The following is a 66,107-nucleotide window of genomic DNA, read 5'->3' as shown; positions in this document are numbered from 1 at the left end:
CAGCAATGGCTGCAGGATCTTGTCATGATCTTCGGCCGAGGGCGAAGGTGTTCGGGAGGCGCGCGCGGATGGCGTGGAGGTCGGCGAAGGTGTTGAGGAGGATGCCGGCGGCGCCGGGCGCGTCGAGCTCGCACCGCTTGATGTTGACGGCGAGCATGACGTCGTCCGGGTCCGTGGTGCCGAGCATGACGAGGCTTCCCGGAATCCTGTCCACGGCCGTGTCCAGGTAACCGTCGCTGAAGCAGCTCTCGTCTGCACCATGCGCACGAGATAGTTTCAAACGAACGCCCGCAGAATAAGTAATTACTTCAAAGGTTTCCTGAGATACTACATTACTACGAAACTTTTTTTTCCATACGATTATATGACCGGGTTCCCTGATCAAAGATAACGGAACAAAAGGTTCACGTCCCACATAGTTTCAAACACACTTGCCGCCACAGGCTGACAAGAACACACACCAAGTTCAGATCTAAACAGGAAATAGCAAAACAAAAAGACAGCAGTTGCTGAATAGTTACAGGCAAAGCACTTTCATCAGTCGTTCACTCGAACAGCAGTCCTGGGGCATCACCTTCTTCCTTCCTGTCAGATCTCCTTCTCATCATCCGAGCTTGCCTTGTACGTGATCCTGGGCACGTCAACTTTAGTCTGAGCTGGGTGATGTAACATTTTGCAGCATCGCAGCGCCTAGTCTGAGCACGTCCTTTGAAGGGCACGAGGCTTCGCTGGACGAGCTGGCCGAAGTGGAGGTACCCGAGGAGGCCGCACGCGCTCTGCGTGAAGAAGAGGTACGCGGGCAGCCGCACCTCCTTCGCGACGTGCGCCACGAACCCCATGGCGCCGTCGGCCACCACGCAGCTCACCGGCGGCCTGCTGCCGCCGCTCTCTTGTGCGTTGAGTCTCCGGAGGAGGTCCCGGTCGTGGGCTGGGCATGCGCGGCGCGTGGCCTCGGCGAGCCGCCAGATGTCCTGCGTGGCGTCGAGGGAGTCGGAGGGTGGGAGCCCGTCGGGGATCGTCTCGAAGCGGAGGCGGCCGTCGTCGTTGTTGGGGGAGGAACAGAGGGCGGCGGGCCCGTGGGTGCGGAGGAGGCGGCGGCGGTTGTGCTCCGTGTGGACCAAGGTGACGTGGATGATGCCGCCCGGGGCGTGGAGGAGGGCGCTGGCGAGGGCCGTGAACGGGGTCACGTGGCCCTGCGCCGGGTATGGGATCGCAGCACGTGCGGCGGCACTCTACGTGCGTGCTCGGTCCGATGCTCTCTGCTTGGAACTGAAGAAGGGAGAAAGTGCTAGACGTACGGCTTCTTGTTGCTTCGATGCGGCGTAGCACTGTCGGCTAGCTTGTGTATGAGATGGGAAGGGCACCGCTTGCCATGCCATGCCAATTCCCCGTATGCCTGATTTCTACAGAGGAGCCGAGCTTTGCCATGCGGCGTGTCGTCTTGGGTGTGCGTGTTTCACAGCCACACGAGTACATTCTACTACACCCACGTTTCTCTCACAATTGCCCCACAGCCAGAAGAACCGACGTGGAACCCAAATTCCACGGACGTGGCGCAATCCCACATGTGTCAAGCAACGTGTGGGTTTAGTTGGTGGCACGTATGTCGATCGTCCCATGCATGGACACACGTGCCCGTTGCAGCTGAGCATGCAGATGGGCGATCGACGGCGCTGGATCGGCCGAGCGGGTTGGTGCGGATCTATGATGTAGATGGGCCGGGGTCCGTGTGTCACGCTCGTCAACGTACGGTGGTGTTCTTTTCTTTCTGCCGCGCCGTTGAACGGTTGAACCGCTGTAGCTGCATCTCCACACCAGCCAGGCAGAACAGCTAGCGATGGGGCTTGAACAAGCTTAAAACCCGGTCTATCTGTTTACCTTTCCAGGGGAATCAAAGGACGCGCCGTGGCCTGACCGTTGGCACGATAGGAGCACGTCGACACCGATCGTTCCACGTACGTATATACGATTGGCCGACTTAACTGGAACATCCGAACATACATACAGCACTATACAGTATACAGGAGTGCACTGTGCACACGCTCGATTTGCATTTGCTCTGTGCTGTGTTGCAATCCGGAGCAATACGTACGTTTTCAAGGTGCAAGGTGCACGCGGTACGGAGGCTGGTGTCATCATCATCTTCTTCTTATAACAGGAAGGAACGCCTTGATCGACGTTACCTGATGCTCGATCGATCTACCTCTGATTAACCGACCGGGGTCAGAAACTCAGAATCAGGACCACAGCACATGCTGATTTCGGGTCTGTCCCCGTAATCGATCGATCACGAGCCTGAACGGGACACCCCAAGGCATGCCCACGCGCTGCATGCAATGCCGCAATGCGTCTGGGACCACAATTAAATGTTTATCATTTTCTGCTCCTGCCGCTTTTTTTTTCCTCCAGGCAAATACCCTTACTCCGCTGTTGCTTGTCTAGCTCACCAAGAAGAAACTCTAACTATAAAGATAGTTTTTCTAGGCACTAAATAACACGGGGTACTACACGTTTTGTAAGTTACGAGTACCAGCAGACCGAGATTGAAAGCATATAACTACGGCGGGAGAATGGAATTTCCGTATAACTATACATACTACTGCTGTCCGTTTTGTAATTTTTGTCTCAAATTTATCTAAAAATGAATGTAACCATTCGTAAAAAAAATCTAAACACATGTAAGATTTCGACAAGAATTATAAAACTGATGGAGTAGCAGTAATCAATAAGCCAAAATAAAAAAAGAGCTGATAGAGTGGCATGCATCGAGACAAAATCACGGTCACACGAACATCCACACTACTTACCTTTCTGTTGGTCGCTTCGCACTAAACACATGTAAGATTTCGACAAGAATTATAAAACTGATGGAGTAGCAGTAATCAATAAGCCAAAATAAAAAAAGAGCTGATAGAGTGGCATGCATCGAGACAAAATCACGGTCACACGAACATCCACACTACTTACCTTTCTGTTGGTCGCTTCGCACAATGGTTTTAAAACCGGGGCATTTGATTATTCTTTGTCGACAATGCATTACACGTGCGGCAATTGTCACAACCCACTAGTTTTCGCAATTCACATATGCTACTAACCCCCGCTCTGTCCGCTGTGACGTGACAGATTGATCGCACCAAAACAAAAAAAAGAAAGAAAAAAAAACTGCTCCAGAATCATCGAACACGAATGGAACGAAAACCGAGTTGACTTAAAAACACTGCAAAGGAAAAAAGAACTGGAAGTCACAAATAAAAAATCAAGCAGATCGACGGTTTTCTCTCGCCGCAAGCAGGCGGCAGAGTTCGAGCGAAACTTTTGCTCGGACCACGTACAAACTGGAGCAACTCCGGTCACCGCACGGCAGGCCTCCTGCTGTCCTGCAAAGGGTAGTGATCCAGGACGGCGTGGTAGTGTTAATCCTTACAATCAGCAGGGTGAGCCCAGGAAAGTGCGATTGATTAAACTAAGGAGGCTGCGAGGAAAGTGTGCCTGCAACTGCATGCTTGATTTTATACTACGACGCAGCCAGCCCTCATGTGCGACTTGACCAGATCGATCCATGTCCAGATGCATCTACACATGCTGGGAATATGCTGCCGTGCACCTACCTACCCCACCAGCTTCGTCGATCTGCTATGATGCTATCCAACCTTTATTTTCTCGTCTTGGGGGAAGTAGTGTTGGTCAAGCGGAGATTGCGATTGCTGACTGATAATTTGCTTTGATCACTGACCTCAGGATTAATTAATTTTTTTAAGGTAGTGGTGCTAAAGGTAAAGGTAGCAGAGCAATCAGTCAGTGGTCAATGCTCGTATCAATATGGAAGTGTATCCATCCACCTTGCGTGATTAATTAAACCAAACAACCAATAACCTTACGTTTTAGGCGTACTGTGGTGCTGCGCCTGATGAGTACGCAGGAAATGTGCGTGATACTAGGAATAACCGAATAAGCTTATTGCCGGATGTTCGGTGCGAAGGCTTAGGAAACGAACCCTTTTGAACCATTTGGTAAAAGGAAATCAGCGGCCACCAAGGGGCCCTTTGCCCAGCGCAATTGACAAAAATGGTCTCATTTCAAATCGACTTTCAAAATTAGCTTGACGAAAAATCCGGAAAACGACATGTAGCACTTTCCGGCCAACTAGGTCGGACACCCAAGCTTTGTGCCCATGTCAAAAGGTCACACGTGTCGTTTTGCGGGCCTTCTACCAGCCCATTTTTGCATTCGATTAAAATGAGCCCAATTTTGTCAATTGAGTTGGGCAGAGAGTCAGAAGAGCGAAAAATCAAAATGGAAGAGGGTGGAGGGGGAAAGGGAATAGATGGCAAACATGTTTGAATAAACTATGACATCGCTGTTCTATTCTCTAGATGTTGTTAGACCTCTAATGGGGATTAGTACGTATGCATGGTCATTTTGACTTTTCAACTATGAATAACTAGAAGAATCTTGATTAACATACAGAGCATCCATGTTGGCACATATCCTAGCAAAGCATGGTCAGCTTTAAATTAAACATCTTAATTAACTTGCAAATCATGCATGATGGATGATGGCGCACATCTCCAGGCAAAATCATGAGCATATTTATAATAAAGTATCTTAATCACACATCGAATTGTGCGTGTTGGCGATGCCTCAACGGCCGATCCATTGGAGACACAACAAGTTGCAATTATGACTAAGGGATTTTCAAAAATAATTTTGAACACCCTCTATCAAAATCCTGAACCCGGTCCTGCAAATGGGGGATGATCAGCGTCCATAGAGGCGTGGAGGGGAACCATGGATGGACGCGGTGGTAAGACATAGAGGAATTTTTTTTCTTGCGAGCAAAATCTGAATGGATTCATTCAATTCGAGGAAATCACACATGTGAAAAAGGCATGAAAAAACATACTCTATTTTTCATAATTCTCGACACAAATTCTTTAAAAAATGAACGGATTTACGCACTAAAACGCGTCTAGATACGTCCATATCCATATGTAAACAAAATTACGTCAATAATTATGAAACGAAGGAAGTATTAATTAGTCATTATGAAATCCCAATTTTGACCGGAAGAGATAAACATAGAGTACTCCCTCCGATCCGTATTAATTGTCAAAATATTACATGTATCTAGACACTTTTTAGGCATAGATACATCAATATTTGGGTAAAGTTGAGATAAGTAATATGGATCGGAGTGAGTAGCAAAATTAAAGTACTTGCTCCGTTCAACAAAAGATGTCTCAAGTTTGTCAAAATTTGGATGTATGTAACATAACTTAATGCATAAATACATTCAAATTTGATCAAACTTGAGATATCTTTTACTATTGGACGGAAAGAATAAAAAAACCAGAATGCGAACTTGAGAGGTACACGAAACATTGGCGCGAAAGTTTGGAAATAAATCCACTCCGCGCGAGCAAATCCGTTTCGAAGATACGTGCAACTCCATCTCCAGCTCACACGATCTCGATCCATGCTGATCCAATCGAACCGGACAAAAATATAATCCACCGTGTACGCAGCAGAAACCCAGACGTACCCCACCGCCCCGTCGCCGCGGCCCCGTTTTGTCATAACCGCCCACCTAATTCTTCTCTCCCAAAAGTATCTCTCCAAGCAGAAAAGGAGGCTTCCCCATCCAAGGCCCCAGCCACGTAGTTTCCCGAAACTACCCTCTGCCCCATCTCGCCGTTGTCTTTATTGTCCGTCTCCCCTCCGTGGCCAAGACGCCAACTACCCAAAAATCCTCCCACCAACCCCCTCCCTCTCCTCCTCGGCGGCCGCCTATATATACTCCCGGCGACCTCCATTTCCCCAGGCCGCACGCTCGCCACCAACTCGCCCCCACCACCTACTACCTACCGCCCCGCATCGATCTCGCGCTCTCTCCTCGCAATGGCGCTCGCCATCAACTCCGCCGCCGCCGCAGCGGCCGCCGCCCTCTCCAACGGCGGGGCAGCCCAGCCGCCGCGCCCCAGAGCGGGGTTACTCCCGATGAAGAGGCGGGGCAGCATCTCTGCCGTGCACGCCGCCGACCCCGCCAGGGGCACCGGGTCCGTCCCGGCGGCCGCGAAGACCTCCTCCCCGACGGTGGCGCCCGAGGCGGCGGCTTCTCCGGCGGCGAGCTGGAAGGTCGACAGCTGGAAGGCGAAGAAGGCCCTGCAGCTGCCCGAGTACCCGAGCAAGGAGGAGCTCGACACCGTGCTGCAGACCATCGAGACGTTCCCGCCCATCGTGTTCGCCGGGGAGGCGCGCCACCTCGAGGAGCGCCTCGCCGAGGCCGCCATGGGCCGGGCTTTCGTCCTCCAGGGCGGCGACTGCGCCGAGAGCTTCAAGGAGTTCAACGCCAACAACATCCGTGACACCTTCCGTGTCCTCCTCCAGATGGGCGCCGTCCTCATGTTCGGCGGCCAGGTGCCCGTCGTCAAGGTACCAACTAACCAGAATTACCCCCTCGAGAAATCAATCTAGATACGCCCATACGACCATTCGATTTTGCGAGATCTGATCCGATCTACACCCGTTTTGTTTACCCATGGCAGGTAGGTAGGATGGCTGGCCAGTTCGCCAAGCCTAGGTCCGACAACCTCGAGGAGAGGGACGGGGTTAAGCTGCCCAGTTACAGGGGAGACAACGTCAACGGCGACGCCTTCGACGTCAAGAGCCGCACCCCGGACCCTGAGAGGATGATCAGGGCCTATGCCCAGTCGGTGGCGACGCTCAACTTGCTCCGCGCGTTCGCCACAGGAGGCTACGCTGCTATGCAGCGGGTTATCCAGTGGAACCTTGATTTCATGGATCACAACGAGCAGGGAGACAGGTGAGAATTTTGTTTGCCCCTTTTCCTACGATTTTTAGCTGACTATCTGGGGCGCTGTCCTGTTAAAAGATCCCCCTATGGAATTTCTTCCACATAGTATCTGCTTATCATGATAAGGCAAGAGCTAGTGATAGGTTGCTGGTACAAATATAGTATAAATGTTGTCTTCGCAGTTGGCAGTAACCAGTGGTGAACATGTTCTTGAAAGTAGGGCACCATACCTGTTCCTGAAATGTATAGGTAACTTAATTTGTAGCCTGAATAATAAGTAAATAAAAGCATTTTAGGTGGCTTGCAAATGTTTAATAAATTGCGTGGTAGTTCTAGGTTCATCAATCAATCAGTAGTTGGTACGGTCTGAGTGGTCACATTAGACATTAGAGTATGTCTAAACTTTCGCTTTAGATGTCCCTTTCTTTCGAGCTGTCCTCCTCTGCATCTAACTTCCACAATAATTCATCAGAAAGTTGCTCATTTTTTCTAATTATTTGCATAAAATGGGATACCATGGAAGATGTTAGTATTGTCGGTTAAGAAAATGTCCAATTATCCGAGCCTTTTTAGGTGTTGATTAGAATATGCCAGTTACTCGTGCAGTTAACATCTATCAGAATATTGAATTCGTAAATGGTTGATTGGTAGTTATCCAATGATCTGATTGCCTCAATGGAATGATGTATATAGGTACCGTGAGTTGGCACATAGGGTGGATGAGGCCCTTGGCTTCATGACTGCAGCAGGGCTGGGGATCGATCATCCGATAATGACAACTACTGACTTCTGGACATCCCATGAGTGTCTCCTCTTGCCATACGAGCAGGCTCTTACCCGTGAGGACTCCACAAGTGGCCTTTTCTATGACTGCTCGGCACACATGCTGTGGGTTGGTGAGCGCACCCGGCAACTTGATGGGGCTCATGTTGAGTTCCTCCGTGGTATTGCGAACCCTCTTGGCATTAAGGTCAGTAAATGAATTCATTTAAAAGTCAAATGAAACTGAATACAGTCTTCACTGTACTGGTGGTGCTGGCATTCAAATTAATATGAATTTGTGGAATGCAGGTGAGTGATAAAATGAACCCTGCTGAATTGGTGAAGCTGATTGAGATTTTAAACCCTTCAAACAAGCCGGGAAGAATAACCATAATTACAAGGATGGGTGCTGAGAACATGAGGGTGAAGTTGCCTCATCTTATCCGTGCTGTCCGCAATTCTGGACAGATTGTTACATGGATTACTGATCCCATGCATGGGAACACCATCAAGGCCCCATGTGGTCTGAAGACTCGTCCATTTGATTCCATTATGGTGAGTATCTTTCAATTATGGAGTCTAGTGCATTCCTGACCATTGTGGAGGAAAGTTTGACTTGTGAAATGACATAATAGAGAGTGGCCCTATGTGTTTATAATGACATGTTGCCTGATGCTTATCAATCATCATCCTCGGTCACAAGTCTGTTTGTTAAGTTTTTTAAGTAGGTCCACTGAGGATTAGGGGTTGAGTATCTTGTCAAAACTTGATTCTTTTATGCATCATTTGGATCTGCATTCCAGGGCTATTATTAATTTGAGTGTATGCTCTCTCTAGATGCTTTTTTAATGCCAAATGTCGGATGTTTTGATATGAATCATTGATTTGGTAGTCATGTGATGGCAGCCCTTCATTTATACCTCATCTTTATGATATTTTCTGCTGCAAAAGTCACTAGAAACTATTTTACCCCATTTTTTGTACTAAAGGAAAGTGCTGAGATATAAAATTTGACTGTACATATACATTGGTTTGTACTTGTTAAACAATTTTTGCAGTAATTGGGAAGTTTGTTTTGTCCTATATGTATTGCACTGACATAAACTTGGTGTTTATTAACAGAATGAGGTGCGTGCGTTCTTCGACGTGCATGACCAAGAAGGAAGCCACCCAGGAGGTATCCACCTCGAGATGACCGGACAGAATGTAACCGAGTGCATCGGTGGGTCACGGACCGTGACCTTCGATGACCTGGGTGACCGCTACCACACTCACTGCGACCCAAGGCTGAATGCTTCCCAATCTCTGGAGCTCGCCTTCATCATCGCCGAGAGACTCAGGAAGAGGAGGATGCAGTCAGGGCTCACAAACAACCTGCCACTGCCGCCATTGGCCTTCTAAAACAGGAGAGGAGGGGTTAGATAGTTTCGATCTGCAAGGGGGTGGGGCAATGGGCATTCCGTTGAGTTTGTATGGTGGGTGCTGTTTTGCAGAAGCTGTATGCTTATGAGCAGCTATGGTACTTATCGAGGACAGTAGCGTACTTGAGGTGTTGTATTTTTATTTATTTTCTTGTTTTTGAATGTCCGATCTGTTTGAGCCTTTGGTGACCGAAGAAAATAAAGCTGGGATGAGTTCTGTTGGTGAATTTTGTGTCCTTGCTATTCTATCTCGGCTGTGATGTCGAATGACATACTCCTTGCTGTTCTACCTAGTCATTTGTGGGGAACATCAGATTGCCTGAACAGAATGTTAAGATAGCATTGTGATGATCCTGTTATACATCTACGGTTTGCTAGTTTCTGCATAGAGAGTTTTTCCTGTACCTAGTTCAGGCATTCTCATTGGATCCTCATGGTCACTATGGAGATATGAGCAGCTTTAGGAGAACTTCCAAGATTAATGAGGCTAAGAAAGAGTATCCAAGACCTACTAAGAAAGAGTAGCTTAGATGGGAATATTTTTCTGACACTTCATACGAGCTGCACGTCTCCGGAGTACCAGTAAAAACAAAGCAAACTCAAGCCACTATTTTCATGAAGTCACATAAATTATTAAATGTGCTAATTTTTTTTGACAAAAAGTAGTAGCATTGTGTCTTAACTACACAACAGAAATTTCATGTACATGCTATGTTTACTGGAAAAAGAAGACGTGCTCTCCTAATGTATTTCATCCGAGTGCTATAGAGAAACATAGCAGGTGAGATGGTTGAGAGAAACAATATCATCCCTGTGCCTGTCTGTTCCTTGTTGTGTTGGTCTTCGTATGGGCTTGGTCTGGTTGTTTCGGTTTTCGTCCGGTTTTTCGTTCATTAACCAGTCAACTTTCTTTCAAAATAATGAAATAGGCAAAACTTTGACGTCAGTTTTTCAAAAAATAGTTGCAGGCTATAGCAGAAAAATATAGCTGCCTAGCCTGCTAAGTTGGTGTGTTTAGTTCCTTCGTGGAACAGCACAAAAGGACGTGTATCCTTAAAGCAATGGACGGCAACTATTCTTGGTCTCCCAACTGTTCTGCATATCGGCTTGCTTTTGATGACCATCAGTGGCATCGCATGATGTTTGCAAACTTGCAACGGCACCAGCAACCCTCGGAGGCAGCGATGAGGCACAAGCAATGGCTGGGGTTAAGGACTTCAAGACGGTGACTTAGCCACGTCTAAGCTTGTGAGTTTCTGTACCCGGTAAATGCTGTGTAAATGGTTATTTGACCAATGAGGTATCGCCATTCTCTTAGAAAGAGGCACAACTATTTGATAGCACAGGCTTCAGGCACCTGCATAACGATGGTGCGCCCCTACCACGGAGTATTCGGCTTCTGAGCCTGAACAGCGAACATGGGCCAAAGGCGGGTTAAAGAGAATAAACACGAGCTCGCCTCCTCGCTTGAAATGCCAAACATATAGTTACCTTTCCACCTTAACCTCGAGTATGATATTTCTTCAAAGAAACATGTCCTAACAAAATCTCAAGTAAACTAGCAACTTTGCAGAGCAGGATATAGCTAACATGCTTGATGAAAGACCTGTGGTTGCTGACTCCTCTACAAGAGCAGAAAATGACAAAGAACTCCATACTAACAAAATGCTCCTGACAATAAAGTACCTTGTCTATGCAAAATCGCATAATTTACTGGGCTAAATCAAGAAACATGAAAGGTCACGCGTTGATTTTAACAACGCAGTGCAAGAAACTCTTCGTCTATTGTAACTTGAGAAAGTTTCAGAACATCTTAAGCAGAGACCGCAGGAGCCTTGGCAGCGGCAGAAAGCTTGGACCTCCGCTTGGCCATGCTCTCGCTCCGTCGGTCCCTCTGCTCCTTGAGCCTTTGTGCAAGCAGCTTCTGGTACTCTGCAGCCTCAGACTGCTTCTTGGCGATCCTCTTTTTCTTGTCAGCAATTCTAGCACGCTTCCTCTGGAGTGTCATGGGAGTCACCAGACGCTGGATCTTCGGAGCCTTGCTCGTCTTCTTACCTGCAAATAACAAACAGTTAGGCAGGGAAGGAGGTAAATGTGAGACAAGCTGACAATTGAAGAAGTGCTCAAATGCAAGCATTATGAAATGACAAAAGGAAACAATAAAATGCATGAGAGGGCATGGGAAAGCAACACATGAGAATGCTCACAGGTATAGACTAGATCAGATGCAGAGAAATAACTCAAATGTGCTCACCTTTCTTGTTAATGAATGTCCTGCGGTATGTGTTGACGTAATTGCGGACATCATCATCCTTTCCAAGGTTGAAGAGCTTCTTGATCTTGGAAGCTCTCTTGGGTCCCCTCATCCTGGGCTTCTCAGTGTCAGTAAGGCCAGGCAGATCATTCTCACCCTTCTTGACAATCACCAAGTTAATAACTGATAGGTCTTGGCTGACAATGCAACCACGGACTGACTTTCTCCTGCGCTCACCATCACGCCTGCCATACCCACGGAAGCAAGGTGTGCCTATAGAATAGATGCAAAAGAAAAGGTGAAGGGTTTGATTAAGGATGAGTAAAATTGTTGGTTAATGAGAAAATGTCATGGCAATAGAGTTTTACCCCTGTGCAGCAGAAGGCGAACACGCCCAGCAGTTAGAACTCCTTGCTTCATTGGGAAACCTTGTTTATCACAACCACCCATGATCTTGAATACATAACCTTTGAATTCCTGTATAAATGAAACGACAGATATCTGTAAACAAAACTTCAGAATACCAGAAGAAGGATTAAGTGTCTAAACAAGTTGCCAGATGATTACATCGCCCAGATGATCACCCGGAACCTCCTGAGAGATCCTTTTGTCATACAGGTGCCGCCTGAGTTCATAAAGAAGAATTAGATTTCCAGATTAAAAAAATAAACAGATAGCATAAATCCAACTAAAATGTTGTCGATCGACAAGGCAGAAGCGTGTCAACAACTAGTTGAAGTTTCACCGGAATACTCCTTAATGGTGGTTTTGAAAGTTACTGTATTGTTTCTTAAAACATGTGTAAAGGTTTGAGACAGCTAATTACATCATATGCTTGAATGAAATGCCATAGTTTTTATGCAGTTCAAAAACAGTTCAAGCTGTAATTTAAACCTTGTTCATGGCATTATGTTGATAGTTCTCTATGTTTCACCAAAAACTGAACAGGACGACAGCATCAGAAACTACTACTACTAGTAAGTGAAAGAGCAAGGGATCATAAGCTATATCTGTGTATTCCTAACTCAAAGTAGATATGTATACAAAATATCTTAAACTACAGAAGCTAGCTGATCATTTATCAATAGGTCAAAGTATACATGTACACAAACTGTGCTCAATGCAACGGTGGAAACTAAATTTGGATTACAAAACAAAACGGGAAGTGGATTCTGTGACACGCTATTACGGTTAAAACAGCAAAACTTCCATTCTAATTCACTCCGAAAAAAAAATAACTTCAAACAATTCAACAACACCGTCATGTTTAACACACACTGTCAACAAATAATAGTTCCGCATCATCCAACTTATAACCAAGTAAAAAAAAAGTAATATTAGACGAAGGCGGTGGCATACAGGAATCAACGAAACCACGACTCGTCCATCACAACTTCAAGGATCCACAGACAAAGTAGCAACACGATTCCCAAAAGTGTGGCGATCACACGACATGAATCTAAAAGGATAGCAACGACTACACGAATGTGGGGAAGAGAAACACTCACAGCTTCTGGTCGTCGTCGATCTCGAGCTTCTTCTGGCACCCCGTGGTGGGGTTGGCGATGTTTAACTGGAATCAACGGATAGATAGAAAAATACGAATCAGGCCACCACGCAAAACAGTCTGGGAACATCACAGGAGCAATGCTTACCTTCATGGTTATGCCGCGGCGAGGGCTCAGGCAGCAGCGGCGGCGGCGGCGCGAGGACTAGGGTTTTGGGCGACAGGGGCGGCGCGTGGAGATGCTGTGAGTCTATATAGGGTGGGGGCGCTCGGGGAGATATATAGGCCGGGCCTCTAGGCATGGGCGCACGGTTTATCTGAGTCATTGGGGGTCGAGTTGACGGTTGGATTAGATTAACAGGCCTAACGTAGAAGTGGGCTTGCTCGCGTATGTTTCGTGCACATACACGGGCCCAACTGCTTGGTCTGTGCCGGATAGTTTGCAAGTTCCCCTCGTTCTTTTTTTTTTTTTGCAAATTACCCCCAAAAAGGATAATTTGCGGGGCCTAGAGCGAAAACGAAGAATGGTTCTGTCTTAAACCTCGTCTGCACGGCTAACTTATTACAGTAATTTTTTCCCTAGAAACTTATAATTTTTGTTTGAACTTTTCACACAGGAACTTTCTAAAAAGTAAATTCCATATAATAATAATAAGAATAATATCTGTTTGAAACATTAAATATTTTGGCACATCATCACTTAAGTATTTTACCGTCATCGTTGCGAATGACTGTAAAACAAAGACAGTACAAATCGGTGGCAGTTAAATAGGAAATGATTATGGGATGAACACATGATGGATCAAGTGATCAACAGGTAAGATAATCCCTCCAACCAAAGTAAACTGCAAGGGAAGCAAGAAATCAGTAATCCAGCTAAGAACATCAGCAACACATGGAAGTATATATATTATACTTATCCACAGCGTCACTACCTCGGTTACAGAAAATATGCCATACAACATACAGAGTGTGGGGCACTCTGAAACCAACAGCGACACAACAAAAGGATGAACACATGACAAAGACCAGACCACAAAGGGGAATTGTTCAAGCCTGAACCACAACCGCTCGTCACAACGCGCACACGAAGTCACCGCTGTCCTCAACGTCGATGTCGTCAGCATCTATGTCGTCGAGCTCCATGCTCCCTAGGCCGGGCACGCACAACTGCCCAGCGAACTTGGACCCGTCACCCGGTTTCCGCGCCTCCTGGATGATGGCCATGCTATCCTCCAGGGTTTGGGAGGGCGCGTTGATGCCAACCATCTGCAGCCTCAACTGGTACTCGTCGGTCATCTCAATGGGCAGATTCTTCAGGAACCATGGGTGGTTCTTGATCTCTGGGATGGTTATTCGCTGCACGAAATGGATGGTGAGAATGCAGAAATGCTGTGGGTTTTGTCTGGAACCATAGCAGTTTTGAGGGGGAAATTACTTGCTCAGGGTTTGCAACAAAAATCCGGGACAGCAGATGTCTGCACTCCATTGAAATTCGGACGTAATCAGGTACTGCGTATTGTACGCTGAGTATCCGCTGCAAGGATCTTATAAACTTTACTCGCAGGTATAATTAGCAGCATGCACTGAGCTAAGGTAAATCAAATAAGGGATCTCATAGGCACAATAGATAGCTGGATGAACTCACGGTAATTGTCTTGCGGAAGTTCTTTGGTTCGACAGGGTCCTCAAAAGGATAAGCGCCAACAAGCATAACATATAGTGTTACTCCACAGGACCAAACATCAGCGACCTGAATTGCAGATAATGATGTTTGAAGGGCACAGTTCAAGATATTTGAACATTTAAGTACAGAAATAGAAAAGGGCTAAATACCTTCCCATCATATTCCCTTCTAGAAAGGACCTCCGGAGCTATGTAAGCTGGAGTGCCAACGGTCGATTTCGGCTGAGAGTGCAACACAGACGACTGGAAAGGAGAACTAAGTAAGTATAATGCTTTTAGTTGGCAAGCAAGTGATTATGCATGTCAAAATCTGCTCTGGGTTACCTTGGAGTAACCGAAATCACATATCTTGAGCCGCGGCGCTTCGCTCCCATCCAAGAGTGTATTTTCTAGTTTCAAATCTCTATGACAAATTTGCTGCGGTGAAAACAATAACCTCATATGCTTATGTACTGTGACACTTTAAAGTTATTGTTGTAAGGTAATTTTAAATAATTGTGTACCATGGAATGGCAATAGCTGACTCCTGAAAGCAGTTGTTGGAAGAAGAACCTAGCCTGTTCATAAGAATGAACATGTCAATAAACTAACAACAGAATGACACGCACTTAACTAATTAAGTATACCTCTAAATGAACTTCTTAAGTAAAAAAGATTCTGGTGAATTCTCTACCTCATTCTCACTAAATCTTCCAGTACTGCATATCCTTTCGAATAGCTCGCCACCAGCAGCGTATTCCATAACTATGGCCAAATGCGTGGGAGTTAGCACAACCTGAAAAACTAAATGATCTCTTTTAAGTTTTGCAATCTGGATATGAATTTATACTTTAGAAAATAAGACATACTCCCTCTGATCCTAAATTGTTGTCGAAATATTACATGTATCTAGACGCTTTTTAAGAATAGATACATTCATATTTGGGCAAATTTGAGTCAAAAATTTAGGATCAGAGGGAGTAATATTTTTAAATGCTCAAAGTAATAAACAGGAATATATATATATATTCTTATCCTGGCTCTAAATCTAATTAGTTATTGCAAGCACACATTTTCTCTTAATTAACAGCTGTGATTTTTTTAATATACTTTTAATCAAAGGTGGAGTATTGAAGCAAAGCCTCTTTTGAGATAAATCCACTACAAGAAAAACTAATGTAAATCAAACATTACTTATGATGTCTGCCTCTGTCATATCCTGAAGAAGAAAGCATGATTGTAATCAAATTTTCTATGAGTAACATTAACTGCAACACTTGAACAAGAGGCTATAACATTCCACTAGGTCGCTGTCACTTCCAATAGTCATTTAATGAATGTTTACATTACAACCTATAAGCAATTATGATATCTTCACAAAAAAGTCACAATGATCTCAATCCTCAACGCCTAAGGCAGGTCCACAGCAGTACTTACCTAAGTTAGAGGGCATGGCACTATGACAAGCTACTGAATGCTGATAAGCATCCAACTATCCAAACAAATTAATATGTCCTCACAAACAGTTGAAACAAATGACCCGCTAAGCATAACACATGGAAAGAAGAAACAAAATAATCCCCATATAAGTGAGAGGAAGGTCCTATAGGAATATTCTACCAAACAAGTTCATAGCCACACAAAGAATATGCTTCGAAACAACTCAGAATAGGAAAACCACTGTGGGTCGTATGGCGTATGCTATACTATAACATAAAGGTACAGGTCACTACCAAAAGAGTCCTTTCAAACTCTGCAACTAGTATAAAGTTTTTCTTTACATATTCCAGTTGTCCAATATGAGATAATGGATTGCATATACGCGCCACTTTCTTGCTGAAACTAGTACAGGTCAGAAGCTGAGAAGAGTTTCGAGTTGAACATTACATCAGATCTTTGTTTTCGTTACCCATCTTATTATTATTTTTTATGCATTTTCACACGATAGCTTCTTGAAGATTGAAGAATTTTAAGAAAACAAGTTACACTGAAGTTTTCTAAAAAAATGATTATTTTAATAGGGTGGTAGGACCTGTGGGTGAAGCTTGAGCCAGGACATTTTTGCATAAGTCTTGAATGTAGCGTAAGTTCATAACACATGTCAGCAAATTAGAAAAAAACTTTTAGATTTACATGTTTTGAAGGGTAGCACTTGCATAGAGGCAGAAGGGATTTACCTCTTTGAATCTAACAATGTTTGGATGCCTTAGAGATCTGTGATTCATAATCTCCCTTTGAACATTCTCGTCGATCTGTGAAACCATAAGAATATAAATTGAAGTGTTAGTTGACAAACTAAAGATACTCAAACACCAAAAAAAACACCAAACCCGTAAGGATTTGGAGAAGCCAAATAAGTTAAGTTGAACATTTTGCTCAGCACGAACAGCGAAATGTGAACAAATAAAATGGTTGAGTCAGTGAACGTAAAAGGGCAAATTTTTGTGTTGTTATGTGTAAAAGAAGAAATGAAATACGAGAACTTGGATAACACATACAATCAACTCTAAGGTACACAATCCAAACCACGATACATGAATCAAAATCCTGTTTATAATCCAAAAACAAACTCCATGGCAGCATAGTACACTATAGAAAATAGCGATATCATTAGTTGACTAAAGATGTTGAGGGACCATGGATGAAAGCCAAGGAAGGTGATCAAAGTGTCCATGGGAAGCTAAGAGAATGAAAAGTAATAGCGCATGACCGATGTTTGCTATTTCTTTGTGTTGAACGGAAAGAGAATTTGCTACTTCTGGACTGATTTTAGGCCGACCAGTTTCGTAGAAATGGATTTAATGTATTCACAACTAAACCTTAAACATGAAAATAGTTTGCATAATGTACTAAAATGCAACAAAGTCCAAGAAGACCATAAAAAGTTGGACAGACCATTCAGTTAGGTTGCAGCTCAGCAGAGAAACTGACAAGACATATGGATTTGGTCTGTAATCTAGATAACAAAACGAACATGGTAAATAAATGTTTTCCCAACTACAGCTAAGGTGCATAGGTGGACTAAGGTGTGCACAAGAAGATACCATTAATCAAAAGTAAAACAAGCCAGGAACATCCGACAGCAGTACACAGGTACAAAATTCATCTCTTTAATCGTCAACAGTGATGAGCTGACGAACGACCGCATTGATCAATCAGGTGTGATTTTAAATCCAAGAAAGCAAAGAGTGTGACGATGCGACCCACTGTGTATTTTTGGTCAAAGTTGAGAATTCCAGCCACAGAAACATAGCAGATTAGGGGAGCAGCACAGTGGATCAGTCAATCTCTTGAGCAAACTATACACAGAACCACTCAACCAGATAGTAGAAATTTTATTTAGCAAAACTACCTAGTAGGACCAACACAACAATAGCAATCCAGATATACAACCCCCTCTCTATGTACGCGCCAGGAACACAAACAAAACCTAAGCTAGGAACTTCAAAAAATTAATAATCTGATCACAAACCGGCTGCAGGAAATCGGGCCACGCATTAACCTACCCTAACCAACCAAACACACCTACCCGATATTCCAACCTTCACAACAAAAGAGGGGGGTCATTTAGAAATTCGGGCTGTTTTTACCTTGTGGCCCCTCTCGATGAACTTGACGGCGAACAGCTCCTTGGTCCTGACGTCCCGGACCAGCTTGGCCACCCCGAAGTTGCCCGACCCTAAGTCCTTGATCACCTCGTACCGCTCCATCCCAGACCACACGCAGCGCGGTCCGTGACGGGTCGCCGGAGCAAGAAGAAGCGGCAGCTGAGTAGGCAGTAGCTCAGCCCTCGGGGCGAAGGTCGGTCAAGCGCCGAACGGAACGGAGCCAGTGGTGAGTGGAGAGTGGACACCGGGAGGAGGAAGGGAGCAACGCCGAGCGAGAGCGGGGAGGAGCGAAGAAGCAGCAGCGGCAGGGAGGGAGAGGAAGGTGTGGAAGGGGGGCTGGCTCGTTGGGGGCCTTTTGACGAGGCTGGGTCGCAGTGCGTGGGGACACACTACAGAGAGAGACGTATGCCATTGCCATGTAGTGTAGCGACCATACCACCGATATCGTCGTGGGCTCTCGAGTGGGTTGGTTAATTGGCAAATTCTTATTTATTTTTATTTCGACGGGGCTAACTGATTTTATTTCTCAATTTTTCTTAATTTATTTTTATAATATTTTTCTTTTGTATGGTTTTCTAAAAAATCATTTAGTCATAACTTTAGTAGCTTCCTTATTAATATGCTCCATTTTCGTTAGATATTTTTAGAAGGGCTTAGTTTGTGTGATAACGAGCAATATTATTTTTCAAATTGTTTCTACTACTGCGTCATTTTACGTACAGAGGAATAACCTCGTGCTACAGAAGGAAGATTCAGTTTCTTTTTCTTTTTTTTGACAGCAACGTAGAACGAAGAGTCCATCGAATGTGACGTCTTTGCACAGTGCTTTGTACAGTTTCATGCATTTTACTCGGCTTTAAGCCAATATCGAGTGGAGTAGTACCTGCTAAACTACATTTACCCAGTCAACCGATATAGATAGATCCATGACTGCACACAATATGAGTCGATTGATTCTCCAAGTCACCTTCTCACCAGAGACTAGACTAAACTGCAGAGAACAGTAGGAGCTGCCACTTTTAACATTCCATGGTCCTTTTATTTCGTCCATGCAACAGCTCGTTTCCTCGAAGAATTTCCATCGGTTTTCCAAGACGGCACACCGCAGAGCTTGCACGGAAAAGGGAACGAACAGAGGCAACGACCTAAAAGGGGGAGCCGCGCTGGCATCTGTGGATTAAATTGAGCCAGAGCCCGTTGAGGCCTAAAGAAATCGGGATATCCATATGGCATCACCATGTCCAGAAGAGGCAAGATGCAGCTAACGTATGAGCAGGAAAAGATTCTACTGCTGGCGGAGAACAATATTTAAAGGCGTTTGTGGCCAGATATGGTTCCAAGTTTCAACCCGAAATGAAATGATAATGTTTGATCCATTATTGCGCCCTCTTTAGGTCGTACCTTGTCCAATCAAGCTTGTTTGAATCTGACGATTTTATTAGAAATATTCTTTCACTTTTGTCATTCAGATGTGCGAATTATTGCAATATATGTACTACGTACTAACCTTACGGTGACGGTGAAGGTACTTTTGTTACGGAGATGATTCAGATTTTTCTTTTTTTTTTCTCCATGCCAGATGAATCACTGGCATGCCTCTTACAATCTTCTTTGAGTAACAAACTTGTGGCACTGGACTGATAGAGCATTCTTCCCTGATTCCGAGAGGCACGCCCACTTTGTCTGAACCCCATGTCATGCACTCATGCACAAACTTTCTCTGATACAAGTATCCAACTTTATTATCTTGGAAATCTGGGTAGGTTCCATAGCTATCTTTTGTGTCTATGCACGCAATGATGCTAATCTGGAACTGGGGAAATTTCCAACATGATGGTGAGCTTTGGAATGGAACGTTGCATTGAAAATGTAGCCCAGGAGCGGAACCTTCTGGACGACATTTCTTTAAACGGGAAAAACAAAATCGGTTCCCATTCTCAGTGGGATGCTTCGTGGCATCATTTTAGCTATACCTGTTTAGGATATGCTAGAATATTGTTGTTGTCAGGCACCAAAGATTGCACCTTGCACCAGATGATAAAACAAAGAGCAGATGCCGGTAAAGAATCGGCAGCTTCTTGAAGTGGGAAGCAGACGCCGCTAAAATTAACAGTATAGTACCCGGATTCACTGTTGCTTGGTCGGCTTCGTTGTCTGCGCGGAAGCAACAAAATAGTATGGCCTAATTTACTCTGTTGAAAATCATCACCGTTTCATATGGTCCTGGTAGATGAACTTTTCAGACAATGGAAACATTTTTATCCTTGGCTTATATGGAGTAGAACATTTTGCCGATTAGTTTAACCGTCCTTAGCTCGGTTTTCCAACTCTTTTCTTCTAGAACTATGTTATACACACAAAAAACCTCATGAGCCCTCCTAAATTGCTGAAATTTATCAAGCTAAAGTAAATATTTAGTGAAATATCCATTAAATATTTATAAAAAAATAAATTTCATTCATGTCTTTTTTGATTTCACTGCAATTGACTCTTGTTTCTCAATATAAATGAACCATTGATAAAATTTGAAATTTTAGTAAGACAGAAAAAATGTTCAATTTTCACAACAAATGCACTATGGCTTTACTAAAAATCCACAAATAGGACCCATGAAATACCGATGGGTCTCCATACCATAGATATCTTTTTCATGTATCATGTAGGGCTTAGGAAGGAGACATAACTGGGAATTGACTTGCATAAACGTCTGCCTGCGTCCATAAATAAGTGTAATTTTAGGTTTTGTCATAAGTCAAACTTTTTTACATTTGACCAATTTGTGTTCAGGCCCAGATTGGGTCCTGATAATTCTGAGTCAAGTTAATGAGGACTGCCGGTTGAAGTTCCTCTTTCTTTGGTGGAGATCTTGGCATCTCAGAAATGATATTATCTTTGGCAAGGGAGATGCTTCGGCGACTGCACCAGCCCCGTTTCTCTTCAGTTACGCCAACTCTCTTCTCTCTATCAATGACAAGATACCTGAACCTGTTTAAAAGGTAAAGCTACGATCATCTATATTCCTTCAGATAAAACTAACCACACTATTTTCTGAACTTTCTTTGTGGGCTCCTCCGGATACGGGCTGGGCTAAACTGAATGTGGATGCAAGCTTCGCCCCGTCCTCAGGCTTGGCGGCTCTAGGAGCTGTTGTACGTGATGAACATAAAGCTGTGATCGTCTCGGCGTGGAACACTATTGAGAATTATCCGAATGCGGTGATGTCTAAGGCAATCGCTTGCGTGGAGGGGATCAAATTGGCCAAGACATTCCGCACCCTTCCGCTCATGGTGGAAAGTGACTGCTTGTCACTTGTGATGGCAATCCGTAATGCGGATAAGGATAGATCGCAGATCAGACCGATTATCAATGAGATTCTCCACTATGATCCTTTCGATCCGGGCATTTGTTTTCAGCATATCAAACGGTCGAACAATTGTGTGGGCATGAGTTAGCTAAGTTTAGTTGCGAAGATCTGTGCCTCCCTGCCCGGTGCACCAGATGGCTTGTGATTGTAATCATACGGACTCTTGATTAATATAACACCACTTTTTTTAAAAAAAGATTGTATCTAATGCTACAAATTTAGTGTCATTAATGTTATCGCATTTTCCGATGAAATCAGTAATTTTAATACTCAGTATTTTTTGACTTGGAACAAAACCTACATCTACTCGTGGACAGAGTGGGCATATCCTTTTAAATTGACCGAGCTTTGTCTTGAACACGCATGCTCCTATGCAACATGGGCCTGGCACTGCCGTGGTCACAGGGCACATGGTCTGTTTCCCGTTGCAATTGCATCCGCCGACATATCTCCCCGGCGGACCGTGAGGCCCGGCTGCCTGTACCGAGCGCTGAACGGGCGACGGCGATCGCCCGGTATATACGTACGTACCCTACCGATCGAAAGCGAGCGCTTGATCCCGGCCTGTGAACTGGTCGCCCCATGCCGAAGAAACAAACAGGGGTCAGCCTCACTCCGTGTGGAATCTCTCCACAGGCGAGGACAGGACACACCGGTATATCACGTCCGCGACGGGCACTAGCCGACGTACTCTACGTCGTGCTCGACCACCGCTCCCCGGTGACCGGTGGATAAGTGAATTTTTGGAAATTAGAAAGGCGCGCGAGGAGTAAGTTGGTCCACGTACGCCGTCGTCGCTCGATCCGTAGAGCGCCAGTTCGGAGCCAGCCAGCGGTGCGTGCTTGCGTGCGTCCACGCGGTAATTTGACAACGTAGCCCGGTCGAACAAACGAGAAAGGAACTTGCAGTACAGATGGTTTGACTAACTGACTATCATGAGTACGTAGCGCGACTGCGTTTGATTGATGGATTGATTTGGCTCCAAGCAAAACGCCCACCGCCCTTGAGAACGAAAAGTGGACGCACGGCGAATGACCCGATCGACTGACTCGATCGCGCGCGAGTACGACCGGCCGTGGCGCGTATCACGCGGCATGCGGCATCCCCAAACCCCCCGTGCCGTGCGACGGCACGCACAGAAAATATCAGCCCCGATACGATCCACCGACCGTCCATTGCTGCCCAATCTCCTTTGCCTTTCCGGCCGTTGTTGGGTTAGTTTTAATTCACGACCAACAACACGGCTTTGCACTTTTGCTGCCCCGGGAATTCCTTTTGCCCCGCCCCTTTCGATGCATGCAGTGCCTACGTAGCCACGCGATAGGACGAGCTGCGTGGGAACGAAGGTTCCCGTGCGCCGATCGATGGATAAATTCGGGTGGTGGCCGGTCGCGGGTTTGTGGAAACGCGGCAAGCTAGAGTCCGTCCTCTGGTCAAGCAAAGCCGTCCGATCGTACGTCCGGTGGCCGGTCGCTTTCCGCCGCTGGCTAAGCTAGCGGTTGTTGGCACGCACCGGTCCGTGTGCGTTTCATGCTAGTACGTACTACTACTACTACTATCTGAAATTCTCAAGCCGGACCGACCGAAAGAAAAAAAAAACGAAACTGCCAATGGAAGTCGCCATCGAGTGCCCTTTATTTTTCTCCCGGAGAACAAGATCGGTTATCATCGGGCTATGGCTTATCTCATCTTTCGATGTTTCTTGACGCAGGTGAGGATAGCTGGATAAGACCGGCGCCATGCACGTGCGTGCTTGCGTACGGATATCTGTCAGTAAAGTTGCCAAGAAAGCTGCATACGTATACGTGAACTGAATTTGAAGCATTCCGGTTTTGTTTCCTAGCAACAGATGTTATGCAAACTGACGAACAAAATACGCATACGGAAACAAGAAAAAATTGGTTAGCCAACCAACGAACTAGATAAAGCAGGAGGAGCAAATGGAATCATAAGAATTTACTGGGATACCAATTAAACATGGCCTCTTCAAATGTGAAGAAAACAAAAAAGGAACTCCGTTGGTCCAAACGCGACACACGGTGGGTACCGAGTTGAGGCTAGATCTGAACCTTTCTCTTTCCATGTTTAGCGCAGATCAGATCACGATTAGCGGAGATGCAAAGAAAATTCCTTTCGTCTTGAGCATAGGAAGATGCAAAGAACTTTTTTTTTGAGAGGGGAAGATGCAAAGAACTGGGAAGTGGAAATGCGAGCCCATCGAAATGCACGCAAAAAAGAAAAGGCCCATGATGCTTTTTTTTCTTGTCAAGCCAGAATCTGCTATGACCTGAGGAGGCCCATGTTGGTTTTCTAATCAGGCCCATGGCCGTTCTCAAAAGATTTTTTTTACCCCTAAAAAAAGTTTTTTTTTCGAAGATGATATTTGTGGCTAGGACCGTCGGTTTTGAGATGAATGGTCTGGACTGAGCAACGTTTGACAGTGAAATTATATAACAGTCCTACAGAATACGAATCTGCAGGTCATTTTTCGTGTAACAAACGTTCGCTCACCAAAAAACAGCTAGAACATCTGTTCCATGAGCACCACCTAGCATGCAACATGGCCATGACAACTTATGGATGCCAATCAGAACGCATCCCCTCATCGACGAGCTCCCGTGTTTGGCCATCACCGGCATTATAGAGAAGCACCTGAACCAAGGCCTCCACTCCACTGGATCCAAACATGAATATCTCTAGAGGTTGGCGAAACCACCTTCTTGAAACTGGAGGAGGGTGACCAAACAACATATGCAACTTGAGTGCCTCTCGAACAACGGATGTTCCCTCAGGGTGACCTATGTGCCATCATCGGAACCACTTTGCCTATACCGAGCTTTGAAACCACAAGGTGGAACTCCAAAGTGGAGGTTGAGGGAAGCTCGGGACAAACTTTTCATGGGATGCGGTGCGCTAGGCATGTCCTTGGAAGATGCATCAAAAGTACCAGAAGCACGTTGTGGTGCAAGTGGCAATCAATGCCATAAAATTGAAATCAACAAATCGCAACTAGCTTTGTGGAGCCCACACAATCAACTTAAGGAAACAAGAAGGAAGAACAACCAAATGACCTTTGACAATAAAACCGATCAGGGTAATGGGCCGACAGACCAACCAACATCAGGAGCAGGACGAGAAGTATTAGAACCATGACAGTGGCAAGCACTGAGAAGAGATCTGATTAGCATACCAACACCATCTACTAAGGCATAAGGCCAACAATGCCTCTAATGCACCGACAAGACGGTATTTATAGAAGATATCTCTCTCTTCCTAATTTGACCAGCGGAAAAGCTGGGGAGCTCGAGAGAGAAGGAGAAGGGAAAGACCCTCCCATTTTTCTTTATGCACCTTGTGGTTTAGACGGTTTTGTTCCAATTTTTCTGAGTATCAATTCGGGGTTTTTGTGGATTTTTCTTCTTCAATTTTTGCCTTGGTAGCACCGCTAGCATATGCTCTGGAGTTAAATAATTCAGTTCTGAACTTTTGTGTGCAGAAAGTAAATCCACTAAAAAGTAACACTTAGAAGTACTGATCACTATTTGGATGGTGTAAAAGTTATTGCAAGTCTAGTTCCATTTTTATGGTAAAGGCCACGTCGTCTAGCTCCCCACTCGAGACACATTCCTTGGCACCGTGTTTTACAAGGCTTAGGAAAGGGAAATGAGAGTTTAATCCCAATTCCCTTTCCCCTTCTCCTCTAAACTTTCAATAGCCGCAGCCAAACAATAGATTTAAAGTCTTATTTCTTTTAATTTTTATTTCCTATCTCCAATTATCCCCAACCAAACGAGCCGTAGTGGGCTCCCGGGTGGCATGACCTCTGAAGGGTTCTCGCTAATTTAGATTTTTTGAAAGTTAACTTTGCCTATTTAGACTTAGGATTTATTCCGATTATGAAAGGAAATCTTGTCGGCTGTGTGCATCGTTTTGATGCAGAGGCCGGGGAGCCTCCCTTTTCGAAAAAAAAAGAAAGGAAATCTTGTGCTCCCTCTGCACTCCTCTCTGGTTTATTCCGATGCCACCAAGTTGCAGCACTTAAGTGTAAAGACTAAAGACCTACATACGAGTAATATCATGAGCTAAAAGACTAAATACTACTTCCCTAAATAGAAAAGAGTTAAAAATAAGTACTGCTCGTATATAATGTCGTCAGCTTTCCATTTTATAAACTCAAGCCTGACACGCGGGAGACGCTAGCCTACCAGTATATCATCTCGCACCGTCCACCCCCACAAATCATTGCGCCATTCCCATCTTCTACTCCCTGTCTAGCTACCAACAAAGAGAAGACGATGGAGCTGCAGAGCACCGCGAAGAAGCCCATCAGATGCAAAGGTACTTAACTCCATCTCCGGCATCGTATCCATCCCTTTTGCCTGATTAACTGCCAATCTCGTGGCGGATTAATTAAGCATGGCTACGCTACGCAGCGGCGGTGAGCAAGGTGGCCGGGCAGCCGCTGGAGATGGTGGAGGTGGACGTGGCGCCGCCGCGGGCGCACGAGGTCCGCATCAGGATCCTCTGCACCTCGCTCTGCCACACCGACGTCACCTTCTGGCGCATGAAGGTACTAATAGTAATTCGGAAAATATGTTGCGCGCACGTTCGCGCTCTCGCCGGGCTGCGCGACGCGCTCGACGGTATTGCGCATTAGTGTTGGTCGGTTTGCATGAGGCCCATCGGCAGGGTGTGTGCTGCGTGGGGCGGTTCATGCATGGCGACGCGTGCCCTGTGTGCTATCGGTTGGAGTATTCTAGAGTGCGTGCGCTGGCTGTTTTCTCGCTTGTTCCACCGGCTGCTATTTATAGGCGTACGTGGGTGCTGTGTTGTTCCAGTGTGTGCCCTTGTTCTGGTGTGCGTTCCGTTTGTTTTGGTTTGGTTGGTTTGTTTGCTGCCGTGGTCTGTTCTCCAGATGCTATCGATTTCGATCGGCGTTGTAAGATACATCTGTTACTTCCCTTGACTTTTTTTGTTTATTTGGTTTTGCATTAATATTGTGTCTTGCGAGGTGTTAGTTTTGCTCTTCCCTTTTGAGTTGTCGTGCGTTGATGGACGTGTCCACTACTGGCCGTCGTGGCCGACGTGGGCCCAGGCATGGAGGTCTGGATGTGCATGCGGATGTGTCTTCCGGGAGAGTCGTGGGCGTCGTCGGAGGGGGCGATCTGCTGGTGATGCTTCTGCGGATGAGTCGTCTGTACGGCGCCGTCGTCGTGGAGGTGGCCGGGTGTCCTCGGTTGCTGGAGGGCGTGGTGTCGGTGCGTCCGCGGATGGGCTGCCCCGAGGGCGCGGTCGTCGTGGAAGGTGCCGAGGATTGTCGGTTGCTGGGGGCCGTGGTGCTGGTGCTGGTGTGGATTTGCGGTCCGGAAGGCGTGGCTGTCGTGGGAGGGGCCGAGGGTTGTCGGCTACTCGAGGACGTGGGCGTCGTGGAGCTGTTCGTTCTCGAAGTGCGTGTGTTTCTTCTTCAATTCTTTGTATTGTTTGGGACGCTTCTCTTTTGTCTCATGATTTGGTGTTTTAGGTGCTGCTGTGTCTCATGATGTCGATTCGTTGCTTTGCCTCCGGTGTTGCATGCTGTTCGTGGTTACTTGCTTGGTATCGTTCGCTTTTGCGTTGCTTTTGGTTCTGTTTTTCCTTTTTTCGTAGGTAATCTTATGTTGCCGCGTCTTAGTGCGTCGGAGGATAGACCCAAAAGAAAGAGAAGGTGCATGCAACAACGGCCTCATTTGTTTGGTAACGAGTGTATTTTCGTTCTTATGTGTATTTTGTACTGTATCTTATGATAGCGGCTGTATGACGTGTGATTTGTTTGTTGGGTCAAGACGTTGGTGGTGGCGAAGGGTATTCTATGTCCAAAGAGTTCGTGGTTTTTTTAGAAAGGTTTGTTTTGGTGCCTTGAGTGATCGCCTAAAAAAAATTCTTCGTCTTTACTTTTGTAATTGTGGCTTGTAATACGATATCTGAATCATTGCCCCTTTGCTTGAAATGGTACGTGGCTCATTATCACTGGGAAGTTTTAAGACAAGTAAGAGCAACTCTGTAGGTCTACTACAAGTAGTGTCAAAAACATACATGCCAACCTTGCTCCATTCTTGAAGAATAAATTCGGACAAATGACTGGAATCTCAGTCAACACTTCATAAAAAGGTCAGCATTGTTATCTTGAACATTGTTCTCCACCCGGAAGTATTTGCCATCAGAGAGGTAAGATTTGACCAATCCGCTCTCAAGGAGTTGAAACAAAGGCTGACCAATCCGCTCTCAAGGAGTTGAAACAAAGGCCGTCAATGTTTCTCCCCCGTGAAGCTCCATCGTCACCTCGCACAAGATGTTAAGCAGGTGTCCTAAGAATTATGAAAGTTAATTCTCAGATTGTTAGAGTTTTGAATTCTTCAAGTTAAAGTTCACGCATTTTACTTTTACTTCTTCCAGGTATTTTGTCGGAAGATTATGGAACTATGTATGAAAAATGTTGGATTCATATGGTTTCTTTTGTATTTTCAGTTTGAGGATCCGAAACATGTAACATCCAGAGCTACAAAATATCTAGATAATTAATGTAATCTAGGTGACTTTGGATAGTTCAGTGAGAGTACATGTGCCGCCAAATTGATTGGTTTTCATGTAAATAGTGGTAATTGATGATTAATCCCTCCATCCCATACTAAGTGACTCAAATTTTTTCAAACATGGATGTATGTATGTCTAAAAGATACATGTAATAGAAAGTCACTTAATATGTGATGGAGGAAATATGTTTTTATCTAATCCAAGAAAGTGAAATATTTGTGACTAATATTCAAAGAGTCTCATGTTTGAAATCTGAAGTGTTAGAAAAAAGGGTCTGACTATGCCTCAGTCGACTGAGAAACACAAATTCTCAGTCCACCGATCCTATGCGTCCAAAGTAATGATCGTACGGTCAAAAAAGGGTCGGCTGAGAAAAACACAATCTCAAAGATGATCGTACGGTCGAGAAGGCGTCGACTGAGAAAAACAGTCGAGAAGGCGTCGACTGAGAAAAACACAACCTCAGGCGACTGAGCCCAAGCAAAACCGTAGAAAAAATTATGCATTAGTTTTAAGTTATGATACACAAAGAGATGGAATTGATGAAAAAGTAAGAAAAAAGATCAATGTTGTATGTTAAAAAACATAGCAGTATGGGGATTGTCTTTTCGTTGTTATTGTTGGGTGTTTAGCATCGCGGTAATTGCTTCAGTATTTTTTATAATTGCTTCAGTTTTTTCGAGCAGCAAGACGAAGCGCGCGTACCAGGTAGTGTCCCCCAATCCCCTTATTTGGCGGAAGCACCAAAACATCACATAGATTAGTCATCGGAACGACTCTGCTTACGACAATGTACGTAGGACTCTTCTATTATACTTTTTTTAAGTAGAGAAAAAATTTAGTTTAGACTTTTGAGGCAGGTTTTGACTTTTGAGGCAGGTTTCTCAACTAGTCCCATTTTTGTTAGTTTATCCACAAAACCACACGTTTTATGTCCAATTGTCTCACGTCACCCAAAACAACGGTTTAAGCGCATTTGATGGTATTTCTTACATGTGGTCCGCATGTAAGACGTCACGTCTTTTTCATTAAGCCCCTCACCTTTTTCTTTTTTTTCCTCATTCGCTTTTCTTCTTCTAGGAAGCCGGCTTGTCCTTGGCGTCGCAACCACAACACATTTCAACGATGCTGGCACAACTGTACAAGTTATATCATGATCACAGATAAGAAACTAATGTACTACTCACAGATATCCAGGCCACATTCTACAGTAACTCCAGTTAAATCCGTGGCTTGAAGAGAAAAAAAAAGGCAATGTAATCACGACTTCATGAATTAATGAAATGGATAGATACTTAAAGTTTCTAGTACCAACAGACACAAGTTTAAATTATCAAGGGGGGCGTAGAGATTTGCTCTGTCGACCACTACTACCAGGCGGGGCCGGCGTGCGAAAGCCAGACATGGAAGTTGATCCGGCTACGGCAATCTGAGAGAATTCTCGATGCTCGTCCACGCTGACACGCTCTTTTCTTTGATTCTTCCAGTGTGATGGAGAGCGTGGGGGAAGAGGTGGTGGAGGTGGCTGTCGGGGACACGGTGGTGCCGGTGTTCTCGGCGCAGTGCGGCGACTGCGCCGACTGCGTCTCCGACCGCAGCAACATCTGCTCAGGTCTTCCCTACCGCCCGGGCATGCCGCGTGACGGCACGACGCGCTTTGCGTTCGCCGGCACCGGCGAGCCCATCCACAACTTCATAAACGTCTCCAGCTTCGTCGAGTACACCGTCGTCGACGTGGCCCACCTCGTCAGGCTCGGCCCCGGGCTCATGATCCCGCCCGACAAGGCCTGCCTCCTTAGCTGCGGCGTCTCCACCGGTCCGTATAACCGATTAATTAACGAGATTAACTCACTCATGACCAGTCATCACTAATTAGCGAGCTCATCGGTCATCACTGTCGTCTCACTGACGCTTTGGGCAATGCTGATTGGAGCAGGGGTTGGTGCGGCGTGGAAGGTGGCGGCGGTTGAGCCCGGGTCGACCGTGGCCGTGTTCGGGCTAGGCGCCGTCGGGTTAGCGGTAACTATCAAAGATTCCAGATTATTGACTTTCCCAAGTTTTTTTTTGTGTGTGGCTGTCGCCCAAGTCTCCAACTAATCACGGTTAATTTGTACCGTGCGTTGATGTTGACGTGCGTACGTACGGCGCTGCAGGTAGCACAAGGGTCCAGGATGCGTGGGGCTAAGCGGATCATTGGAGTCGATTTGAACCAGGAAAAGTGTGAGATCGGTACGTACGGCAATGCTATAGTCGAAGAAAGTTAAGTTGGATCTAGCACGGAAATTACTTTGCTGAAGAAAGCTTGACAAAACAATGGGAAAACAATTGATTCATTGCAGGAAAGAGGATGGGGATCACCGAGTTCATCAACCCGAACGATATCGGAGGGAAGACAGTGAGCGAGGTCTGACCGATATTCTCAGTCGATCGATCAACGCGACGATCAACGGTGCCGTTCGTGTGTGCTATATTAACAATCGATGATTGCTTATTAACCAGCAATTAAGTAATTTGATGGATCTCCAGGTCATCAAGGAGATGACCGGCGGCGGCGGCGCAGACTACTGCTTCGAGTGCATCGGCTCCACGGCCGTCACGGCGGAAGCGTTCAGAAGCTCCCGAATGGTATGGTACCGACCGTACGTACGTACGTGCACAGCGAGCAAATCAATCGATTTATCATTCCCTGCAGGGTTGGGGGAAGACGGTCGTCCTGGGCGTGGCCAACGGCGCGGCGGCGCCGATCAGCGTCCCGTCGCACGAGATCCTCAGGGGGAGATCCATCGTCGGCTCGCTCTTCGGCGGGCTCAAGCCCAAGACCGACATCCCATTGCTCGCACACAAGTATCTCCACAGGGTAAATTTTTACACCATGCATGCTGCATTCATGCAGAGAAATCCTCATCGAGATCTCCATCGCTTCGTATATAGGAGCTGGAGCTGGACGAGTTCGTGACGCACGAGATGGGCTTCGACGACATCAACGCGGCGTTCGACCTGCTCACGCAGGGGAAGTGCCTCCGCTGCATCATCTGGATGGGCGAAAAGGACGTCAAGGCCAAGCCGAAACAGAATGGAACGCTCGTGTAGCTCGTGTGGGTTGCGATCGGATCGACCAGCCATGATGGTTGCTAATCTTTGGACATATCGTGTGGGGCAGAAGAAGAAAAGGTTAAAAAGTCGAGAGCGAGCGGAGTGACTGGTCGTTGTCGTCGCCTTCTTGTTTGCTCCGGGGTTAAATAACTCAGTTCAGTGTCAAAGGAATCGGTAGATTGATTAGTACGTGATTGTAGCTAATTTTACTTGCCATACGTGTACATGCCATACTTGTACTTGACATATGTATGATGTACGTATGTGTTGCTATATATATACAAGACATTGGCCTACGGGTTCCTTACGGCAAAACACTGTTCTTAACTTGGTTTCAGAGCCTCAACCCCAGCCGCCATGACTTCCGTGCTGCAGATCGCCGGCACCGCCTGCGCCCTCGTCTCGAACCCGTCTGCGACGCTTGCAGCACCGGCCGCTCTCTCCAGCATCCCCGTCCGGCTCGACCACACCAACTTCATGCTGTGGAGGACCCTCATGCTCCCGAATCTCTCCGGTGCAAACCTGTATGGCTACCTTGACGGATCTGTGCCGGCGCCACCGAAGGAGATCACCCAGGGCGAGAGCAAGGAAGCCAAAACAGTGGCCAACCCGGCATATCATGCCTGGTGGGTACAGGACCAGCGTACCCTTGCCATGCTGCTCGCCAACATGGGAGAAGACGTTGCAGCCACGATGACCGGCCGCACCACCTCTGCGCAGGTCTGGTCCGCGGTCCATGACATGTTCAGTGCTCAGAACCGTGCGAGCGTTCGGCATGTGCGACTCCAGCTCCAGACGCTGAAGAAGAGGGACATGACAGCCGCGGAATACTTCCGCAAGATGAAAGCCCTCGCCGACATGATGGCAGCCATCGGCAATCCTCTCTCCGACGATGAGGTCATTGACTACATCCTCGCCGGCCTCGGTCCTCAGTTCGAATCGCTGGCCGCGTCGCTCACCGTTATCACCACTCCGGTCACCCTCGCCCAATTTTACTCTTTTCTCCTGCGATGTGAGGCAATGCAAGAACATCAAGCTCAATCCGGCGAGTGGTCCATCAGGCAATGCTGCTGCTCGTGGTGATCACCGTCCCCAACGATCCAACGATGGCCACTCTTGCCGTTACGGCAGAGGGGCGGTGGCGGCCAGCAAGGAGGTAACGGCCAGCACGGCCAAAATGGTGGCCGCAACAACAACCGTCGCGACGGCGGCAACCGTGACGGTGGCAACCGCAATGGATGCGGGGGTGGCGGACAGTACCGTCCTCGGTGCCAGATCTGCCGCAACTGGGGCCATGACGCGCTGGCCTGCCGCAATCGCTTCAACCAGGGCTATCAGGCGGATGACTAGTGCACGGGCTACCAGGGCAACTCTGCCTCCACGAGCCATGGCTACCACGACAACCACCGGTACATGGATACCGGTGCGACCGATCACCTGACGAGTGATCTGGAGCGCCTCTTGGTTCAAGAACGCTACAGCGTCAAGGACCAAGTACAAGTGGCTAATGGTGCAGGTTTGTCTATTTCGCACATTGGTCATTCGCATCTAGCCGGTTCGTCTTTAAAGCTAAACAATATTCTTCATGTTCCTAAGATTAGCAAGCATTTGCTTTCAATTTATAAACTGGTAACCGATAACAATATTTTTATTGAGTTTCATCCAAAGTTTTTCTTTGTTAAGGACATGGTCACGAGGAAAATAATTCTTCAAGGTAGAAGTTGCGGTGGTCTCTACCCAATTCCCTTCGCTCGTGCGTTGCCAGCCTCTCGTCACGCCTCCAGTAGCATCAAGGTCACCTCCCAGCAATGGCATCATCGTCTTGGTCATCCGACAAATAATGTAGTGCAGTTTCTTGCTAGGCACAAACATTTTTCTTTTTCACCTTCTGAGTCAAATATATCTATTTGTGATGCGTGCCAACATGGTAAAAGTCATGAGTTACCTTATCATGCTTCTACTCGCGTTTCTACTATGCCTCTTGAGCTTATTCATACTGATGTTTGGGGGCCGGCTCTCCCCTCCTCCGGAGATTACAAATACTATGTGAGTTTTGTTGATGATTATAGTCATTTTTGCTGGATTTACCTTCTCAAATATAAGTTAGATGTCAAACATGTTTTCTATTCTTTTCAGAATCATGTTGAGCGTCTTTTGAATGCCAAAATAAAATCTATGCAATCTGATTGGGGCGGTGAGTATCATCGCCTACACAAGTATTTTCAACGTGTTGGCATCTCCCATCGTGTGTCGTGTCCTCATACATCTCAGCAGAATGGTATCGCTGAGAGGAAACACCGTCATCTTGTTGAAACGGGGCTGACGATTCTCGCTCAGTCATCTCTTCCCTTGCGGTTCTGGGATGAAGCTTTCCTCACCGCATGATACCTCATCAACTGCATGCCCACTCCGGTGCTTCACCAAGATACCCCCATCCATCGACTCCTTGGTGTCACACCGAACTATGAGTTCCTTCGCACTTTTGGGTGTGCGTGTTGGCCCAGTCGCCGCAAATGTACTGCTCACAAGCTCGAATTTCGATCCAAAATGTGCACCTTCCTTGGTTATAGCACATTGCATAAGGGGTACAAGTGTCTAGATCGTTCCAATGGTCGCATCTATATTTCTCGTGATGTTGTTTTTGATGAGAATATTTTTCCTTCTGCCACTCCCGGTGTTTCTGTTGATGTCTCCCAACTCCGTGATCTCGTCACTTTTCCCGTCTCCGAACCGGCTATGATCAATGATGTGCGCAAATATGACTTAACCTACCTGGTACCTAATCCGGCAGTCCCAGCCGAAGTGCCTCTTGTGCAGGTCACTGGAGATGGCGACGTGCATGTGGCTCCCAAGCTGCCTGGCTCTGTTCAGGTCGATCAGGAGGCAGGCGCCTCTTCCCCAACGCCTGGGCCTGCCTCCCCGGCCCACTCCGTCTCTGTTGATCCAGCCCAAGACGAGCTGGGCCTCTCTCCTAATGCTGGACGGGAGGAATTCCCAGTTCCTGCCTCTGCTGCGACGGCTCCGCCACCTGCTGCTGCGGCGCCTCCGCCGCCTCCCGCTGATGGTCACTCCATGATCACGCGCAGCCGAAATAATATTCACAAGCCGCGGGAGTTAAAGGATGGCACTGTCCGGTATGATCCGCGTCGTCGTGCTTTTCTTGCGGCTCCTACTTCTCATCGTGATGCTCTCGGTGAACTGGCATGGCGTGCAGCGATGGAAGATGAATTTGATGCTCTTTGCAAGAACAGCACCTGGACGTTGGTGCCTCCACCACCAGGAACAAACATAGTTAGCTACAGGTGGATTTTTAAAACCAAGCACCGTCCCGATGGCTCCATTGACAAGCACAAAGCTCGCCTTGTTGCTCGAGGATTCACACAACAGCACGGCATTGATTATGGTGATACTTTCAGTCCTGTGGTGAAGCCCGCTACGATGCGTCTTGTTCTCTCCCTGGCAATCTCTCGCAATTGGATCCTTCGCCAGGTCGACGTGAGCAATGCCTTTCTTCATGGTTTTCTTGCTGAGGACGTTTACATGCACCAACCTCCGGGCTTTGAAGACCCAACTCGTCCTTCCTTTGTCTGCAAGTTGCAGCGAGCTCTCTATGGACTGAAGCAATCCCCTTGGGCATGGTACGCTCGCTTGAGTGATCGTCTCCAGCAGCTCGGTTTTGTTCCCTCCAAGGCTGACACGTCCATGTTCATCTTCTCACGCGATGGAGTTCAGTTGTACATGTTGGTTTATGTGGATGACATCATCATTGCCGGCTCCACTCCACATGCCGTTGATCACCTCGTGCAGTCCCTATCGGAGATTTTCCCGATCAAGGATCTTGGAAAGCTTGAGTACTTTCTTGGTCTAGAGGTGTCTTACAATTATGGGGGCATCTCATTGACACAATGCAAGTATGCTTTTGATTTGCTGCATCGTGCCAATATGGAGAATTGCAAGCCTACCTCCACTCCTCTATGTGTACCCAACAAGCTGGCAAAGGATAGTGTCACTCCTCTTTCGGGTGATGATGCATTTCGGTATCGGAGTATGGTTGGTGGATTGCAGTATCTCGCGCTCACTCGGCCGGATATCGTGTTTGCTGTCAACAAAGTATGCCAATATCTTGCTCAGCCCACAGATGAACATTGGGAAGCAGTTAAGCGCATTCTGCGATATGTGAAAGGGACCATGAATACTGGCCTTAGCATCACCAAATCACCGTCAACTTCCATCAGCATATTTACGGATGCTGATTGGGCGGGATGCGTTGATGATCGACGCTCAATGGGTGGTTTTGCGGTCTTCTTAGGATCCAATCTGATTTCATGGAGTTCCAAGAAGCAACCCACCGTGTCTCGGTTGAGTACCGAAGAAGAGTACAAGGCCCTAGCAAATGGTACAGCTGAAGCAATCTGGATGCAGTCAGTGTTGCAAGAACTAGGAGTTAAACAATAGAAGCCACCGATTCTCTGGTGTGATAATCTTGCCGCCACCTATTTGACTGCAAATCCAGTATTTCATGCTCGCACGAAACATATTGAGATTGATTTCCATTTTGTTCGTGAGCGTGTGTCGTCAGGGACACTTGATGTCAGATTCATCTCCTCAGGCGATCAACTCGCCAATGTGTTCACCAAGCCGGCGACGAGACAAATGCTGGACCGATTCAAACACAATCTGAATCTTGTACACAACGGTTCAGATTGAGGGGGCATGTTAGAGGAATCGGTAGATTGATTAGTACGTGATTGTAGCTAATTGTACTTGCCATATATGTACATGCCATATCTGTACTTGCCATATGTATGATGTACGTATGTGTTGCTATATATATACAAGAGATTGGCCTACGGGCTCCTTACGGCAAAACACTATTCGTAACTTTCAGATTTGAGTAAATTTCACAGAACCATGGATTTTGAGACCGTCTTCTCATCGAGCCCCCACTTTTGCTAATTTGTCCGCCGAACCACGTGTTTGTGTCTAATTGTCTGTCATCACCCAAAATGACGGTTTACGAGATTTTAACACTATTTTTACAAGTGGTTCCCGCATGTTAGACGCCACGTCCTTTTCATTGGACCCCTTACCTTTTTCTCTTTTTTCCCCCTCACCCTCTATTCTTCTTCTAGCATGGAGGAAAACAACCCGCGGAAAGAAAGCCATCCGTGCGCGCGGTGGCGGCCTCCTCTGACCGGGACGACGAGCTAGCGACTGGGCAGCAGGGCGGCGGGGCGGCAAGATCCGTCCGATGCGGGACGTCAAAGGCCTTAGAGACGGGGCTGGTCGGAGCAGCGCGGCGGCGGCAGGTCAACTCCCGCTAAAGCTTCTCCCGAGGCTGTTTTTCTCTGTGCTAGAAGAAGAGAGGACGAGGGAAAAAAAAGAAAAAGTCAAGGGGTCCAATGAAAAAGTCATGGCGTCTGACATGCGGTGCCCATTTGTAAGAAATACTGCCAAAATCATGTAAACCGTCATTTTGTGTGATGTAAGACAATTAGACATAAAACATGTGGTTTTGTGGACAAATTAGCAAAAGTGAGGACTTGGTGAGAAGACTGTCTCAAAACCTGTGGTTTGTGAAATTTAATCTCGAAACTTTGTGTGCAGAAAGTAAATCCACTAAAAAATAACATTTATGGCATCCGCAAAGGCTGATTGTTAATTAACCGATTCTAATTTAAAATTTGTTTGTGTAAGGAAATAGAAATAGGAGAGAGAAGAGAACCAACTCTTCGTGAAGAATCGGACTCTTAAGGAAAATATCGACTAAGAGTTAGTTAACAGTCAACCTTTTAATCTCATGCTCCCTTCATACTCCTGTCAGCTGGCTTATTCCGATGCTACCAACTTGCAGGTTGCAGCACGAAGAGCATGAACAATGTGGGGTGAGGCTAAGAAAATATCTAGCACCGAGTCTACAAAACCCAAAAGAGCTGCAGTGTACTAGATTTGCAAGACTCGACCTCTAGGACGCACAGGACCCATCTGTCAGATCTCTCTCCCATCCAACTGCTTCTTCTTCTTCCTCCCAGACTAGAAATCTCCCAATCTTCCCCTGACATCAACTAGAAATCTCCTGATTGAAAAATTGCCTCAACTTGAATTTGGGGTGGGAGGCACTGATTCTCATCCACAACGCGCACAGCAAGAGAGAGAGGGGGGGGGGGGGGGGCACACGCGTCTATGGCGATCTGCTCGGCGGCCAAGCGGGCACGGGTGCACGACCCATGACGCAGGAGATCCGCCGCGGCTTCCTTCTCACCCAGCCGGTCTCAGCCTCTCGGCAAAGTCGGCAAGGTCGCCCGCGTCAGCCTTTGTCGGCAGGGTCCGCCTGCGTCTGCATGTTCCGCGGCTTCCAGATGCTTGTCGACTCGGTGTTCGTCACCATTACAACGTCGTCCCTCCCCGGCGACCCATCCGCCAGTGCCTCCTCCCTCTGCCACTTCTCCCTCTCCATGGTAGAATCGGGCGAGGTGGCCACAGTCCAGGCGGACGAGATAGAGGAGGCATGGGCTCCACAATTGTCAACACGGCTTTGGAGCCGTGGCAAGTAGTTGCGTTGGGCCTAAAAAAAATTTCTTAGCTAGGCTTGCTGCAATGGTTAGACCCGGTGCTAACATTTCTTAGCCCCTTCTTAGCTATATGTTTTGAACATTGCACTTGCTCTAAAGTGTAAAGATTTTTTTTTTCAGCACTAAAGTGTAAAAAAGTTTTTTTTTTGAAAGCACTAAAGTGTAAAGACTAAAGACCTATATACAAGTAATATCAAGGAATCACCGTCACCTATATGAGCTAATTTATATTTATCTAGCTAAATTGATGATCTACGAACGCGTGTCTCGTTATCAAAGTACTCCCGCACTACTTCCCCTGATAAAAAGAAAAGAGTTACAAATTAGTACTAGTACTACTCGTATACCATGTCTTCGCCTTTCCATTATAAACACAACCCCGACACGCGGCAGACGCCATCCTACCGGTATATCACCTCGCAGTGTCCACCCCCACAAATCATTGCGCCATTCTCATCTTCTACTCGCTGTCTATAGGCTCTAGCTACCAACAACTTCTTCGAGAGACCAAAATCGCCGGGGAAGGAAGAAGACGATGGAGCAGAGCACCGCGAAGAAGCCCATCAGATGCAAAGGTATTACCAGTCTACCACATCTCCGGCATCGTATCCATCCCTTTTGCCTGATTAACTGCCAATCTCGTGGCGGATTAATTAAGCATGGCTACGCTACGCAGCGGCGGTGAGCAAGGTGGCCGGGCAGCCGCTGGAGATGGTGGAGGTGGACGTGGCGCCGCCGCGGGCGCACGAGGTCCGCATCAGGATCCTCTGCACCTCGCTCTGCCACACCGACGTCACCTTCTGGCGCATGAAGGTACTAATTTGGGTTAATTAATTAATCGGATTAATTGCAAAATTCTTCGTCAGCTTCGCCGGGCGGTGTCCAGCTTAATTGTTGCAAGCGGAGTCAACGGAGCTGCCACTGGGAATGCTCTGGCTAATTTGGCAGTCCTCCCGGCGTGCCCTTTGTGTTTTCCTCTGTTTCGTTGTAGGATTTCCCGGCCATGTACCCGTCGATCCTGGGGCACGAAGCAGCCGGGTACGTGAAATGAAAACGCCATCTATCTCTGTCTTACGCTCGCTGAACGATTACGACACTTTCTTTTCATTTTCGGTACAGTTCTGCATTTGACTTTTGATTCCATCCAATTCCAACAAACAATGAGAGTTTCGTACCAGTCGTCGACATCATCCCCCAATGTCTGTACTGGCGGAAGCACCAAACAGCACATAGACTAGTCGGAACGACAATGTACTCACTATTACCATTCTAGCACGACAGCGTCTGATTACTATGGGCAACTGCTAATCTTGTTAGCATGGCCCACAGTCGTATCTGATCGCAACAAGTTGGTATAAAATTCGTCCTATGCGTAGCAACACCCTAAATTAGTGTAGGTGTAGTTAATTTTGCATGTTCTCAAAGTACTGGGCTTATAATTTATAAACCAATTCCTTTGGATTTTGAGATGGTTCTGATGAACAAAAATAGAGAGAGCACTAACTTAAGCCCCCAAGTTCAGTTCACAGAGGCAAAATGCCCCCACCTGGCTATAGTCCTCAAAAAAGGAAAGAAAAAACCGAGGGGCAATGCAGAGCACATGGAAAACGCAAAAGGCTAAGTAGTAAGTACAGTACATGGTTGCAACACAACACATTTCAACGATGCTGGATCCTAGGAGGCATAGAGAAGCAGCACAACTGCACAAGTTATATCATCATCACAAAGAAGAAACTAATCTACTGCTCACAGGAATCCAGAACACACTCTACATCAGCTCCAGTTAATCATGACTTCATGAATGAATGAAACGGACAGATTCCTAAAATCCACCAACAGACACAAGTTCCAATCATTAGGGGCCCTCGATCGTGATTAGCTTTGCCGACACTCTTTTTTTCTGATCAAACCCCTTTTCTTGGTTGATTTGATTCTTCCAGGGTGGTGGAGAGCGTGGGGGAAGAGGTGGTGGAGGTGTCCCCGGGCGACACGGTGGTGCCGGTGTTCTCGGGGCAGTGCGGGGACTGCCCCGACTGCCTCTCGGACCGCAGCAACATCTGCTCGGGGCTTCCCTTCCGCTTCCTGCCGGGCATGCCGCGTGACGGCACGACGCGCTTTGCGTTCGCCGGCACCGGCGAGCCCATCCACAACTTCATAAACGTCTCCAGCTTCGTCGAGTACACCGTCGTCGACGTGGCCCACCTCGTCAGGCTCGGCCCCGGGCTCATGATCCCGCCCGACAAGGCCTGCCTCCTTAGCTGCGGCGTCTCCACCGGTCCGTATAACCGATTAATTAACGAGATTAACTCACTCATGACCAGTCATCACTAATTAGCGAGCTCATCGGTCATCACTGTCGTCTCACTGACGCTTTGGGCAATGCTGATTGGAGCAGGGGTTGGTGCGGCGTGGAAGGTGGCGGCGGTTGAGCCCGGGTCGACCGTGGCCGTGTTCGGGCTAGGGGCCGTCGGGTTAGCGGTAACTATCAAAGATTCCAGATTATTGACTTTCCCAAGTTATATTACTCACTCAGTTTTTTACTCACTCAGTTATATTACTCACTCAGTTTTTTACGCCAGCCCGTGGCTGTTTCCCAAGTTAATCACGGTTTGTGCTACGTACGGCGCTGCAGGTAGCGCAAGGGTCCAAGATGCGTGGGGCAAAGAGGATCATCGGAGTCGATTTGAACCCGGACAAGTGTGAAATCGGTACGTACGATAACACGTACTGGTATAGCAGAAGAAAATTAAATTGGAGTCCGTTTTGTTGCCGAAGGAAGCCTGACTGAACAATATATTAACGAGAAGGATTCATTCTTTCCAGGCAAGAGGATGGGGATCACCGAGTTCATCAACCCGAACGACACTGGAGGCAAGGCTGTGAGCGAGGTCTGACCGATTATTCGATCTCAATCGATCGAAGATCGACGGTGCCGTTCATATGTGATTGATACTACTGCTAGATTGCTGGTTAACTAGTTTGATCCTTGATGGACCTCCAGGTCATCAAGGAGATGACCGGCGGCGGCGCAGACTACTGCTTCGAGTGCATCGGCTCCACGGCCGTCACGGCGGAAGCGTTCAGCAGCTCCCGAATGGTACGGATTTGTGCCGCGACGGCAGATAATTACTAGCAAAACTGATCGATCGACGTTCTTCTTCCCTGTTGCGCTGCAGGGCTGGGGGAAGACGATCGTCCTGGGCGTGGCCAGCGGCGCCGCGGCGCCGATCAGCATCCCGTCGTACGAGATCCTCAGGGGGAGGTCGGTGGTCGGGTCGCTCTTCGGCGGGCTCAAGCCCAAGACCGACGTCCCATTGCTGGCCCAGAAGTATCTCGACGAGGTTAGGTAGAAGTAACCAACAGCTCATGCACATATCAGGACAGGTCTCTGGATTGTTTAGACGAGACGCATGTTGGTTTTCATCTTTGTTCCTGATTGCTTGCAGGAGCTGGAGCTGGACGAGTTCGTGACGCACGAGATGGGATTCGACGACATCAACGGGGCGTTCGACCTGCTCACGCAGGGGAAATGCCTCCGCTGCATCATCTGGATGGACGGCGCCAGCGCCAAGGAGAACGGCAACGGCGGCGTCAATGTCAAACCGAAACAGAATGGCACGCTCGTGTAGCTCGTGGGTTGCGACCGGTTCGACCAGCCATGATGGTTGCTGTTCCGCGGGCACATCGTATCGTGTGGGGGAGAAGAAAAGGTTGAGAGCGAGCGGAGTGAGTGGTCGTTGTTGTATGCCTTCTTGTGTTTTCGTACCGCGCGCTATCGATTCGAGATCGCATCTGATCTGGGTGATGCGTTTGTTGGTTTGCTTTTGGGGGATGTGGTAGCAGTGCGATCGAGCGTGTGACAGCATTGTCTGCACCTCCCTGTAATGTAACGACAATAATTCAGAACGCAGCGTCTCGGTGACACTCTGGCTAGTAAACGTGATAAACACCGCTCACCCGTTGAAGTTCGTGCGCCGATTTGGAGACTTGGGGATGAAGCGCCGAACGTATATACAGTACTCCCTCCATCCGTTCTCAAACGAGTGACGTGGATTTATATAAAAATATCTGTTCTGAAACGAGTGACGTGGATTTATATAAAAATCTATGCAAATTTAACTTACTTATTTTGTGACTACTGTATAATGATGATGACTATACAGTAAAGAAAAAGAAGTAATGATGACTAATTGGATAATCAGTCTAATACCAGAATGTAAATGAGAACCACGTGTGTCCTGTTTCCTGAAATTTATGAACTGTGTGGCAAACGGACGGAGGAATAGGATGGTGCAGATGAAGGAGAAAGGGGACAACGAGCCCTCCTCAAAGAGAAGAGGAACTTGAGTGATTTCGCCGCAACATGCACTATGATTAAGACTTAAGAGAAGCGTCCTGAATAATATTATGGATCGGCCCACAACAGCTCTTGGATGGAAAATTTCGATGGACGAGATACAAAGAGGCCTGGATCACGGGACCCAGAAGGAATTTTCGCTGATGTATCCATTATACAACCTGAAACTCTTTTCATGATACACATCATTTCTTAAAAATATGACACAACATTTGGTTGATGACCAGATACAACTTTACAAACATTTGACATGCCATACTTAATTGCTCGTAAGCCAAAGCGAGACAGAAGGCAGGTGGCTCAAAATGCATGACAAACGACCGACACAAGATAATGAAGCAAGGCATGACTAATTTTTTTTGAGCGAAGCAAGGCATGACTACTGTACGTCTGTACGACATTACAGATGTCAAGGGCCCAAAGTCCTATTTAAATCGGATATAGTTTTGATGGCTACATGGCAAAACGTGAGCCCACAATAAGACGTGTTGGGCCCAGAATAAACGAGCCCAGATTGAACAATCGTCAACGCAGCCCAGTCGAAAAAACCCTCTACTACACCTTTTTGTTCTTCCTTGGGAGTTGGGAACTTCGGACCGGTCCGCCTTTTCCTTCTCGACGACGCCAGCCTCCGGTCGATTCTCTCTCTCCCGGTCGCAGGAGTTCGCAGCCGCCGCGCGTCCAGGAACCTCCGCGGCGCGCTCATGGCGACGAAAGGCAAGGCCCCGACGCTGGCCGAGGTAAGAGAATCCATAGCTCCACCCGCTCTTACCTCGCCCAATTATATTCAGTTTAGAGTTCCCCTATGTGATCACTAGGCGGCTCCCGGTGAATTGGCGCCGCGGGGCGGCCAGATCGGCTCTTTTGTATAACCTCGTGGCCGTATTTAGGCGGAGCGATGGTATTAGATTCCGTATGTCGTGTCCCAGTGTATGACACCGTACTAGTAGGGTTTAAGGGGTCAAGACTCGAGATGTTTTGTTTGATTAATTCTTGTGGAAGTCTGGAAGAGCCAGCGGCTACTGCGTTCACGATTGGAGTTGATTCGGCTATCATCGGTGTCCGTTGCTATCACTGTTAGTAGATGTTGAAGTTACCAACCCCAGGTCGTGTGCCGTCAGGATTTTATTACGCAACTTTGGTGCGAATGAAGGGTCAGCACTGTAAACGTTTGCAGACTTTCATAGGTTCAAAAGAGGAAGTGCTTATTTTTTTGGCATTACAGCAATTTTGTAGTTGACTGGTTCTGGAGTTGGTTTGATGTCAATATGGCATTTTTTATTTTATCTAAAAAATATGGCATTCTTTATGTTTTTTATGTATGTTGTACTATACCAGTTTGTTTATCTGGGGATTAAATCTCTATGAGAACTTTGACATCCGTGTAGTATTTTTATATGATCGTTTTATGATCCCAAGTTAACTAATCTGTGGTGATTTTTTCCTACTGATATTAATCTTTCATGGTCCAGACCAAGCCCTGAAAACTTGAAGTCCACCTTTTTGCAGGAATATTCACTCCCACCTAAGGAGGTCCCAGTGGAAAATTCAGCTGAGGGGAAATCTGCTATTAGCACTGAAACCTCACCAGCTGAAAAGACTGATGCTGTTGTCGAGGAAAAAAGTGAATCTCCTGAGGTGAAAGAGACCAACCCTGCTACAGAGGAAAGCGATGAGGCTGCAGAGGAAACGACTGATGAGAAACCAGAAGTTAAGGTATGCTATTACTTCTTTTTCTATACGACGTATGATATTACTACCTAGTGGCCAACAATTACAATAAGTCAATACTAAACATATATTGCTATACAGATTGAGACAGCTCCAGCAGATTTTCGTTTCCCTACAACCAATCAAACAAGGCATTGCTTCACTCGCTATGTTGAGTATCATAGGTATGGTCCTCCCCTTTCGCCTTTTGTAACCGATACATCATTGGTTATTTGAGTCATTGACATGGACTATGGTTTTGTGGCAGGTGTGTCGCTGCAAAAGGAGAGGACGCTCCAGAGTGTGAAAAGTTTGCAAAGTACTATCGGTCACTTTGCCCAAGTGAATGGGTATGCATTTTTGTTTATGCCTCAATTTTTTCACTGCTGCTTTTCAGTTTATTCTGAGATGATGAGGTAGGTATTTCTATGGCATATGGAGCTTCCGTACTTCGTTATCTCCTTGCTGACCTCAGACTTGCCTACAGACGGTGTATTATTTGAGGACTCCCATTAGAGCCTAATACCTGTGTTATTTAGTAACATACTGCTTACCTTTTGATAATCCTAAACTTTCTGGTTTCAAGATTATTTTTTCTTGTTGTTCTTTAGTCATGCATATTTAATCTTATCAAGAATTGCATCTAATGGAGCAACTTCTTGACCTTGGTTCACTTGTGGGTTAGTTGAGTTGGATGGCGTTGATTTTGTAGTCTGCTGAGCAAGAGTTGGAGAGCACAGAAACCTTGCAAATTGACATTTGGGAATAAAAGACATGTTGCTTTATGGCTTAGAATAATTTTGCACATATGGTTACAACAAGAATTTATCTGTATGGGTAAGCTTCTGAAATGTTGGGTTCTTTAGAATGCGTACAATGCTTGATGAACCTTATATATGCTCTGGCAACTTTCTTTACGGGTTGGTGGCATTTCGGCTGTATACGCTGTCTGAAATGATCTATTAGTATATCTTAAGCGTTACTTATATCGCTTTTAGTTTTACAACATGACCTTTCTCAACTTGATGACATGGTTGTGTCTTATGCAGGTTGAGCGTTGGAACGAGCAGAGGGAGAATGGCACATTTCCTGGACCCTTGTAGGCTGTAGTGGTGCTCAAAGAAAAACATGCTGTCATCCCAACCTATCCTTGGCAACTGGGCGAAGTTACTGAGAGATGATAAATCGTCGGTTCTTTTTTTAAGAGTTCTTACAAATAATTTTTGACTTGTTGTAAGGTGGTTCTCAATTTCTCGTATGTTCGCTGGATTTCGGTCAAGAATACACTCTTGGACTTCACCGAACTTGATGCCTCCCTCCCCCTCTGGTTGCATAGGGAGGTTTTGAATCGTGCTAATGTCTTTGTTCTACCGGTGCAAGAGTGTATGCGTATGCACTAGCGCAATGCGTAAAAGAGGCAACTAAATGGATACATGATTCACATTGTTCTGATACATTATGCACAGCGTTGCCTGAAATTTTCTTTGGGTGGATTTGAATTCTATTCGACCTCTGTACCACTCCTTATGCTGAATCCTGTGATGTGTTAATGAGACAGGTTTGAGTTTCTCCTTTGGATTATGTTGTCTGTGGAAATTGAAAACATAAGATTGTAGAGTTATTAATACTTGATACCAGCTTTTTTTTTCTTTTTTCCTTGAATAGTATAGCATTGAATAGCACCTGACTAATTCCCCAGAAAGGTTATTTGGTTACACTGCGAAACAAAATCACAGAAACCTCTCAGCTGAAAAAGTTTCCTATTTTAGATCTTTTATTGTACTGTAGATCTTTTTAGGAAATTTATTATATAGAGCATGATGATTCTATGAATCAGATAACCAACATTAAAGAAATATATCTGAGAATACTCAATTAAACTCCTTCAATATTGAAAATCTTTGAATCAAAGAGCCTGATTTTCCTTCCAGCTTTCAACCAGCGCGTTTGCCGTTCTCATTGCACCGGAAATAGCCTACCCTGTCGTCGGCCATATCCCCAAGATCGGCAATACGCTTCTCTGTCCTCTCTCTCATAAACGCCGCCTCGCTGCACGCTGCCGGCAGAGCACGCTGGAGCACACCCATGTGCTCAAAGCTCGTGTGGTAGCTCTGTATTCAAAACCTGTACAAAAAAGCTCGTGTGGTAGCTCTGTATTCAAAACTTGCATTCAAAAGCTCCTAGCTCTCTCTGTTCGAAAACAAGCATACCTACACTTCAACTTCAATTCGTGAAAAAAAGCAAAGGGGTACCGAGTCAGGCTGCTTGTTTTGTCAGTATCGCAAGAACATGGTGGTCCACAGCAGAGTCCATGCTGTTGAAAGTTGCTCCCTCCAATCAGAATTGGTTTAACAGGTTCACGTATCAGAGTACTCCTTCGTTTCATAATTTTTGTCTCAATTTGCCTCAAAATGGATGTATCTATTATTAAAAAGTGTCTAGATATATGTAATATTTCGACAAGAATTATGAAACGGATGAAATACGTGATACGGCGGGATGCGTGCGCCGCCGGCCATCCGGTGCGAGTCGCAAAACGATCGAGGTTTTGTCATTGAGCCAGAACCGACTGGTGGCAGAAAACCACCGGATGGACCAAGGGTATGTTTGCTTTTGAGCCAAATCTGACTTTACCAAAATATTGGTGCGCCCACGGTTCCTGTCTACTGTTCGGATTGGTACCGAAAATTTGGCCAGCCCATGCATCAAAGAAAAAGATGTCACCAGCTTCTAAAATCTGCCCCATCTTATCTCATTTTCTAAAATTTCTGTTTTGCACATACGTACGGAGTATATGTTCTCCTGACTTATGAATAGGTGAATAACCAACCATCTATATACATATGGTTACAATCTAAGTTTGGCAAGTTATACATATCGTTTCAATCTAAGTTTGGCAAGTTATACATATGGTTACAATCTAAGTTTGGCAAGTTATACATATCGTTTCAATCTAAGTTTGGCAAGAGTATTGGTTGCAAACGAAATTGAGGCCCAAAATTGGTAGATAGTGTGGCTGCAATCCAAACATAAAAGAGTTTACCAAAATTTTGGGCATGCCCTCATTTTAATCATGCCAAAAATTTAGTGAGGCTAGTTGGGGCTCAATCAAACCAAACGTGCCTCAAGTGCCGGCCGGTGGACCGTCAGCGAGGAAGATAATGGTGACGGTGACGATGGCGAGCTAATTAAACGTTGTAGCATGCATTGGCCAGCCGTCAGCCATCAATTGCATTTCAGCCGAAAAGCAATTCTTCAGTAAGAAACTGAAAACGCGCAGTTAAATGCTGCGAGTACACGGACCAGAAAACGCCTGCAGTTCTCCCGGAGACCCGGACGGACCCGAGACGTCACCCTCCTTTCCCTTTCCTTCTCCCCTCCTCGCGCCGCGCACCTAAAATCTTGGAAACCCTCCAACTTTCGGATCCTCGATCGATTCCAACCACGGGCTCCGTCTCGCCTCTCCCAAAACCTCCGGAAAACCTCGGAACGCGCGCGCCCGCCTCTGCCGCCGCCATGAGTCGATCCTACGGCTGCCGCCCCTTCCGCCCGCCGGACTGGGACGCGCCGCCTCACGGCCGCTACCACCAGCGCCAGCCGCCCCCGCGGCAGTTCCTCGTCATCCTCCTCCGCGCGGGCGCCAACCTCTCCGCCCCGCCCGCCACGGAGGTCGACGCCCTCGTCACCGGCCTCGGGTCGCCCGCCCCCGACAGCCTCTCCGTCTCCTCCTCCGGCCGCCAGGCCGCCCGGCTCCTGTTCCGCTCCCTCCCGGCGGCCGCGGCCGCCGTGCGCGAGCTCTGGTCGCTCCGCCTCGAGGGGTTCCACCTCCTCACCCCGCACCTCCCCGACCGCGCCCTCGCTGCCCACGCGTTCCCCGTCATCGCCTCTCTCTTCGCCGCCCACGTCTCCCGCCTCCTCGACACCGACCTCGTCTCACGTTGCGCCGCCCGCTCCTCGGAGCTCGCCACCGCCATCCAGTCTGTGAAACAGCGTCTGCGTGCACACAATAGGCTTCGTGACTTTGATCGGCTCGATCTCGAGAAGAAAACACTGGAGGCCGAGAAGGAATTGGTAGGCGCCAAAATCGCCGAGTACAAGGCGGCGATGAGTTCGATAAGGCATGCCATGCTACGTGTGACAGATGATGATGAGGAGGAGGAGAGCGTGGATGAAGGGGTGGACGTGTTCGGGATTGGGGAAGACAAGGATGTGGACTTTGCGAGGTTGCACATGATGATGCTGCGCGAGTGCAGGAGGCTCAATGAGGGGTTACCAATCTATGCGTACCGCAGAAAGATTCTCAATCACATTTTCAGTAACCAGGTGAGGATGCGAGTTCTCTGCGGTTTTATTTGCGTTCGCATTCCAAATTTGCAATGCAGTGTAAGCCATTTTATCCTTTAGAACTTCTATGCTTTCAGCCATTTTGGAATCGGTAATGTGAGGCTGCCCATACCAACCTTAGATCCAGCGCCAGTTCATGCTTTGAGATTTGCATATTTTCAATATCTTCATTGTAGCACATTCTCATTTCACACCTTAATAAAGTCAATTCCGCAATGCTGCCACCTGCCACGTCTAAAACAAGGTTAACATGGTCTTGATTTGACTACCACTTAATCATTAATTCATTTTCGTGCGTATGAATTGGTTAGTTCAAGCCGTGTAGAGACATAAAATATGCAAATCTCAATGAATGACCTGACAATAGATAGTAGGGTGTTGTACCCACCAGGGTAAAAAATCCACATTGATGGAGAAATAACAGTTTATGGAGTTTTGTTGTGTCCATGGTATCTGATTCCAATGCGCCATTAAGTTTTAACTTTGTCTGTGTACATACTACAATTTTATGTAATTAATCTGAATCCACCTTTAGTTTTAATATTAGGTGCACTTTTGCTGATGAGGCACCAAACAATTGATTATGTAGTTCGGTCTATTTGGTAGTCAGCATTGGATTGGGCCCACAATTTTCTCTCTATTTAGTTTCACTTGTTTATTTAAATTTGTGAATCATAACATACTGATGCAAAAACCGTGGCCTTAATTATATGAGCTTTGTTCTCCGCAGGTTATGGTCTTAATTGGGGAAACTGGTTCTGGAAAAAGCACACAATTAGTTCAGTTTCTTGCTGACTCAGGTCTTGTGGCTAATGGCTCCATTGTCTGTACTCAACCTCGAAAAATTGCTGCTATATCGTTGGCACACAGAGTAGATGAAGAAAGCAATGGTTGCTACGAGGACAATTTTGTGTTGTCATATTCAACCTTTTTAAATTCTCAAGACTTCAGTTCAAAGATCATATTTTGCACAGATAGTTGTCTTTTACATCACTGCATGAACGATGCGGGGTTTGATGGCATTTCATATATCATTGTTGATGAAGCTCATGAAAGAAGCTTGAACACTGATCTTCTCTTAGCTCTGATCAAGAAGAAGCTCCTTGATAGGTTGGATTTGCGTCTCATTATAATGTCTGCAACTGCTGATGCTGATAGACTTGCTGACTACTTCTATGGCTGTCAAACATTCCATGTTAAAGGGCGAAATTTTCCTGTTGAAATTAAATATGTCCCAGATGTATCAGTGGAGGCTTCCTTCAATTCTGTGCCAAACTCTTTGGGTGGTGCTCGTGCAGCTGTTTCTTATGTCAATGATGTTGTAAGACTGGTAAGCATGATTCACAAGAATGAAGAAGAGGGTGCTGTCCTTGCTTTCTTGACATCTCAGCTGGAAGTTGAATGGGCTTGTGAAAACTTCAGTGACACAAGTGCCATGGTACTTCCTATGCATGGAAAGCTTTCCCATGTAGAACAGAGCCGTGTTTTCAAAAGCTATCCTGGAAAGAGAAAAATTATCTTCTGCACGAATATGGCTGAAACGTCACTGACCATAAAAGAAGTGAAGTATGTTGTTGATTCTGGACTGGCCAAGGAGAGCAGGTTTGTGCCCAGTAGTGGTCTTAATGTATTGAAAGTCAATTGGATTTCCCAAAGTTCCGCTAATCAACGTGCTGGCCGGGCAGGTCGAACTGGAGCTGGGAAGTGTTACAGGCTTTACTCTGAATCCGACTTCAATATGATGGAAGTGCATCAGGAACCTGAGATCAGGAAAGTTCATCTCGGCACTGCCGTTCTTAGAATACTTGCTTTGGGTGTTAAAGATGCACAGAATTTTGAGTATGTTGATGCCCCAAATCCAGAAGCAATAAATATGGCTGTGAAGAACCTTGAACAATTGGGTGCTGTCAAATGTAGACTTAATTGCTTTGAGTTGACTGATACTGGACGCCACCTTGTCAAATTGGGAATTGAGCCAAGGCTTGGGAAAATTATGCTTGATTGCTTCCGTTCTGATTTGAAGAAAGAAGGTGTAGTTCTAGCTGCTGTTATGGCAAATTCTAGCAGCATATTTTGCAGAGTGGGCACTGATGAGGAGAAACATAAAGCTGACCTTCAGAAGGTCCGATTGTGTCACCAAGATGGAGATTTGTTCACTTTACTGGCTGTTTATAAGAAATGGGAGGATGGGCATGAAAACAGGAATACGTGGTGCTGGGAGAACAGCATCAACGCCAAGACCATGAGGAGGTGCCAGGAAACTATATCAGAACTTGAAAACTGTCTAAAGCATGAACTGAACATTATTGTCCCAAGCTATTGGTGTTGGAATCCCGAGGCTCCCACAGAACATGATAAGAAGCTAAAGAAAATTATCCTATCATCTCTTACAGGCAATCTTGCTATGTTCTTAGGACATGAAAGGTCTGGTTACCAGGTGATTTCGACAGATCAGGTTGTGAACCTTCATCCCTCATGCTCGTTGCTCAATTATGGCATCAAGCCAGAGTGGGTGGTGTTTACAGAAATCTTGTCAGTCCCAAATCAATATTTGGTATGTGTAACTGCTGTTGACCATGAGGCCCTGTATACAATTCACCCCATGCCTTTCATTCAGCAACTGGAGAAACATAAATTGCAGATAAAAATAATTAGTGGGCTTGGTCATCACGTGCTGGCAAGATTTTGTGGAAAATCTGGTCAAAACCAGCAGAAGATTATTTCACATCTCAAGGAAGAATGCAGGGATGAGCGAATAACTGTTGAAATTGACTTCGAAAACAACGAAGTTGTGTTATTTGCTACAGAACAGGACATGGAAAAGGTCTTCTCCATTGTTAATGGTGCTTTGGAATGTGAAGCTAAGATGTTGAAGAATGAGTGCCTCGAAAGAAATTTATTTCCTGGGAGGCCTGGGAGTTCTCCTCTTGCACTATTTGGCTCGGGTGCTGAAATCAAACATTTGGAACTTGAGAAGAGGTTTCTATCGGTAGAGGTTCTCCATCAAAATGCTCGTGATATCAATGACAAGGAGCTCATTTTGTTGGTGGATAGTCTGATCTCTGGTATCGCTAATTTTCATAAATCTGCTGGAAATTTTCGGATAGCCTCAGATGAAAACAAATGGGGGAAATTTACTTTCCTGAAACCTGAAGATGCTGAGTATGCTGTCTCGAAACTGAACGGAATAGAATTTCATGGTTCCTCATTAAAAGTGGTTCCAATATGTTCTTCTGATAATCGAGGATTACCATTTCCTGCGGTTAGAGCCAGATTATCTTGGCCACGTAACCCAAGCAGGGCACGTGCACATGGTATCCGTTTGCTCGGGCTCAGGGAAACACCCATAGCTAGCCCCTCGATTTCTGCTTGTGAAGAAGCACTGATTAGAGAAATTTCTCCATTCATGCCAAACAAGAGTTTTCCTGGACAAAATTTCCGTGTTGAGGTGTTCCCTCCAGAGGAAAACAATCCAATGACAAGAGCAACTGTAACTTTTGATGGAAGTCTTTATCGTGAGGCTGCAAGAGCACTGGACCATCTTAATGGAAGCATTCTTCCTTGTTGTCAACCTTGGCAGATAATACAGTGCAATCATGTGTTTCATAGTACTCTGTCCTGTCCGGTACGTGTTTACAATGTTATCAGCCAGGAAGTTGCTTCGCTGCTTGAGAGCTTCCGAAGCCAAAAAGGTGTGCCTATTTCTCATTCCTGGCTGCTTCGATTTTTCATTGTTTTATTAGTTGAAATCATATATTCATATTCCTTATTTGATTGCTTTTTGTTCCTTTTTATGTTTTTACTGCCTCCTCTTGGCATAACCTCATGAATAATTTGCAAGCTGGCCCACAAGAAAAAAAAAGTGATTTTCCAGAAGCAAAATGGGAAAGCATATGTCATGTATGTTATGTAGTAACTACATGTACCCAGAGCCATCAGCAAGATAAGCCCCATAGCTTCCATGGAAGCTGCAACCAGAATATGATGTTGCATGGGAATGGACTGATGATCTTAATGTTCGTCCAGAAGCTTCTCACATGCTTCACGTGCAATCTTAACAATCTTCATAGTATTTTTTTGCTCTGTTCTTTTGAAAATCCCTTAAGAGTCAAACCCTTGAATGGTGGCCTGCAACATCAAATGTATTAACATTAACAAATGTCACAGAAACATAAAAAGGAAAGAGCGGAAGCATATCTTGAAACCTGATATAATGCTCGCACCTGCTTCTATGTAGTCTAGATGGACCTGTTCCATGAAATCCATACAATGATAGATCAACATGCCATGACAATCTGTAAATGACTTACATGAGAAAGAACAACTGCTCAATGAGCCGCAACAATGGATTCAGGCCTGTTTCCGATTTTGATCTGCAGGGTGCACCTAGCATTGGATTTTTATATAAATACTCCCTCTGTCCCATATTAAGTGACGTGATATTACATGTATCGAGACGCTTTTTGGGTATAGATACATCCATATTTGGGTAAATTTGAGTCACTTAGTATGGGAGGTAGGGAGTAATATTTTTCTAAAATCATCTTGTGAACTATAGGCCAAAGACCATAATTTACTGAAGCAGCACTCTGTCGTTCACTGAGAGAATAACAAAGGACTTATCGTCCAGCGGTAGAATGGTACGTTCTTGTCGTCCAATAGGACAGTAAAGTCCCCGTCGTCCACTAAATTAGTGATATACAGCCCAAATTTAATGATGAATGGCGGTTGGCTTGCAATCTTGGTCAGCTAAAGATGGATCCTGGCAGGAGGATAGAAACAAGGGAGAGTAGAGACAAGAGTTCTGTGAGTGATTTTATTACTGCTGTACAACATGGAGAGGTTCAACGTAGGTTTGATATACAATGAGTGCACAAACCTTGAAGCACAAGAAGTTGTCCATGCAGCTAAGCTGACCATGGATTGGATGCAGTGTCCATGCAGCTAAGAGGCGTCAATTCAGCATGCACATTTGCAGCTACATGCAGGAGCAGGAGACATCCACATCTCGTCCCTATTGCATACTAGGTCCTCTGTCATCAAACTGTTGAATAATTAGGCCCTATTGTCCAGCCAACACAGCTCCACAGGCCAGTTCTTGCATAGAATGACACCACTCAAGTCGTCTGTTGGTTGGCGTGCAAGTCCTTAATTGTTCTTTGGGTGCGACTGAGCACTATTTCTGCAATTTACTGTCTCAGGTCTATAGATCTAAAAAATAATTAAAAAATAATACTCAGTGTATCTAGACATGACTTAGTGTATAGATGCATTCAAATTTAGTCAAAGTTGAGACATCCTTTGCTGGACGGAGGGAGTACTAGTATAATACATATAAAGGATTACCAAACTGTGAGCTAGTTGAATCTTGACGAACACCTTGTGCCAGGAAATACCACTTCAGAATACATGTAACACAAGTACAATAACATTGATGTGCTAAGATCTTTTTATTTAGATGGCAAACTTTTTTTTGGTGTTAAGGTATCACAGTTCAAATGTCAGATGAAAGGATGACTGACCATGATCATTAACGATATGCATATGAACCGCCGTCATAGGCATATTTATTACGGGTATAATAACAGAGCACAAATTCTGTTCCTAATCATGGTAGTAGGGAAAGTCAACCTGTTCAGACGTTAGGCCCATGTACTTGGTAATTTTTTCACATAAGAAGGATATTATCCTTGCGCACCAGCAGTTTCTTGCTCATCATGATTGAGCACCAGCAAATGAGATTTTTTCTGGTTGTACCGCCGGCCTGGTCCAGTTTTTTAAACTATGCTTCATGACCGTAAATCTCATTTGCATTATATTGTATGTTTAGTTGTTTGAGACTGCAGAATGTTTATATCTTCTTGTGGGTTTAATGTTTTGATCACTTTTCCACTACATGCAGGCGTGTCTTACAATTTTGAAAAGACTGAGAATGGTATCTTTCGTGTAAAGCTCACTGCAAATGCCACAAAAACAATAGCAGATTTGAGAAGGCCTCTTGAGATTTTGATGAAAGGCAAAACCATAAACCACCCTGATCTGACATTAAGTGCAGTTCAGCTGCTCTTGTCCCGTGATGGTGTAGCACATTTAAAATCAATTGAACAAGAAACTGAGACTTACATTTTATACGACAGGCAAAGTCTAACTATCAAAGTTTTTGGAGACCAAGATCAGATGGCCACAGCGGAGACAAAATTGGTTCATGCACTTTCACAACTCCTTGAAAAGAAGCCTCTGGAAATTCGTCTTCGTGGCCATAACCTCCCTCCAGACTTGATGAAGAAAACAGTGGAAAACTTTGGAGTTAACTTGGAAGGATTTAATAAAGAGATGCCTGCGGTCAAGGTTGATTTACATAAACACCGTCATTTACTTAAAGTTTGGGGCAGTAAAGAGGATAAGCAAAGGGTGGAAGGGATGATCTCTGAGTTGATAATGTCTGTTAAACACAATGCCCTGGTTCAACTTCCATCAGAGAATGTTGCAGGCAATAAAGAAGATCAGAAAAGGGTGGATGACAGTGAGCTGTCAAAGGATGCATGCCCTATTTGCTTGTGTGAGGCGGAAGATCCTTTTAAGCTTGAATCATGTGGGCATATGTTTTGTCGGGCTTGTTTGGTGGATCAGTGTGATTCAGCCACGAAATCGCATGATGGGTTCCCTATTTGTTGTCTCAAAACTGGGTGCAAGAAGCCCTTTCTCATTGTTGATCTGAAGCACCTTGTGTCAAATGAGAAGCTGGAGGACCTATTCAGAGCTTCCTTGAGGGCATTTGTTGCATCTAGATCAGGTATGTACCGCTTCTGCTCGACACCTGATTGCCAATCCATCTACCAAGTGGCAGCTCTAAATGCGGAAACCAAACCTTTTGTCTGTGGAGCTTGCTTCGTGGAGATCTGCACCAAGTGCCATCTCGAGTATCATCCTTTCATGTCCTGCAAGGATTACAAACAATACAAGGAAGACCCAGATGCAACACTGCTTGAATGGCGCAAGGGGAAGGGGAATGTGAAGAACTGCCCTTCCTGTGGATACACAATTGAGAAAGCTGATGGCTGCAACCATGTTGAGTGCAGGTGCGGCAGCCATATTTGCTGGACATGCTTGGAGAACTTCAGAAGCAGTGAGGAATGTTATGGCCATCTCAGGTCTGTGCACCAATCCTTTGTGGACATTGTGTAGAACCTAGATGTAGTTTTGTACATGTTGGAACAAAACCTCCTCCAATCTCTTCCCGACACCTTTGATTGGAACTGCACATAGCATGGATTGCAAAGCTGCATGCAGCTGGCACAGATGGTGAGACTTCTATCCTTGTCTGCAGGTACACACCTGTCTCTGATCCAGATTCTGCAAGGCAGTTTGAACTGTTAATTAAGTTATCCACAAAATTTGATGTCTATTTTCCATAACCTGGTAGCTACTTGTGAATACTTATTTTTCTATTGTGATTTGTATGTTTGTTTCGAAATAGATCATGGCCAGTGGGAAAATGTTCTATGCACAGGTTCATCATGATGAAAAAATGACTCAGTATTTTGCAAATTTGAAGCCAGGGTTGCAGAAACCAAAGGGTAAAGTGAAATTAGAATATGATTACATTTCTTATCTATTGCTGCTCTGTGACTGAAGTCTTCCCTTTTCTTCTAGGCCCATTGAGAAGCTCAGATGTTGTCCAAATATAAAAAGACAAGTTCGCTTGGTAAGATAGAACCTTAAGTTGATCAAAGAATCTACTTTGTGATTTCTTTCAGCAAGGGCAACTGTAAAAATTAATAATCATGTTATATATTTACTCGTATCCGTCCCATGTATATTTTACTGAGTATGTCTAGCTGCTTTGAATGTGGGCGAGGGTAGAGGTTCCCAAGTTTTCAAGTGTTTGGTATTTATCGAAGTGTCCTTTTTTTTGGCACTATAAACTATAAAGTATCTGATCATAATTTATCCAGGGTAATCTTTCTCATGTGTAGAACGCTTGTGCGCTCCATGATGTTCCCAAAATCAAGCAGTCTGTTTACATTATCATCACATGAATCTCCCATCTGCAACTAAAAATATTAGTTCATCTTTCTTGATTTCTAATTCACAGTTGACACATCAGTTCTTGTGTCATTGCTTTGAAGTGATGGTGGTTGTTATTTATAACTCAGATACATGTGTGTGTGCCCCCTCCCCAAAATATAAGTCAAACAAGTTTTGTCCCAGGAAAAAAGTTTTCAATATCTACAATACCAAATCAATATCACTAACAACCATTTGGTACTTGCGGACGAGAATGGGATCCGTAAACACAAAAATATCACTGAGATCCAAAGTTACTTTTGTGGAGAGAGTAGAGTATGGGATCTGTAAACATAAAAAGAAAGTAGAGTATGGGATCTGTAAACACAAAAAGAACACAAAAATACCTTTGGATCTCATGTGTGGATGTTGATGTGGGGGATCTCAATTCCAACATTACACAATATCACAAACGTAAAAATTCCAATATTTCCATACACAACAATATCACTGTCAATATTTCAATTCCAACATGATTGGAATTTTTACGTTTTGCAGTTTCCTTCTCTAGTATCGACTTGATTGGCCAATTGTTGATTTTGCCACTTGATTGGCCACTCAAAAGGAGATAGACTGACTAAATTTCTGAAAATTACACATGTATGAATTTGACATTCGGTGTGGTGGTGATAGAAGAATTTCATTTATCTGTTGTATCACTCTGTTTTTAGGTTCTACATGTACATTATATCTGCTTAAATTATGTAAAGTTCTGCAATTCCATTTCCATATTTGCTCATCACGCTGTGGCTCTCTTGCTCGTGTTTCAGGAACTTGCTGCCTTGCTTCCTGGAATCATGTCCATCATCGCTTTGATTGGACCAGAGGGTTCGACCGAGGTGATCTGCTCTCGGTTTGTTACTGTTCTCACTCAAGCGGGTTGCCTGCCTAAGCTTATGCTTCTCCTGCCGGCTCTGTTCTTCAGCTGTGTCATTACATGTCTGTTGCGCTAAACCTTTATTTGTCAACAGAACCTTCCAACCAAACTATTTCACGAACAGTGAGCAGTCTGTCTTGTCCAGGATGTATGGAGGCCTGTAAAATACTCTCCTCTGAGATGACCTCCATACAGGCATGTGGACATGTCAGCACAGTTCCCACTCACCTGACATGAAAATAAGAAATCACAACCTTGGCAGGTTAAAGTTATCGAATCTGCGGAGCTGTGCGGTATCCCTTCAGTTCTTCCCTGACAAATCTGATCAGTGACACTGATACAGTTTAAGAAGTATAGAGTTTCCATCAGATATTCCTGCTGTTGTTTAGAAGAAAAGGTCACACTTATCGAGAGAGAAGGTCCTTCCAGGTCAATAATGATGATGATTACTTTGGGTGTCAGTTGATGATCCCCTGTCCAGCCTGCCACAGTTGGTTCGTCTTTGTTCGCTATGGCTATCGTGTGCATTTAACACCTGCAGAAAGTAGCAGCCCAATCACCGCAAACGCAGTTCCTGGAGATATCGAGCAGCAGAACAAGTTGTTTACACCTGACGAGGTTTGCATGCTACTTGCCCTTCACACTGTCTCAGATTGACGTCTGATCATGCTGATTCAATCCACCTTCCAGGACACGAAACTTACACCTAAACCAGCTGAGAACACACCTCCAGGCTTCAGGCAACCTAAACAAAGAACTGGTGTAAGTACCTCCGCCCCTGCTCACTGATCTGGCTTGAAAAGGAAAAAATATATATACCTAAATATAACTACATAATTATAATCAACTGAAAGTAACCACTAAAATAGTGAACTTTTGCATCAATGGCCATTGCTGAACATAGTTGTGAACTATGATCAGAATCTTATCTCTACATGACATCTGCTGCTCCAAATACAACAAACTAGTGAATTTACAGTGTCCCTTGGGGAGCTCTAGGACTAGGAGTATAATGTGCAAAAGGAAAGAAAAAATGCAAAGCAGAAAATATGGATGCACATGTGTGCTCACTAATTTGCAGAAGTAACATCTGTAACAAGTATTGTAAAAAGAACATCTGTAACAAGTTCGCATGTAGAACCCTATTCCCAGATGCCTTTCCATGCTGACAAGTGACCATTTAGGTAAATTTCATATATATTTTAGTCACAGGTGGAAATTGAACCTGGCCCATTTTTCAATTTTATGTTTCAGAAAGTCAGGAGTAAAATCTGCTACAAGTTTCTTCTAGAATACAGGAAAATTTCAGTTATAATCTGCTCCAATCTCAAGCATGTTTGACATAGGCACATAGCCAATATTTAAGCACACATGTTATGGAAATACAATGTTCTATCTTTTGCTTAGCCTTGAAACACTTGTTTATTTATGTTTTCTCTTTACCATTTTTCATAACTGGTAGGATAATTCATTGTGATTCGTCACTCTGCTCAGGAAAAAACACACTTGCCCTTGCATATAATTCATTAATTCTGCTAAAAGAGGTTCTTTGCTGCACCATCCCTGGTGGGTTGGTTGCTGTATATGCTTTACACACAAGCATCCTCACTGTTCTTCCAAGACCAGCTAATCTGCTCTTCTGTTTTGCTCCTACAGGGTGGTTTCCTTACTGTGCCTGAGCCCAAATCCCATGATCCTGACCTTGTAGGGCTCTACTGGCAAGGCCAAGAGCTAGAAAGTGAGCTTTCTTACTCAGTCAGTTGACTCCCTGCACAACTCCGTTCTTTATATATATGTTAACATTGCATCTCCTTGCAGGTTACTTCGCCTAGGATAGTATGTTTCTTTGGCCGTTCTGCTGCCGGTCTATATCCCTGCTGACGAAGCCTGGCTGCTGTAGATCAAAGTGTGAACTTCTGTCCTGCCTATATGAGCTTCGAAACAACCACGCTGCTCCTACCCACAAAGCCTTATTCTTGAGGAGCTTCACAGCGTGTGCTGCCGATGGCTCACTTTTTGTCAGTGCTTCGCGTGCCCATCGTTGTCAAGCGTAGCACCTAGGTAACACGATGTATTGTGCCTGCATACCCTACTGACATTCTGTTAATGTTTAGTATTTTGCCGTCAGGAGATTATGGTCTTTGCTCCTGCAGAGACAAATATGTTTTCCTTTGGCGATGTCTTATAGCCGTTGATTCACCCATGAGGCATATGCTCTTTCTATTATTCAGGGAACTATATGGCTTATTTTGCTCTAACGCTGCCCGATGCAAGCGGATCTTGTTTGTGTCCCACTTCTAGGCCAAACTTTAAATCCTAATTTAAATTTTGAGCAATTTTTTTGAACTAGCAAGTCCACAGGGCCAGAAACAGGCTCACACTTGCATCCCTTTATTGAATGTGGCGTTGCAATGGGATATTTTGATGGCTAAAGGGGTTCAACGTACAATGGGCAAACGGTGCTCAATTCGGAGTTCCCAGCTTATACCAATTGCCAACGGAAGCAGCATCTTCCACTCACAATGCCGAATGAATTTGCAGCTTTTAGAATATGTACAGCAAACAACACAGCTAAAGCATCGTCTGATATTTACAACACACTTGGCCCAAAATGTATCCATGCTATTGACACACAAAATCGCTGCTTATTTGACCAACATATGTAAGAATGATAACACAATGACATGACTGAATCCCGGTGATCGCAACAGGTACTTGCGACAATGAAGAGATGTCTAGCCGCTGCCACGAACAGCGTCCTGGAGACACTTGACAGCACTGTCGTAGTTCACGAAACCCATGAACCAGAACTCATGGTTATCAACTGAAACGACCTGGATGTACCTCTCTGCAGGGTTCTGTTGACTTGCGGTGGGAGTGACCGATCTCAGGTGAGGTACGGGTATAACTACCTGCGAACACATGCAGATATGATCAGTTGTAGCATGATACGAAGAACATAATTTCTTTGGGTGTGCACAATCCGAAGGAGCTATCTAACAACAAAAACAAAGTCATGGTCCATCAAAGACACATCAAGTTTGCAATGATGTGTTTTCTTTTTTCAAGATCTGTCTGGAGTGATAAAGATAGGAAGAATGTTCATTTCTAGTCTGTAAAAAAAAAGGTGCTACTATTGCGCATGCCGAAAAAAAATACTCCCTCTATTCCATAATTCTTGTCGAAATATTACATGTATCTAAACATTTTATAGAAATAGATACATCCATTTTTTGTCAAATTTGAGACAAGAATTATGGAACGGAAAGAGTAACCACTGTACCTTGTAAATGGCAGAAGCGGTCTTATTATCCTCAGTAACATACGCCACAGTGCTGTCGCTACAAAATGCAAGCTTCGCGGTCGAGACATACAAGACGCCCATAATCGGACCATGAGAAGTTGAGAGGTAGCACGCGTACGCCTTCTTGAGCTTCTCATCAGGCAAGCACTCAAACGTCTGCTGAAAAATCTTGTCGTATCCACCTTCAGATATGACCTTGGATATCTGAGCAATCCTCCCCATTGCAGCATCAGTAATGCTAGGCCCGGTTTTCACTGCGGAAAAATCCACAAGCATGCAGGGCGCACAGCCACGCCATTAGGTTTTGTTTTCCCAATTTTATACAGCATTGTCAACCAGTTAGAACTTAAAAGCATGAGAATTGGTGTAACGTGTACTGAACTGAAGAAAATGCCGAGATCAATTTGATGATATATATATATGGATCAGCATCGGTATGCTATGAATGGATCGGCGTGCTATATACGTACGATCCCGTGGCGAGGAATCGGGAAAACTCACAGTGCTGCCAGACGTCGCCAGCGATGCCCTCCGTCTTGCGCGCGGCCTCGCCGAACATCTTCCCGACCTGGCCGAACATCTCCCTCAGGTTCTCCCTGGTACCTGCCGCAACCCAAATCCCCAAAACCCGCAACCATCAGCGGAGCGCCAAACAGCAGTCCAGAACAAAAACTCGAGCAGCAGAGAGAAGGGCGTCAGAACTCAGAGCTAGTAGGTGGACTGACTCTTGGCGGGCGGTTGGGAGGAGGACGCGGACGAGAGCACGTAGGGGTTGGCGGAGGCGGGCAGCACGACCGGCGGCGGCGGCGGCGCGAGGTCCTCCGGCGACATGCGCGGGTACGCCGAGCCCTCCTTCTCCGCCGACGGAGCGGCGGACGGGGCGGTGGCGGGCTTGGAGTCCATGGGCGATCGGATCGGTCGTCGGCAGGCAGGAGGAAGCACGGGAGCAGAGAGAGATTGGGGGAGAAATGGAGGGGGCAGTACTCTGGGCTGTCAGAGTTGACGGCTCCGAGAGGGACGCGTCGAAGCAATCAAACGCGTGAGGGAGGGAATTATAGCGGCCAACTGGCGTTCTCTGGCTCTTTTGCCGCGTCGACACAGCGTGAGCTCGCTTGGCTTCTCCAGTTCTCCACTGCTTTAAAATACTGCCATCCGTGGTGCCCATCGACACTCGAGTACCCAACGGCTTCGACCTGCATACACAGCTATGGCCAATGCAAATGGTAGCTGGAAGAGGGGATTAGTATGGTTGATGATACAGTAATTGGTTAATCCCTTTTTCGAGACAGGTTTTTCAACACCTCCACAGAAGCTACCTAACCAAGTGTTGCGCGAACGGACCATTTTTCGAGAAAACGCGAAGATTACGCCCGTGTCGATTCGTTGATAGAAAAAGAGTTACTTACACGCCCATAAGGAGTTATTATTTACACGTCCAGAAAGGCAAGACAACGACAAGGTAAAGCAGGTTCTGGAGATAGAAGAACACGCAGAATTTTAATTAAGGGAAACAGCAAACAATACACCATGAAGCTCCAAAAGCTAAAACGTGTCAGAGAAATAACATCGCATTTCAGTATATGTGCCTTTTTCGGGTATATATACCTGATACCAAAATAACAGCCCAACTAACACAACTGGAAACAGCAAACAGTACAACAAAGAACAAAGCACCGCCCACTTCTCGCTAGGGACTTCAGCCCTCGCAGGCCAAAGAAGGCGCCTGAAAATCGATTGCATGGGCTGTAGAGATTAATACCTTGCAGTTTTTCTTAAGAGCGAAACAAAAACTCTTAACCGTGACTGAAACATGATATTCAGACTCACAGGTGGTATACAAAAACATGATATCCAGGCCTGGAAGGTAAGGTAACTATCTTCTCAACCTGTCAAAGTCTGAATATGCGCATGGTAGGTCATGCTGTCTTAACAAAAATGTGGACCATAAAAATAGTACTGCGTAACTAAGTACAATAGAAACACCCCTATCGTTTTCGAGGTAAATCAGGTAAAACAAAACAAAAAAATGAGTTAGCAAATTGAGAGCAGGAATAAGACGGGAAAACACTTTTTTTTTTAATCCGACCAGGAAGCTACTAACAACAAAAATAAATAATCAATGATAACTAGGGCTAGAAAGAGATAAGCATTACCCACACTAGGGCTTGGACATACAGTCATACAGATGCACACTTCCTCAGCTGACAAGTCCAACTCTGACGCCAATGTCTTCAGAACGTCGGCTGCAGAGGTGAGTGGCACGTAAGCAGGCATGCTTGTTGACCCCTTGGTTGTCACTGATAGAAACACTCTTGGCCTGGAGGTAGTGGCATGCCAAGGAAACACAACCGACGAGTTATGTACCTTGATCTGACTTGGTGCTGTCAACCACTCCACCGCACAACTCAGTCTGGTGGGAACTTTGGGTTGCAAGTAGCAACCCGTACCACCCAGTAGGATATCGTGTAGACAGACGGATCTGGTTAATTTGACTCCCATACCTGAAAGTTGTGCGGTTTGGACCAGACAATCTCAGTTGGTTGTGGAACCAGTGAATACCCCTACAAGGATTGGTTGATAGCCCTGTAACCGTGGTTGCCTGGATGCAGTGGTGGAGCTTGAGGGCAAATCAAGGGGGGACTAGCCTTGAGTACACATGAGTTAGTCAGTAACTTTGCATTACAACTAGCTCTGGCATCTAAAATCCTGATGCATATTCACTAGTGTTGCACATTTGCTGGTGGGGCGATGGCCCCTACTGGATCAACTAAACTCCACCAGTGACTGACTGGATGTTGTGGTCATGCTCATCTGGAAACTCTGTGTGTGGTGAACTAGTGTTCTTCCGTTATCCTGGTAATGGAAGCGATCATATGAAAAAAAATGCTCATCTGGAAACTTGGTGACAATGGCCATTCTCCCTCCTGCATTCACCAAGATACCATCTTTGATGACAATACTCTAATTGTCTTTTTACCAGAAGGTACTTAAAGTTGCAATATTCCAAAACTTCTCGAAGACACCGAATTTCCATACCACATGAAATTGAAGGCAGCACTTAACCAACAGTGTGACAAATAAGTGTGCACCAGATTTGATAATTTGAATATGTACTTCTGCTCTCACATGTGGTTTCTAACAGCTTTGCTCTTTCACGACATGGCCTGCACTGGCACCTCGAGAAAGGAAGAGGAGATTAAGTAATCACTGGAACAATCACGACGGAAATAGGTACATGGCATGCGATAAAGATGAGTAGTAGTATGAAGTTATCATAATTCAGAATATGGGCCAGCTGAAAGCAGTATAACACCTATGCTCTTGGAATGGATAAAATGTAAAAGAAACTTTAAGCAGATCTATTCATCTAGATCAACAAAACATAGATTAGAATTCAAATACAGATGCCACATAAGCACAAGCACCTGAATTGGAATCGCGGCTCAGCAGGCAACGGCAGGTTCAACTTTATTGCACAATTTATGTAGCATATTCGTTAACTCATGGGACGAGATGACGGCCCCCTTTGATACTTCTGTATCAAAACCAGGCACACTCTGCAATAACGCTTTGCCTTCATTGTTTGCAACCAGACAAGTGTAAATAGTTGAAATAATTTTTGAATCAAGAGCTATATCCTTGGCTGTCATTTCACGAATTAACTCTAGAACCTTCTCGGTGTCACCTTTAGCTCCATAACCTTTGATCAATGAATCAAATACAGCAACATCAGGTACAAAGCCACTTGCAGTCATCTGTTTAAGCACCCTCTCTGCTGCTCCTAGGTCTCCTGAGTTTGCGAACATGTTGATTAGCATAGAATATGTCACAGAATCAGGAATCAGCCCCTCATCAAGCATATGTTTAAGAAACTCTTCTGCACTTTTCCTGTCCCTTAATCTGCAAGCACCATGGATCATAGTGCTATATGCAACAACATCTAGCTTGCAGTTCTTATGCATTTCATCAAAAAAATTCCTAGCCTGCTCCATCATACCCTGTTCACACAGAGCCGCAAGCAAAGGGATATAGTGAACTAGCTCAGGCTCTATTCCGTCACGTCTCATTTTAGACAATAGGCTTTCTGCACGGTCAACTTGCCACATTTTGCAGAAACCATTTATCAATATGCTATAGGTGAATGAATCAGGCTCCAATCCAGAACTAGCCATCTCATCCATCAGCTCCATAGCCTTCTTTACCTTGTGGACTCGAAGGAGTCCGCCAATCAGCAGATTAAATGTCACCAAGTTACACGCACACCCGTTCTCAGCCATCATGTCACGAACCTGGAATGCTTGTCTCATCCTACCAGTCTTACAAAGTCCATGGATAACCGAGTTGAATGTAACCACATTAGGCTCAACCATAGTTTCACCATGAATCATCTCCTCTAGCAACCCCATCGCCTCATCCATCTCGAGCACACCAGATAGCCCCGTGATCAGCGTGTTATATGTCACAGCATCCAGCGCCACCCCCTTTTCCAACATATTGTTCCGCAAACTCATCGCCTCCTTCACTGACCCTTCCTTGCACATAGAATTGATTAACACATTGTAAGTCACTACATTTGGCTCCAGACCCCGCTCCATCATCTTGTCCATCACCTGTGTTGCCTTTTTCACCTTCCCTTCTCTACACAGGCTATCGATCAGACCAGTGTACATCACAACATCTGGCTCAATACCCCTGCCGGACATTTCCTCAAACACCTTGCTTACGCATTCCCACCGCCCAGCCTTGCAGTACCCCTGGAGCAAGCAGCTGTACACGACCACGTTAGGCTCGATGCCACTCTCGCACATCTCACGCAGCAGCTCGACGGCCTTGTCGACGTCCGCGGCGTCGCACAGGCCACGGATGAGCGTGCCGTAGGTGACCACGTCGGGGCGGACGCCGGAGGCCTGCATGTCCCGAAGCAGCCCGACGGCCTGGCCGGTGCGACGTTCGGCGCAGAGCGCGCGCATGAGGGTGGTGTAGGAGACGGCGGTGGGGCGGGTCTCGTGCGCCATGACGCGGAGGAGGAAGAGCGCGGCGTCGAGGCAGCCACCCTGGCGGCAGAGCGCCGCGAGCACGGTGTTGTAGGAGACGGCGTCGCGGACGGAAGGGAGGGACGAGAGGAGTGCTGGGGATTCCGGGAGGGGCACCAGGCGGAGCAGGCGGTTGAGGCGCGCGGAGGCCTCGGCGCGGCCACGGCGGAGGAGCACGGCGAGGAACGGCGCGGCGCGCCGAGGAGGAGAGCGAGAGGCCGAGGGGGACGCGACGGAGGCGGCGACGGCCACCAGGGCACGGAGGACGCCGGGGCCCGCGTGCTTCCTCGTCATGGCGGCTGGAAAGCCTGGATGGGACGCCGCTGGCGGCGCGACGCGGCGTGGCGGTGCAGGGCTGTGTCGTGTGAGACACAAGGGCCAAGGCCCTGACGCGGTTAAGGCCTCAGCCCAGTTCCACCTTCCACGTGCCCGAACTGCGAGGCCTTTGCTCGCTTGATGGATGGGCCTGTTGGTGATGGCCCGTCCAAGCGGGACTGGGATCCGGTGCCCTGCCCCTCTTCATCCACCGTCCATTCCAATCTGACGGACAGGACAGCAAACATTCACATGAAACAAGTGGCATTAACCATTAAGACGGGCATAAGAATCCTATGGCGCGAAAGACTATTCACAGCACCTGGATTGATTTGGCGCCAGATCTGAAGAACCACTACGTGCCATGTTCAAATCAGTCCAAACGAACTGCCGCCTCGCAACATAAAGTATCCTGAGAAACTTTGTATGCCGATCATGTCAATTTGCTAACGATCGTTTCTTGTTCTACT

The 66,107-nt window shown here is 46.0% G+C and overlaps 9 protein-coding genes, 2 long non-coding RNA genes and 1 pseudogene across 18 annotated transcripts; 6 read left to right on the top strand and 6 right to left on the bottom strand.

Annotated features, from left to right (window-relative positions):
- LOC100838844 overlaps positions 1 to 1,428 on the bottom strand; it is a 4,060-nt pseudogene extending 2,632 nt beyond the window's left edge.
- A 4,332-nt stretch (positions 1,429 to 5,760) lies between these two features.
- Positions 5,761 to 9,224, top strand: LOC100823133 (phospho-2-dehydro-3-deoxyheptonate aldolase 2, chloroplastic). The gene is made up of 5 exons (XM_003562632.4): positions 5,761 to 6,432; positions 6,546 to 6,823; positions 7,508 to 7,784; positions 7,886 to 8,131; positions 8,699 to 9,224. The coding sequence occupies exons 1-5, from the start codon at positions 5,899 to 5,901 to the stop codon at positions 8,975 to 8,977; spliced, it is 1,614 nt and encodes a 537-aa protein (XP_003562680.1). The 5' UTR covers positions 5,761 to 5,898; the 3' UTR covers positions 8,978 to 9,224.
- Positions 9,225 to 10,479: 1,255 nt separating this feature from the next.
- LOC106865870 (40S ribosomal protein S6) lies at positions 10,480 to 13,045 on the bottom strand. The gene is made up of 6 exons (XM_014897217.2): positions 12,907 to 13,045; positions 12,760 to 12,824; positions 11,819 to 11,876; positions 11,620 to 11,728; positions 11,252 to 11,524; positions 10,480 to 11,052 (listed from the first exon to the last, which is right to left on the bottom strand). The coding sequence occupies exons 1-6, from the start codon at positions 12,910 to 12,912 to the stop codon at positions 10,811 to 10,813; spliced, it is 753 nt and encodes a 250-aa protein (XP_014752703.1). The 5' UTR covers positions 12,913 to 13,045; the 3' UTR covers positions 10,480 to 10,810.
- Positions 13,046 to 13,610: 565 nt separating this feature from the next.
- LOC100823438 (serine/threonine-protein kinase SAPK2) lies at positions 13,611 to 18,374 on the bottom strand. 3 transcript variants are annotated; one of them, XM_024462674.1, is made up of 10 exons: positions 18,014 to 18,374; positions 16,601 to 16,675; positions 16,456 to 16,494; positions 15,118 to 15,219; positions 14,948 to 15,001; positions 14,769 to 14,861; positions 14,595 to 14,687; positions 14,407 to 14,511; positions 14,197 to 14,295; positions 13,611 to 14,117 (listed from the first exon to the last, which is right to left on the bottom strand). In XM_024462674.1, the coding sequence occupies exons 1-10, from the start codon at positions 18,131 to 18,133 to the stop codon at positions 13,833 to 13,835; spliced, it is 1,065 nt and encodes a 354-aa protein (XP_024318442.1). In that variant the 5' UTR covers positions 18,134 to 18,374; the 3' UTR covers positions 13,611 to 13,832. The 3 variants fall into 3 exon arrangements, with proteins under 3 accessions (XP_024318442.1, XP_014752702.1, NP_001304800.1); XM_014897216.2 differs by lacking the exon at positions 16,456 to 16,494 and having other exon boundaries at positions 15,118 to 15,227; positions 18,014 to 18,373; NM_001317871.1 differs by lacking the exon at positions 16,456 to 16,494 and having other exon boundaries at positions 13,833 to 14,117; positions 18,014 to 18,133.
- A 7,628-nt stretch (positions 18,375 to 26,002) lies between these two features.
- LOC112271768 lies at positions 26,003 to 28,057 on the top strand. Its single transcript, XR_002965135.1, has 2 exons — positions 26,003 to 27,734; positions 27,828 to 28,057. It is a non-coding gene; the product is annotated as an uncharacterized LOC112271768 (long non-coding RNA).
- A 1,330-nt stretch (positions 28,058 to 29,387) lies between these two features.
- On the top strand, positions 29,388 to 31,354 carry LOC100838531 (alcohol dehydrogenase-like 7). Its single transcript, XM_014897235.2, has 7 exons — positions 29,388 to 29,781; positions 29,902 to 29,984; positions 30,119 to 30,194; positions 30,305 to 30,369; positions 30,492 to 30,590; positions 30,658 to 30,822; positions 30,897 to 31,354. The coding sequence occupies exons 1-7, from the start codon at positions 29,457 to 29,459 to the stop codon at positions 31,053 to 31,055; spliced, it is 972 nt and encodes a 323-aa protein (XP_014752721.1). The 5' UTR covers positions 29,388 to 29,456; the 3' UTR covers positions 31,056 to 31,354.
- Positions 31,355 to 37,987: 6,633 nt separating this feature from the next.
- LOC100822825 (alcohol dehydrogenase-like 2) lies at positions 37,988 to 41,595 on the top strand. Of its 3 annotated transcripts, XM_024461790.1 has the most exons (11): positions 37,988 to 38,037; positions 38,108 to 38,205; positions 38,307 to 38,443; positions 38,622 to 38,668; positions 39,571 to 39,905; positions 40,026 to 40,108; positions 40,263 to 40,338; positions 40,454 to 40,518; positions 40,632 to 40,727; positions 40,807 to 40,971; positions 41,077 to 41,595. In XM_024461790.1, the coding sequence occupies exons 2-11, from the start codon at positions 38,166 to 38,168 to the stop codon at positions 41,257 to 41,259; spliced, it is 1,227 nt and encodes a 408-aa protein (XP_024317558.1). In that variant the 5' UTR covers positions 37,988 to 38,037; positions 38,108 to 38,165; the 3' UTR covers positions 41,260 to 41,595. The 3 variants fall into 3 exon arrangements, with proteins under 3 accessions (XP_024317558.1, XP_003562679.1, XP_014752720.1); XM_003562631.4 differs by lacking the exon at positions 37,988 to 38,037 and having other exon boundaries at positions 38,044 to 38,205; XM_014897234.2 differs by lacking the exon at positions 37,988 to 38,037 and having other exon boundaries at positions 38,044 to 38,205; positions 40,807 to 40,976; positions 41,077 to 41,241.
- A 974-nt stretch (positions 41,596 to 42,569) lies between these two features.
- Positions 42,570 to 45,272, top strand: LOC100824775 (cytochrome c oxidase subunit 6b-1). The gene is made up of 5 exons (XM_003562638.4): positions 42,570 to 42,727; positions 43,497 to 43,703; positions 43,800 to 43,882; positions 43,966 to 44,047; positions 44,747 to 45,272. The coding sequence occupies exons 1-5, from the start codon at positions 42,692 to 42,694 to the stop codon at positions 44,798 to 44,800; spliced, it is 462 nt and encodes a 153-aa protein (XP_003562686.1). The 5' UTR covers positions 42,570 to 42,691; the 3' UTR covers positions 44,801 to 45,272.
- A 1,773-nt stretch (positions 45,273 to 47,045) lies between these two features.
- On the top strand, positions 47,046 to 59,334 carry LOC100837627 (ATP-dependent RNA helicase DEAH11, chloroplastic). 2 transcript variants are annotated; one of them, XM_014896818.2, is made up of 9 exons: positions 47,046 to 48,020; positions 48,772 to 51,733; positions 53,944 to 55,343; positions 55,519 to 55,618; positions 55,695 to 55,746; positions 56,879 to 57,603; positions 57,676 to 57,747; positions 58,642 to 58,723; positions 58,804 to 59,334. In XM_014896818.2, the coding sequence occupies exons 1-3, from the start codon at positions 47,214 to 47,216 to the stop codon at positions 55,224 to 55,226; spliced, it is 5,052 nt and encodes a 1,683-aa protein (XP_014752304.1). In that variant the 5' UTR covers positions 47,046 to 47,213; the 3' UTR covers positions 55,227 to 55,343; positions 55,519 to 55,618; positions 55,695 to 55,746; positions 56,879 to 57,603; positions 57,676 to 57,747; positions 58,642 to 58,723; positions 58,804 to 59,334. The 2 variants fall into 2 exon arrangements, with proteins under 2 accessions (XP_014752304.1, XP_014752303.1); XM_014896817.2 differs by having other exon boundaries at positions 53,944 to 55,368.
- Positions 51,734 to 53,926, bottom strand: LOC112271766. Its single transcript, XR_002965131.1, has 2 exons — positions 52,265 to 53,926; positions 51,734 to 52,169 (listed from the first exon to the last, which is right to left on the bottom strand). It is a non-coding gene; the product is annotated as an uncharacterized LOC112271766 (long non-coding RNA).
- A 133-nt stretch (positions 59,335 to 59,467) lies between the features above and the next one.
- Positions 59,468 to 61,384, bottom strand: LOC100822513 (GEM-like protein 1). Its single transcript, XM_003562630.4, has 4 exons — positions 61,015 to 61,384; positions 60,791 to 60,892; positions 60,269 to 60,543; positions 59,468 to 59,897 (listed from the first exon to the last, which is right to left on the bottom strand). The coding sequence occupies exons 1-4, from the start codon at positions 61,190 to 61,192 to the stop codon at positions 59,721 to 59,723; spliced, it is 732 nt and encodes a 243-aa protein (XP_003562678.1). The 5' UTR covers positions 61,193 to 61,384; the 3' UTR covers positions 59,468 to 59,720.
- A 779-nt stretch (positions 61,385 to 62,163) lies between these two features.
- LOC100837326 (pentatricopeptide repeat-containing protein At4g28010) lies at positions 62,164 to 65,687 on the bottom strand. Of its 3 annotated transcripts, XR_001405196.2 has the most exons (3): positions 63,715 to 65,687; positions 63,326 to 63,453; positions 62,164 to 63,213 (listed from the first exon to the last, which is right to left on the bottom strand). XR_001405196.2 is itself a non-coding variant. In XM_010237171.3 (2 exons), exon 1 carries the CDS (start codon positions 65,614 to 65,616, stop codon positions 63,733 to 63,735), a length of 1,884 nt encoding a protein of 627 aa, XP_010235473.1. In that variant the 5' UTR covers positions 65,617 to 65,687; the 3' UTR covers positions 62,164 to 63,465; positions 63,715 to 63,732. The 3 variants fall into 3 exon arrangements, 2 of the variants coding, with proteins under 2 accessions (XP_010235473.1, XP_010235469.1); XM_010237171.3 differs by having other exon boundaries at positions 62,164 to 63,465; XM_010237167.3 differs by having other exon boundaries at positions 62,164 to 63,458.
- Positions 65,688 to 66,107: the final 420 nt, after the last annotated feature.

Source organism: Brachypodium distachyon, chromosome 1 (genome assembly GCF_000005505.3).
Source record: "Brachypodium distachyon strain Bd21 chromosome 1, Brachypodium_distachyon_v3.0, whole genome shotgun sequence".
In the NCBI taxonomy this organism is placed as follows: Eukaryota; Viridiplantae; Streptophyta; class Magnoliopsida; order Poales; family Poaceae; genus Brachypodium; species Brachypodium distachyon.
The sequence above is the reverse complement of the archived record's forward strand: the minus strand, read 5'-3'. Positions and strand labels throughout refer to the sequence as shown.

Bases quoted from the DNA above. Each gene is read 5' to 3' on its own strand.
- LOC100824775 (XM_003562638.4), top strand. From the start codon at position 42,692: ATGGCGACGAAAGGCAAGGCCCCGACGCTGGCCGAG. The intron at 42,728-43,496 runs GTAAGAGAATCC...ACCTTTTTGCAG, and splicing joins AGGCCCCGACGCTGGCCGAG to GAATATTCACTCCCACCTAA. The intron at 43,883-43,965 runs GTATGGTCCTCC...GTTTTGTGGCAG, and splicing joins CGCTATGTTGAGTATCATAG to GTGTGTCGCTGCAAAAGGAG.
- LOC100823438 (XM_024462674.1), bottom strand. From the start codon at position 18,133: ATGGAGCGGTACGAGGTGATCAAGGACTTAGGGTCGGGCAACTTCGGG. The intron at 16,495-16,600 runs GTAAATCCCTTC...GCTACATTCAAG, and splicing joins ACATTGTTAGATTCAAAGAG to ACTTATGCAAAAATGTCCTG. The intron at 15,002-15,117 runs GTAGAGAATTCA...TCTTATGAACAG, and splicing joins GAAGATTTAGTGAGAATGAG to GCTAGGTTCTTCTTCCAACA.
- LOC100838531 (XM_014897235.2), top strand. From the start codon at position 29,457: ATGGAGAGCGTGGGGGAAGAGGTGGTGGAGGTGGCTGTCGGGGACACG. The intron at 30,195-30,304 runs GTACGTACGGCA...GATTCATTGCAG, and splicing joins CCAGGAAAAGTGTGAGATCG to GAAAGAGGATGGGGATCACC. The intron at 30,591-30,657 runs GTATGGTACCGA...CATTCCCTGCAG, and splicing joins CGTTCAGAAGCTCCCGAATG to GGTTGGGGGAAGACGGTCGT.
- LOC106865870 (XM_014897217.2), bottom strand. The intron at 11,877-12,759 runs GTGAGTGTTTCT...TTATGAACTCAG, and splicing joins ATCGACGACGACCAGAAGCT to GCGGCACCTGTATGACAAAA. The intron at 11,053-11,251 runs GTGAGCACATTT...TGTTATTTGCAG, and splicing joins GACATTCATTAACAAGAAAG to GTAAGAAGACGAGCAAGGCT.
- LOC100822513 (XM_003562630.4), bottom strand. From the start codon at position 61,192: ATGGACTCCAAGCCCGCCACCGCCCCGTCCGCCGCTCCGTCGGCGGAG. The intron at 60,893-61,014 runs GTCAGTCCACCT...GGGTTGCGGCAG, and splicing joins CTCCCAACCGCCCGCCAAGA to GTACCAGGGAGAACCTGAGG. The intron at 59,898-60,268 runs GTACAGTGGTTA...ATGTGTTCGCAG, and splicing joins CCGCTTCTGCCATTTACAAG to GTAGTTATACCCGTACCTCA.
- LOC100822825 (XM_024461790.1), top strand. From the start codon at position 38,166: ATGGAGCAGAGCACCGCGAAGAAGCCCATCAGATGCAAAG. The intron at 38,444-38,621 runs GTACTAATTTGG...GTTTCGTTGTAG, and splicing joins TCACCTTCTGGCGCATGAAG to GATTTCCCGGCCATGTACCC. The intron at 40,519-40,631 runs GTCTGACCGATT...ATGGACCTCCAG, and splicing joins GAGGCAAGGCTGTGAGCGAG to GTCATCAAGGAGATGACCGG.
- LOC100823133 (XM_003562632.4), top strand. From the start codon at position 5,899: ATGGCGCTCGCCATCAACTCCGCCGCCGCCGCAGCGGCCGCCGCCCTC. The intron at 7,785-7,885 runs GTCAGTAAATGA...TGTGGAATGCAG, and splicing joins CGAACCCTCTTGGCATTAAG to GTGAGTGATAAAATGAACCC. The intron at 8,132-8,698 runs GTGAGTATCTTT...GTTTATTAACAG, and splicing joins GTCCATTTGATTCCATTATG to AATGAGGTGCGTGCGTTCTT.
- LOC100837326 (XM_010237171.3), bottom strand. From the start codon at position 65,616: ATGACGAGGAAGCACGCGGGCCCCGGCGTCCTCCGTGCCCTGGTGGCC.
- LOC100837627 (XM_014896818.2), top strand. From the start codon at position 47,214: ATGAGTCGATCCTACGGCTGCCGCCCCTTCCGCCCGCCGGACTGGGAC. The intron at 48,021-48,771 runs GTGAGGATGCGA...TGTTCTCCGCAG, and splicing joins ATCACATTTTCAGTAACCAG to GTTATGGTCTTAATTGGGGA. The intron at 51,734-53,943 runs GTGTGCCTATTT...CACTACATGCAG, and splicing joins GAGCTTCCGAAGCCAAAAAG to GCGTGTCTTACAATTTTGAA.